Source organism: Anastrepha ludens, chromosome 2 (genome assembly GCF_028408465.1).
Source record: "Anastrepha ludens isolate Willacy chromosome 2, idAnaLude1.1, whole genome shotgun sequence".
Lineage (NCBI taxonomy): Eukaryota > Metazoa > Arthropoda > Insecta > Diptera > Tephritidae > Anastrepha > Anastrepha ludens.
Genome location: NC_071498.1, coordinates 23,006,847 through 23,057,323, shown reverse-complemented (window position 1 = coordinate 23,057,323; position 50,477 = coordinate 23,006,847). Strand labels below are relative to the sequence as shown.

Genomic DNA, 50,477 nt, shown 5'->3' with positions numbered 1-50,477 from the left:
TATAGGGATGGTTCCGCTGTTAAATAACACCGCTGATTCAGATACTGTTCTGTATGACGAAGCCACTCTGAGAGCACAGGTGCGTTGCACAGATTGCAGAATTTTCCGCCGGCATTGCACCCTTAGCGAATCTGCCCATATTTCGCATCCGTATAAGAGAAGCGAGTTCGTCGTGTCCATTAAAAGTTTTCGCTTGTTCTGCGTTGGACCTCCAAGGTTTGCCATGAGCTTACTTAACATGCCGCTTACTTTGGCAGCTCATGTCGGTGTGTTTGACCGAGAGAAAGCATATATCATCAGCGTAGGCAAAGTGTTCGAGATGTTCATAGAAGTTCCAATAAATACCTCTTCTTTTCCCTTCAATACACACACAGTACGCCAGCACTGGTGGAACTGCTTTCCGACAGATTACCATTGCGCAAAATCCTACATTAAAAGTTGTTGTAGTGCGCGCGTACGAGAGATATTAGTTTCGCCGGGATACTTCGAGCGTGAAACGCGTCCCATCTGCTGTTACGAGATACGCAATCAAAAACTGTACTGTAATCTACGCAGGTTAGTTGGAGGGTTGTCTGCCACACTTGTACCTGCTCTACAACGAAACGCAGGGTGTTAATTTGATCTACACAGGAACGGTTGCTTCTGAAACCTGCTTGCTGTTTTCCCAGAGAGCAGAGTGGTTTTAATGCGATTTAACAGCTCGCTGGAGCTCGTCAGGACGACTAATATACCTTGTAACCAGTCATCGGGGAGCTCTTATTCGTCCCAGATTGCATTGAAAATAGGCTGAAGAAGATTTGCAGTCTGTTTTGGGCAAGCCTTAAAAATTTCAGCTGGTAGACGGTCACAGCCGGCAGCTTTATTGTTTTTGAGGGCTTTTATTCCAGCGAATATCTCCTGTTCGGATGGTGGGGAAGAAGATATTTTCGCCGACGAGGGGGAATTATGGCTTAAAGATCCCATTAGGATCCAGGTCCATTTGAGTAATTTTGTTGATTAAGAATTTCACCAAAGTGTTCTCTCCATCTTTGCAATTGCTCATCCTCAGTTGTTAATAGACTTCCATCTTCCGCTCTGATAGCGCAAGTTGTTTTTTGACGAACTCCCGACATTTTTCTTGTTATTATGAATTCACCTTAAACTCGGTTTTTAGAATTAAAAATAAAAAAAAAACTTTTAGGAATTGAGCAGCAGGTAAATTAATTTCTTTTGTATTAACTTAACTTCTAACTAATAGCGGCAATGGCAAACCTCCGAGTGCATTTCTGTCATGAAAAAGTTGCTCATGAAAAACTTTCGCCGTTCGGAATCGGCTTAAACTAGGTTGTTCAATAAATTTTGCGGTTCGATAATGTTTCTTATGTTTTTACACTCTTCATATAAAAGTATGTGAAGTTTCCTTTCAATCTGTCAATTCATTCTTTGTTTACGAGCCATTTAGTACCGATGTACCTCATGTACCTCTACAATTGAAAAAATCCAGTATCGTGATTGAATCATTATTTTTTGAAGGTTTAAAAGCAAAGGAAATTTATAAACGAATGTAGAAAGTGTATAAGGACTTTTCGCCACCAATTAGTACAGTAGAAAGATGGGTTGCTTACTGAAAGAGATTTAATAGAAGCCGTAGACATCTCATTGGACAGTGTATGCAATATTTGTCTGAAGTATTGGGTTTCAACGGCCGCCGTAGCCAAATTGGTTGGTGCGTGACTACCATTCGGAATTCACAGAGAGAGAATGTAGGTTCGAATCTCGGTGAAACGCCAAAATTAAGAAAAACATTTTTCTAATAGCGGTCGCCCCTCGGCCATTGCCATTACCTCCGAGTGTATTTCTGCCATGAAAAAGCTCCGCATAAAAATGTCTGCCGTTCGGAGTCGGCTTAAAACTGTAGGTCCCTCCATTTGTGGAACAACATCAAGACGCACACCGCAAATAGGAGGAGGAGCTCGGCCAAACACCCAAAAAGGGTGTACGCTCCACTTATATATATATATATATATATATATTGGGTTTCAGAAAGCTGTGGGCCCTATGAGTGCCGCATTCGCTAACAATGGAACAAAAACAAATCCGAATGCTACTTTCTCAGCAACATTTAGCGCTCTTTCGAAAGGTTAAAATGGATTTTGTGCATCGATTCATCGTTATGGGTGAGACTGGGTTATATCCCCATGATCCTAAATCAAAAGAAGCGGCTAAAGAGTGGTGTGAGTCTGGTTCTTCGGCTCTGAAACGAGTTCGTGTCCAAAAATCGGCCAAGAAGGTTTTAGTATCAGTATTTTGTTTGTAGACTGCTTACAAACTGGTAAAACAATTCTGAATATTATTGTATCCTTTTAGACTACCTGAAGGAAAAAAATTGCGAAAAAAACGCAGTTTGCAAAAGAAAAAACTTTTTTTCATGAAACAGGAGCATTTTGATAATGGCTAAAATCTATGAATTAAAATTCGAATTGAGGGAGCAGCCACTGTATTCACCAGATTTGGCCCCTAGCGACTTCCATCTGTTTCCAGACTTAAAAAAAATGCATGCGTCGAAAGCGTTTTTCATCAAACGACGAAGTCATAACAGCTGTGGGAGCGCATTTTGCAGCCCTTCCAGAATCACACTTCAGGAATTGAATTCGTAAATTGGAATCTGGTTGGAACAGTTTCCCTATTAAACTTAAGATAGAGCTGGGTTGGACTGAGCGTATGTGCATTTCTTCCAAATTTGGATATATGATATTAACGTCACTTTTCCTTAAAACTACTTCAGCTTCACGCAACGATAAGTTCGGCTTTGTCATAAGCAAATCAATGAACTCAATGAAACATCTCTCTTTGAGGGGTTTTTCTTTTTTTAACTTCGGTATACCGTTGCACCCTCGGCCGCCGTAGCCGAATGGGTTGGTGCGTAACTACCATTCGGAATTCACAGAGAGAACGTTGGTTCGAATCTCGGTGAAACGCCAAAATTAAGAAAAACATTTTTCTAATAGCGGTCGCCCCTCGGCAGGCAATGGCAAACCTCCGAGTGTATTTCTGCCATGAAAAAGCTCCTCATAGAAAATATCTGCCGTTCGGAATCGGCTTAAAACTGTAGGTCTCTCCATTTGTGGAACAACATCAAGACGCACACTACAAATAGGAGGAGGAGCTCGGCCAAACTCCCAAAAAGGGTGTAAGCGCCCATTATATATATACCGTAGCACCCATTTACTTATGAACGTTCGACTTTTTCAAATGTTTTGCTGGTACACGGTTTGAAATCGTTTTTCATACGGGAAACTCATTTTGTAAAAACAATGTACGCTTTCAAATTATTTACACAAACAAACAAATTTCACAACGAGTATTGTGAAAAGGACACGTCTATTTAGCAGCATGTACATTTTTTTATAACGGAACACTAAGTTTGAAACTTGCCGGTCACGCTGCCATTAAACCGACTGTATATTATAGGCTGTCACACGGGCATTATAGGCGGGCCGTGGAGCAATTATATATGTGAATGTGGTAAATCTGTTCCACTATATTTAGAATCTTGAGCAACACCGATTGTGCCGGATATTGCGCTGGATGTGGAGACAAAGTAGAAAGAGCAGGGATTTTCGCTACAATAATGGGAACTACCGAATCTTGTCGAATGGCGAAAAATATGTGAGGTTGGAGAATGATGAGCTCTAATGAGCTGGAATAACATTTTTGAAGTGGCGATGTGCATGATATCAGTGCAAAATACAAACATGGAACATAAAGCAAGTTCTTTATAAAAAAATTAAAATTTTTTTGTTGCTAAAATAAATACTTATTAACATTCGCAGACATTCTATTTTCTTAAATACATTTCGAAGAACCGGTAAGCAAATGCTATTACATTTTCAACATTTAAAATAATTAAACCAATCATGTAAATATTTCGTAAATATTTGTAAATGACAACTCATAATAATATCCGCATTACTACATCGATTATGTGCTCATTATCACAAGCACTGGCTATGCACTTACGAATTGCGGGAGCGACAAGTTAGATGATGTTCGGAAATGCGAATATTCGTTCATAAGTGTATGACTTGTATGGCTAAAATGTAGGTTGCATGGGTGTACTTGTTTTGTGTTGAGCCATTATGCTTATTTACATGCAAATATGTATTTTGGAGAAAGTGACAATGTACCTTTGATTATTGATGGTTTCGTTGCTGAAATATTTAATAAAGTTGTTTTTAATGTTGTAAGCCACAGATAATAAAATATTTGCGAACCTGAGACACCAAAAATGTTTGCAGTTAAGTTTAAGTTTAAACTTTCGGTCTCGGAATTTATATTTTATTGGTTTTGTTTTTTATTGTTGCATTTACAATTTGTTTCATAAACTTTTTATTTTATAACTAAAAGTAAGGTAAAAACAAAAAATCATGAGCCCATTAAGTGATCAGGTATAGTTATCCATTAAAAATAATTAAGGTCTAAGAAAGGATTTATGGATATAGAAAAATGTGAGTAAAGGTTCTAAAAATACTTCTTTTCCAACTTACTTTTCTTCTAAATGAATTTGTGATTATAATTTCTTTATACCTCTAATCGGCATTTTTAAGAGAACTAAGTTATTTTTCAGGAGCTCAGGCTGCATCTACGCCCTCCAATAGCCCCGGCTGAACTAGGCTTTATAATTGGTTACAATTCAGTTACGTAATTTGCGATTTGCCTATTTGTCAGCTGTTGCATTTCGTTGAACTTCAGAGTGTTCTACTAACCACATAATTTCAAGCTTTTTTCATTTAATAACGGAGTTCCGCTTTTACATTCTTAAAAAATGTTTGTGAGATTCGAGAGCTTTCCACCCCCCAAAAAAATTATCTGAAGATTGCCACCAGTTGTCAGCCAGCAGCAATACATTCTACCTAGCGATTCCAAGTGTGAAAAGATATCAATTGGTTCGTTTCTACGTTGTACTACCCCCTATGGTATATCTCAAGTACTATCGCTTGCTGAGCGATATCTAAATATAATATTTCTAGGTGAAAGAGAATCATACCGCAAATGGCCCGAAACCTCAACAAAGGGCTTGAGATTTTTTTAATGCATGAGGGATATTTCTGGCTGGCGCCATCGAAAAACGTGGGCGCTCAAAAGCATGAAACTGCAGAGACATTTTGCTATCTTGATTGCATGGTCACCCCCGAAGGTAGCTTTGAGGTAGATGTTGAGTGTAGGATTAGCAAAAGCTATTTCATCTTTTGGCGTCCGCGTGTCTTTGTTGCAAAATAACCACACCAGCTTTCATACCAAATTGCGCATATTTAACACTAATGCGAATCACTCGACGCCTGCAAATGTTTGTCAATCGCTGCCTGTGCCGTATTTTGCGACTTTTTTAGCCCCATTCAATATCCAACTCTGATCTGCTAAAAAAGCTGGACGTAATAGCTGAAATTCGAAAAAGGAAGTGGCAGTAGATAGGATATACGCTTTGAAAAAGTGATGACAATGTTGCTAGGCAGGCCTTGAGTTGGAACCCTTTCCAACAAGCTGGCCTAGAAGTGGGTAGGACGCTCAACCGAAGCTGAAATGAACTCTACGTAGAACGAATTGAAATATATAGCTCAAAACCGTGCACGTCGGCAAAGAGCCTTAATTGAATTGATGCTCTATGCTCCAATAGAAGTTTAAGGACAAAATAATAAAAAAAACCCCATCAAGATCATAAATATATCTCCAGGGGATTTGCTATGCTGCAGATTATGAAGAACGTATAATATATAATAGGTCTATTTATAAGTTCGTGCGGTTTTACAACAGATGGCGTAACTTGATTATTATTCCATCGATCCACATTTCCAAACATTCATTGGAGAGCTACTGTCGTAAGGCACAAACGTCAGTATAAGTTTTTTATTTGAAGCGTAAACAACAATATTTTTACCACACTTGAAAATGTCGAATTTCGTGCCAAATAATGTGTTTTTGCGGGGAATTCTTCTTCATTATTTTAATATGAAGAAAAAAGCAGCCGAAAGTCATCGTATCTTGGTGGAAGTTTATGGTGAGCATGCTCTATCTGAGCGAACGTGCCAGAAGTGGTTTGCACGCTTTAAAAGTGGTGATTTTGGCTTGGAAGACGAAGAACGCGAGGGTGCGCCGCCAAAGTTCATGGATACCGAATTGGAGGAATTGCTCGATCAAGATCCGGCTCAAACGCAAGAAGAGGTTGCAAAAACTTTGGGAGTTGATCAATCAACCATTTCCAAACGTTTAAAAGCCATGGGAATGATCCGAAAGGTAGGCCATTGGGTGCCGTATGAATTGAAGCCAAGAGACGTTGAACGCCGTTTTATGGCATGCGAACAACTGCTTCAACGGCACAAAAGAAAGGGTTTTTTGCATCGAATTGTGACTGGCGATGAAAAGTGGGTCCATTACGACAATCCAAAACGTCGGGCAACGTATGGATACCCTGGCCATGCTTCAACATCGACGTCGGCGCAGAATATTCATGGCCTGAAGGTTATGCTGTGTATCTGGTGGGACCAGCTGGGTGTTGTGTATTATGAGCTACTGAAACCGAATGAAACGATTACGGGGGATGTCTACCGACGACAATTGATGCGTTTGAGCCGAGCACTGCGAGAAAAACGGCCGCAATACGCCGATAGACACGACAAAGATATTTTGCAACATGACAATGCTCGGCCACATGTTGCACAAGTGGTCAAAACATACTTAGAAACGCTCAAATGGGATGTCCTACCCCACCCGCCGTATAGTCCAGACCTTGCGCCATCCGATTACTATCTCTTCCGATCGATGCAACATGGCCTGGCTGACCAGCACTTCCGTAATTACGATGAAGTCAAAAAATGGATCGATTCGTGGATTGCGGCAAAACCGACCGAATTTTTCACAAAGGGAATCCGTGAATTGCCAGAAAGATGGGAAAAAGTAGTAGTAAGCGATGGACAATATTTTGAATATTAAATTTGTAACCATTTTACGTCAATAAAGTTTCAAATTTCGAAAAAAAACCGCACGAACTTATTCATAGTCCTATTAAAATCTTAAAATTAACCTTAAATAATGTCTTTAAGGTCTCTTCAGAATTAGTCGAACGTAGATAGGTGAGTGAAATGGTTGAAGTAGCACTCTGGCACTCCCCAAGTAGAAGTATGATACCATTATGAGACCTCCATGGTGTTCCCAAGACTTTCTGAGTCCCCCGTCTATTATACTAGGGCCAAAAGGTTTTAGAAATAGCACTTAAAAAATGGAGATCCATCTTTTCTGCGCTTTTCTGAGAAATACGTTGTGCAATTTCCCTTTAACAACATTCAGGAGGATGCCGATAACCGGGAAGGAGATCTCTGAGATCAAATTAGTTCCCTTACTGGAGAGCTCATCAGCTATTTCATTACCTCCATGTTCCTATGTCCTTGAAATCAGATCAGAGAAATGTTACTTGTACATCCAAGAAAGCCTTGATCGCGTTAATGACCAGTCGAATATGTAATTACACATAACAAGCACTTCGCACGGCACAGAAATTAAAATGATTAAGTTTCTCACACCTCTGTAAAATGAAATGAACTCAACAATGCGCACAAATGTTGCTTAAAATTTCTGCAGCAATGGTTGTAAACTTCGAGTTATAAACATTAATAGTACTTGAAGTTCAGCATAACAATTCAAAAAGGTATTTATGTTTGTAAATAAATCAGAGCATTAGTTCGTTCGCAAAGGGTGTATAAATAATTTAAACATGCTTTTGTATATGTATATATGCAGATGTGTGTATACATACATACATATTTGGTAACAAATTCAACCCAAAATTAAACATTTATCACAAAAATACAAGGTGGCGCAAAACTATTTTTGTTTTCAATAACCTTTTTACTAAATAAAAAGATGATTTTGAGTGATCGAAATCTTTGTTCTAACCTTTACGCGCTCCATTGCTTGTTGGTTTGTATACTGCAGCTGTCTAGTTCACAAGTGTCAAATATGATTGACGTACGACGCCATTTGCAAAAATTATAAATCTTCCAATTGGGTGACTACTTTTGCGTCATTTTTTTGTTTTTGCCATTTATTTATAATAATAATAAGCCCCACGATTGGTCTCCTCCACCCCACTGATGCGATGGTCGCATTCTTTGGCGCGGGCCCAAAACAAGCACGAGCTACAGAAAAAATGCATGGACTGAATACAAATTTTGAGTTATATCCCTATCGTTAAGCATTTATTGAAAGAGGAGAGTTTTGTTTTCTTAACGGGGAAGAGCGAGTTCCATAAATCGAAATAAATGAGAGTTAAAATCTTAGCAGAGGCATCGAAATGGTACATTCAGTTCGTTATTTATTTTTCATGCACAAAAAATATTGCCATGGAATTCAGATTAACATTACCTACTTTACCAAATCTCATATCTACTTCTTCTATAAAAAACCAAAAGATAGTTGGCGCGTGCACCGAACTCTTCTTTCTATTTGTGGTGTGCGTCTTGATGTTGTTCCACAAATGGAGGGACCTACAGTATTATGCCGGCTCCGAATGGCAAATGGTTTTTATGAGGAGCTTTTTCATGAAAAAAACTTTTTTTTAACAACCGAATCAGAATTGCTATATTTTTTAATAATTTCCACATGCGCGACAAGCTTGAAGCCATGCATGATGAAAGGACAAAAATTACGAAATATTTTGACTGTTGGATTTCATTGATAACTGCTAAAACATACCAATTGGAAAAACTAGCATTTCTATCTGGTCACCTTTCATTTGTGCATAGATGAGAAAAGGCTGGTTAAGGACTGAAGAGGTGTTTCTAGGGATAAAAGCAGCGAATAGAATGGCAAGCAATATGTAAATATTGATAAAAATTTACCGTTATAAGCAATGTTATGTCATCCATTTTTAAAATTTCCTTAATGAAAAACGATTCAATTTAATTTGTACAATTTTTATATTTGCAAATCCATACATAATGCGATGGTGATAAAATTCCAAGTTTAATAAAATTAAAAAAGAAAACCCCTACAATAGCTACATATGTCTGCATGTATTATATTATATATATATTACAAATTTCATGCTGAGTTCAGAAAAAGGTGAAGTTTAATTTTTCTTCTAACAAATTGTTAAATGCTCAGACAACAAGTTTTGTGCACAAAGTGAATTTTAATTTCCACATTTATGTGAAATTTGTTTGAAAATACTTACGTATTACGTATATGTAATATAAAGGGTCTTTCAAAAATGCCGTCTAGACGTCAGTAGTGAATATTCCCTAGAAGGAATTTTTTTTATATAATCTTTGACATTTGTCAAGTAGACAGATTTCCATTTTTACATGATACAGCAACGCGTTAAAATTATTGAAACTTATTGTGAAAATGGCCGATCTTTAAGTACAACATATCGCAAAATTCGTTTTTTTTTTTGTGTGGAAATAATAATTCGAATGAGTTAACAATTCTTGAAAAAATTAAAGAAATTGGTTCTGCTGAGGATAGAAAAATGACCAGTCTATCAGACCAAAAACTGGACGTTCTGTTGAGTGGATTGCTGCTGTAGCGCAAAGTGTTGCTGAACAAGTTTCGACATCGATATTTCGACGTTCCCAACAAATACGCATTCATGAATCGACTTTTTGACGGATTTTATTTAAAGACGTGCTCATGGTGGGCATTATATTATTGTATTATTTGTTGCTGTAGCGCCAATTAGAAGCGCATAGTGCCGAAGCAAAAGATCGCCAATGATGCCGCTTATTCGCTTTTGCCGGGATCTGGGACCACTTTCTGGGTTTCGTCGACTCCTAAAAACTCAACAAAAAGGCTACTTTGTCATGATCTTTTGGTACGACCTCTGCGGCGATGTCCTTGAGGGTTCCAGTCTGACACCGTTCTGCTTATTTCGTTAGCTGGTTTGCGGATGATATGCCCAATCCAGCTGCATTTACCGTTCCCGTATTTGAATAGCAAAGGGTTTGTCTACATACTTTTTCCGAGGAGTTGTTCGTTCGCAATTCAGTTGTCAGGTCACCATATGTGCAGGTTTGTTCTGAGCAACGGTGAAAAAACGGTTAAATAATTATTGTAAGCTTTGTCTGGTAGAGGCTGATACAAGCCAAGTTTCACAACTGTAGAGAATGACATTTAAATGATGTAATTTTTCACATATAATTGTTAAGAGCCGTATTTGAAATAGAAGTAGTGAAATCTGAGCTAATCTAATTTTTTAATGTTTTATTTTAAAACATCTAGGCGCGTCTTTTGAAAGACCTTTTACTTATACATGCATTTACATTTATGCAGGTGCATACCCAGTTGGAAATTTTTAGATATAGTATTGCACCCAGGTATTAACCTTAGGCACTATATATTCTAGGATGTTTCTTCTTCCTTTCGGTGGTACCCTGAGAAAGTCATGTATCGGCTTACATAGTACATGCCATGGTAACGCAGGCAATGAGGTTTAGCGGAAATTACCTTCGTTCTCTCATTTGTATGTAGTCTCATTTTCTTCCCTTTGGTTCTCTATAATCTCATTCCCTTTCTTGACGGAGTAGGTTTATACACCACGGTATGCATGTATACTGACTGAATAATCAGTACCGATGCAAATTTTGAATGAAATCAAAAACCTTAACACTGGACGCAATACAAAAATTAGAGCAGATGGAGAATACATTGATGCATGTCTGGAATTCGCCCGGCCTATTCACTTAACCCCGTCCTTTTCAAGTTGTGATGGACCAGATTAATAAATAGATTAAGCAATTAGAAGGTTACCGAATGCAACACCCAAGCATTCCCATAATATGACTTTGCGAACGTCGCTGTTCTAATAACCAACTCAGAAGATGACCTACAACGTCTATTACACAAATTTGTAGTCACTGCAAAAATATTTAATATGGAGGTGTCGACTGCACCTTATTGCAAACTGTAAATAGATCGAGCTGTTTGAACAAATGCTGCAGTTTAAATACCTCGATGTGAAGATCTCTAGTGACCGCAGTATTGTTAAGAAAGTGCGAGAAAGATGTACTCAAGGGGCAAGATATCAGGATGCCTTAGAGACGTCGTAGCCGAATGGGTTGGTACGTGACTGCCATTCAGAATTCAGAGAAAACGTAGATTCGAATCTCGGTGAAAGACCAAAATGAATAAAAAGTTTTTTCTAATAGCCCATCGGCAGGCAAACCTCCGAGTGTATTTCTGCTATGAAAAAGCTCCTCATAAAAATATCTGCCGTTCGGAGTCGGCTTGAAACTGTAGGTTCCTCCATTTGTGGAACAACTTCAAGACGAACGCCGCAAGTAGGAGGAGAAGCCACTCACTGTCTTCAAAGTTATCCACCGTTAAATTTATCACAAACTCCATTATTAAAATCTCACTGCGAGCAAATGCAAACCGCGCAAAATATCTACAATAATCCGCAGAACGAGTAACAGAAAGAGCAGAGAGAGTAACAGGGTTGTAGATTGCAGCAATTGTTGAGTAACATGAATAAGCCCCTCCCATTACATAGTTAGATTAGTACGAAACGTGTGCTAAATGAAACTATGATTTTTTTAAGGATGCATACTTGCGTATTAACTATTGGAAGCACCTTTACATCCTAAGAGTCAAACATGGCAAAATTTCCAACTGGGGATATGCATCCACTGCTGCAACCTTAATGATTATGCACTTACATTTTCGCCAAACATACACATACACACACACATACAAAAGTATATACATATATGTATATGTGTGTATAAGCAGAGGTAGCACTTGAGGTTGTTGACTGAAATACAAATCTTTACGACACACTTGGAGCCACGAAGTAAGGAAACGACAGTGCAACATCGTAAGTTGTGACCTGTTGACAAAAGAAAGGCTGCTTGGATCATGTTTATAGTTTTTGCACGTTGTAGTTTTAGTTTAAGTTCAGTACTAGCGACTAGTTGCTTAAAATCTGCTTCAGTTGTATTGCTGCTGAAATTTAATAATCGTGCTTGCACTTTTGTAGAAAGTTCAAGATTATCTCTATCCTACGCCCATTTATTGTGCGAGTACAATAATACTAAATTAATGATTATATGGAAGCTTTTTACTTTTTTTTTAATATATGTGCATAAATAAGTCAAGTTCAGCGAAAAGCACATACACTTTAGCATATCAAGTATCTCCAAGGAAATCAAAAAATGCAAATTCCATTAAAATACCTATGTATACATGTGTTTTTTATACGAATGCATTGTGGGATTTATTACTCGTCAAACTAACCAAAAAATGAAATTACGACTTATTATAAGTACCTCATACTCTTATTCAATTGTTTCTCATTTCATGATCCGACTCCATGATTCATATTTTTTTTGTGTTATAGAAGTTCAGGCGGAATGTGGGTTATGTTAAGGTAATAGTAAAGGCTATCTTTCCAAGCAGGCTGGATTGGATGAAGGGAAGAGTATACACGGACATAGGTACCCCTGTTTTCACCGATGGATACAAGATGCTATCTAGAGTTAGAGCGAGAGTTTTTTCTAGATCAGCCAAGATTAAAGTCTCCTTTAAACTACCGAAAACGAGTAGTGTTTTTCAAGCAGAGGTGTTCAACAACCTGCAGGCATTCAAATTGCTTAGGCATTGATCTCTTCTGGTCAACTCTCGTAAGGAGGAGATCAAACGTCTCTTATCTGGGTTCTAGAGCATAGGAGCATGGTGGGAAAAGAAATTGCTGATGAGCTTGCCAGGAAAGGATCGATAGAACCGGTTTCAGCTACCGCCATCACAGACGTCGGTGTCCCCTTGACTGTTGTTAAGGGAAAACTGCACAATTTCTTTCTTTAAAAAGCGCAAGACAGATGGAGTTATATCGTATTATGCGCTATCTCAAAAACATTTTGGCCTCAATACGACAGAAGCAGGACGCTTAGGGTGCTAGAGATTCCCCGCCATTCAATTTCTAAACTCATAGCGGTGGTCACCGGTCACTGGGTAATCGGAACTCATGCGGAGAAGCTTGGACTTCCGTACAAGCCCCATTGTAGAAACTGTGGGGATCCGACAGAGAAAACGACTGTTGAACCCTTTCTTTGCTAGTGTCCGACTCTGGCGACTAGGCGCTTAAGGCGCTTAAGGCTCCTTATGTGCCTTTCAGGAATGGCCTGAGGCAGTTCTCCAGTCTAGACCCCGTTTCTCTCCTTCACTACATCAACAGCACTGGATGGCTGTAGATGGATTTTCTTCCTTTAAGTTGTGAAATTTTTCGCAGGTAGTGGTTTACATTATGGCTGGTATCAAAACGGCACTCTAGTGCTAATTGCAGTATACCCGTGGTACTCCTGCCACCTAACAACCGTTCCTACCTCGGGTACCAAATTTAGTTGGAACATTTTCTAACCCCGGATTTTTTGTCGGATGTGACTCTATGGCATTCTGGGAATATTTTCCTCATTAACCCTTTACTGCTTGAATTAATAAAGCGTTGAAAAAGAAAATGTAAATGAAAGATATATATGGATTAAAATAGTTTTATAATACTTAATTTGTAAATAAAATTGAATCAAACTGCAATACCATACACGGGCCCATATTCGGTAAAGGGTTAAAATCAAAACCAATTGACAATAGATCTTATTTTGTGCTGAAAAAAAAAACATATTCATAGATTACTTTAAGGCAGGAATAGTGGCAGCCGCCGTAGCCGAATGGGTTGGTGCGTGATTACCATTCGGAATTCACAGAGAGAACGTTGGTTAGAAACTCAGTGAAACACCAAAATTAAGAAAAACATTTTTCTAATAGCGGTCGCCCCTCGGTAGGCAATGGCAAACCTCCGAGTATATTTCTGCCATGAAAACGCTCCTCATAAAATATCTGCCGTTCGGAGTCGGCTTGAAACTGGAGGTCCCTCCATTTGTGGAACAACATCAAGACGCACACCACAAATAGGAGGAGGAGCCCGGCCAAACACCCAAAAAGGGTGTACGCGCCAATTATATATATATACCTATATATATAATAGTGCAAAAACGAAAAATCATAGTTTCATTACATAAAAGGCAACAAGGTATCGGACGTTACACAATCTTTTGTGTTCTGTAATGATTTGAAAGATTTAATTAATTATTGGCGTACGAATAGGGTTTCGTATTGATGGTGGATTTAAAAAAAATAATGATGATGGATACACCTGTTTAGTTTTGTCACAAGTAGGCTCCGTGGTCCATCCACTGTTTGCTCGTGCGTTGTAGACAGACCTAATCCAGAGGTTCAAGTATTCAAGTAATAAGAAAAAATTTCTTCTACAAGCTGGTTGCCCCAGTATACATTGCAAAGTTTACCTTGCAAAGTTTACCATAAAACCTAATCAATAAAGCAATTTTGCGAACTCAAAGCCAATCGAAATTTTTCCTGAATAATGCAAAAGCTGAATATAATAATACAATTTTAGAGCTCATCGAAAATCTTCATCGAACTACTTTCTAGACTTTAGCAGAATTAGAACTCATATCCAGCCAGTGCCCTACATGCTGAACTAAAAATACGCCGCGAAAATTGTTGTTGCCTTTTCTAATTTTATTTTCCACCAACTAACATCAAGTGCAACTATTCGCCGCCTTTTACATTATCAAGTATAATTTAACTTTTGGTAAAAACTAATCAACATTCGAAGGTGGCACAAAGCTTTAATCCACCACATTTGTAAAATAAAAATCACGAGTCAGTTTATATAAAAAAATACCTATTGCCTTGTGACATTCATAGTATCCATATTTGTGAAGCCAATTTTTTATTTTTAGTATATTATCCAATAATATTTTGGCAGCACACACATTTGAAATAAGTACGAGAATTCATGTTTGTAAAGTTTTAAATTCCCTCATTAGCATGCAATAAGCAAATCGTTGGCAACGTACAGCAGCTATTAACCGTCAAAGCATACTTGCTTGTAGAAACCACCTAGAGCTACCACCGGCTGTCGTAATGTTTAAGTATGTACGTGTTACTAGTCATTACCAAGGGCGTATCCAGGGGTCCCCTATATGACCGAAATTTATTGTGTTTGAAAAAAGCTAACAAATTTATTGAACAAATATTTATAGCCGTTTAACCTGTTTTTACGATAGACGTAACCCATTGCCGCTTAACCAAGAAACCAGCGCAAGACTGAGGCTCTATGCTCCCGAGAGGAGTGAACAAGGACAAAAAAAATCGGATGCCCTTTACGCAATGCATTTACAATTTTCTTTGACAAGTATATTTTCTTCTTCTAGACAAACTACGATTTCTGCGTACTCTTATTGGCCTATCGCCTGGCAAAATTTGCAAGAAAACATATTTTCATATGATAATTCATAAACTACGATAATTATATAGTAAGTTGTGTATTTTCCAAACCGGATAAAGAAAAAAAGCGAATTGGTCTGGTGGTGAACGATTACAAGTCGAAGGACCTCTTGCCATCAAACAAACAGTCGGCGCACTCGCTTAAAGAGAATTTAGGAACCATCAATAACACCGATAGCAATGTCGCCGTGAAATCCCACGGAGAATCTCTCTGGCCAACAAGTGCTTCATAGTAGGAAATTGAGTAGTAAAGTCCTCTCTCGAAGAAAAAAACTAACACTTTATAAGGCCCTTATCATGCCCGTCCTGACGTTTGGCGCAGAATCTTAAACACTTGTGAACGTAAAGGACAAAATAAAGATTTATATCACCCAAAATCATTGTTTTTCTTAGTAAAAAAGTTGTTCAAACCTAAACTGGCTGATTAATTTTGCGCGTATAATTGGAGCGCACATCCTTTGTTGGATATTTGGCTTTATTAAAAATAGTAAATGTTCCCATAAAAAATTTAACTAAATTAATGAAATTTGCAAACCCCTTCCCCCCTTTATCGAAACATGGCATCGCCCTTCGTTACTACATATAGCTTTTATTGATTGTAGGGGGTTACGATCACATGATGTAATATATATATATATACATACAAATATGTGTATGTATGTACTTATATGATTGTCACAGTCTGGAACCTTGGCCTCTAAAACCAAAAATGTATCAGTAACGCGATAAAACAGCAACACTGCTTACACATCATTTGGATTTTTCCAGGCTTTTGCATTTACGCAGGCCAAAAATGAAATTTATAAGATACTAGCTTGAACCCGCGGCCCCGCTCGCGTAGGAGTAGTTTTGAGGAATTTAGGATATGTATATAAAAGAATTACAAACAATAATTTCATAGAAAATAATTTTGTTTTTAAAACCATAATATTACAATACCCGGCATCCGTTGCTATGCCTCGTTGAATAAAATCAAAACAACCAATCAGAAAAATATAAAGCAAAATTATTTTTATTAATTTTCTATCTCAAACCGTTTTTGAACTTTGCATTTGGGTCATAGTTGAACAGCTTATGCGGATTATGAAGTCTAGAGTGTGCTATAAATAGTGGGAAATAGGAAAAACTAAGATTTTTAGATTAAATTTAAGCAAATACTCGATTATTAATGACGAATGAGAGTGGTGGCGCGGCCTGGGGGCTGTGGGAAGGGAGTTCCATCATAAAAACATGCCTATAACCTTCATTGGGTGAAAATATGAATGTATAAAAATTTTTACGTCATTTGGTGTTGTCGTTTCGTTGTGATGCGCGGACAACGTACAGACATTCAGCTTTATAGTATAGATTAGGAATCATTTTCAAAATTGAGTATATTTAGACTTACTGATTTTCTTGGCTAAGTCAGGAAAACACTTATTCTTCTTCTTGATTGGCGTAATAATCGCACCAGTCGTTTCTTTCCAACGCAAATGAGGACTTCTTCCTAGCCAAAGTGGTGGTGGTACCATCGAATACTTCCTACGGTAGCAGACGAAGAGAAAAAAAAAGCCGGAGCGTTTGTATCTATTCGGACGATATAACCTAGTCAGCGGAAGCGCTGAGTCATTATTTGCTGCCTTAAGCAAATTTCCATCCTGTGGCCCAAGCTCGCCTAACGCCCTTTGGATGATCCCACTGACCGTATTGGGACACAGTCCTGACACCATTAACACCGCATCTGTGGACATGAACCTCCGAATGCTTTTCTGCTACGTAAAAATCTTACTAAAACCTTCTACCGTTAAGAAGCGGTATAATATTGCGAACTGCTAATGCCGACATTCGAATGACATTAAATTGCAAAATCACCCACCAATGTCTAATTGCAAAACCTAAAAATGGTAAAGTAAACAGAAAAGGCTAGTCGGCCGGTCTCCAATGAAAATCTTAGAATTCGTAATAGTCTCTTGATATATTTTCTTAGCTCAATTTATTCATTAATACATTACAGTGGCAGGGCGAGAATCCGTGTAGATTTAATTTAAAGAGATCAACCACTACCGGCAGAGAATAACAATGGAATTCCTATCACTGTCAAGAACTTTTTCAATAATAAAAGAAAGTACATACTTGTAATCGAAGCTATTTATGTTCTAATAGAGAAACTCGTTTATTGCCTTACAGAAAATAGTGATCCGCACCTACTGTGCCTCCACTACGTTTATCTCATGCATATTTACTTACTAGCTCGTTCGTTACTTTATTTGAAAGACACTTTCCTGACCAAATAATCCACGTACCAACTCGTCGACTGGTACGTACATACCATATACATATGTATGTTGCATAAAATAATGTTTGAAGTTTGTTTGAGAATGCGACTTCATTTTTATATTCTTTCAATGATTTACTTTGCATATTCAGGTACCCGTGTACATATGTACGTAAACATTACTATACATTTAAAAATTCTGCGTTTGCCTAAAAAGCTGCAGCGGCTGTTGCCTACTTGGCACTGGTACGATATGCATAAATATGTATGTGTATTCTGTCAAAAAAGTACCGGAAAATTATCATTTAAAAAGGTGGTTAGACGGCGTCAGGGTGTTAAGCGGCATCTGAAAAAGCTAAACAAAATACAGAAAGACAATACTTTTGGATTTGTCACCACGTTAGCGTATTCACCTAATATTGCTCCGACTCAAGGATTATAGATTACTAGGTTTGCTATTTTGCTATGGCGAAAAAGAAAATTGTGAAGAGAACTTTGGCTGTCATGCTACTTGTGGATTCGGCAAGCCGAATTCTGCACGATCATTTCACGTATTCACACACTCGTCCAATCAGTCGTTGTTCAGATGACAACAAAGTCTCGTTGGTTTATTTTTTTCCTTTTTCTTTTCTTTTCGTAAACAAGCCGCTTGGTGGCCACAAGTGACGTCAGCCCATCAGCCGATTCCAGCAAATTCGCTCAGAGCCGAATAACGGTCTGTTAAAGAGCTAACCTTTGGAATCTTTTATCCTGTCAAAGTTCAAATTACCACTTCGAAGAACCCGTTTTCAGCCGATAAAAAATATAAAAGGGAGTTCGCGGCGAAAACTGAAACCGATTTCTGATTTGTAATATAATATAATTTATATAAATTTATTTATAATATTTTTTCTTCAATAAATGGAAGCAAAACTAATAAAATGATTATACTAAAAGCAATATTTCACGCTATAATTGTCCTATTTGGGGAAATTGTATCAAGACACACATTACCATAAAAAATGAAGACACACATTGAAAATAATGTTGAAGCTCCCAAACCAAAAAGTTTCACAGAATCTCTAATGTTAGCCTACTAGAAAATCGTAGCACGAAAAATTCGGACAGATTTCAGTTATTATGTGGCATGCTCAACAACGAATATCCAAACTTTTCTCAAGATAATGATTTTTTATCAAATTCTATCATCTGGTCACTAATATAGAATATATCTAATTGGCGCGTACACCCTTTTTTGGGTGCTTGGCCTAGCTTCTCCTCCTACATATTTGTGGTTTGCGGCTTCATATTGTTGCACAAACGGGGGAATCTATAGTTTTAGGCAGACTCCGAACCGCAGATTTTTTTATTACGAACTTTTTAATGCAGAAATACACTCGGAGATTTGCCATTGCCTGCCGAGGGGCGACCACTATTAGAAAAAACTTTTTCTTTTCCGATGTCATGTACATACATACTTACATATGTGGCATAGAATAAGTTGATTATGTAGAAGGATTTTTATTTTGGTATGTTTTCCCTCCACATTTTTTTATATTGTAATTTGTTTTTATTTTTTCCCATTTAATATATTTCAGCTGAGTTACCATCTCTTTAATTAATTAAGTTTAAAATTTCTTTTAACATTTAAGTTTATCTCAATAACTTAGATTTTGCTACAATAAATATTTTAAATTTTCTAGACCAGGAACGGAGATGACGAACAGAACTAGCAGTTAGTGCTCCCCTAAATGAAAATATTGATTTTTATTGACCAATTACCTATACTTTTTTGACAGAACGTACGTAAAATAATTAAAAGTGCTTAACTTCCGGTTGATCATAAAGTCGACAGTAATAATGCCCCCTATTTATTATTTTGTCTATAAGCCAAAGTCACTGACGCTGTCAATATTTTTTATTTAAAAAGTCGTTGCTAACACTTATTTAGGTTTTAGAAATTTGTATTAAATTCCAAATCAACTATTTTCGTTATTGTATGTACATAAAATGTGACGATACTTTGTGGTAGCTTTGCGACTAAATTTTGTGCCTTTGCTTTATGAATATATCTTTTTAAAATGTTATAAAAAATCGAGAATTAATCCTTCTTTTGAAAGGTAAACTTTGTACATCTATGTCAATTGTGATATTGCTGCTTTTTCTAATAGCACATCACATACATTTTTTTTATTCTAATTGTGTTTTCGTTAATCAAAAGTGGTATATTATTTAAACATATTTGCTGAACGTAGTATTTTTGTTTCTTGAATACGGGGTAAGTAATATTTTCAAATTTTGAACTAAGGACCGTGGGATAACAGCGTCGCACAGCACTCGAAAAATGTGTAAAAAATAATTTCATTTGAGTTAAAACCAATGACATTTATGAAAATGTTCAACCAATACATTCGAACGACCGTCTCAACATGCCTATCTCAAAGGAAAATCCACAGAGACAGCTCTTCACGAGGTTGTAAGTGCGATTGAGAGGAGCATAGAATACAAGCAATACTCACTAGTCGCTTTTCTCGACATAGAGGGGGCCTTCAACAATGTCACCACAAGATCCATAATTGAGGCTCTTAACATGTTAGGCATAGACACAGGTCTCAACGAATGGATAGAGAACATGCTCAAAACTAGAATAATCATCGGTGAGGTAGGCAGCAGCACGATAAAACGCTCTGTCAACAGGGGAACCCCTCAGGGAGGAGTATTATCCCCTCTACTGTGGTTACTAGTCGCCAACAACATCCTCACCAAATTTAACCAAAAGGGAATTAAAGTGGTGGCGTACGCGGACGACATAGTGCTTATGGTTTCAGGAATGTTTCCAACCACAATCAGTGAGATTATGGAAGGAGCTCTGGTATTACTCAGCAATTGGGCCACGGACTGTGGTTTAAGCGTAAACCCGAGAAAAACTGAACTGATGCTATTCACCAAGAAAACCAAGGGGCCAAACTTTAATCTCCCAAAACTAAACGGCGTCAGCCTCACACTAACCAAACAGGCCAAATACCTAGGGGTTATCCTGGACCGCAAACTCAGCTGGAAGTCCAACGTAGAGTACAGGGTAAAGAAAGCGAACATAGCACTTTACACATGTAAGAGAATGTTGGGAAAAAAATGGGGTCTCCAACCAAAATTATCCAACTGGTCCTACACAGCCATTGTAAGGCCAATACTAACATATGCGGCACTAGTTTGGTGGCCTGCAACAGAAAGGAAATACAACAAAACTAAGCTGAACAAGATACAAAGAACAGCGTGTATCCTAACTACAGGAGCGCTTAGCACCAGTCCTACTGAAGCGCTCAATGTACTAACACATCTATTGCCATTAGATTTACACATTAAAACAATAGCTACTTGCAGCGCGGTGAGACTCAGAGACATAGGAAGCTGGACAACAAGGCCGTACGGTCACAGCAAGATCCTCCTACAGGGACCCCCGCTGCTCAAAAACGGATCAGACTACACAGTCCCCGACCTAAACTTCAAGAAAGGCTTTACGGTACGCTTCCCACCGAGAGCCGAGTGGAGCAAAGGAGAGGTGATTGGAAGACACGATATCGAAATCTATACCGATGGTTCTAAGATGAACTGTGGTGTGGGAGCTGGCTTCCATTCGGAGCCACTCAACCTATCTCAATCAATTCGTCTTCCTGATTATGCCACCGTGTTCCAGGCAGAACTTTTAGCATGCAAATCCCTAGAACTCTACAAGGTAGTTGGTGCAAGAATAGCTATCTTCTCAGACAGTCAAGCAGCTATTAAGGCCTTAGACTCCAACTACATTTCATCCAAACTGGTCCTACAGTGTAGAGAGGAGCTGAAACTGCTCAGCCATTGGCTTGAAATTACCCTGATATGGGTTCCCGGTCATAGGAACATACGAGGCAATGAGATAGCGGATGAGCTAGCAAGAAAGGGCTCAACACTAGACATAACAGAGGCGGTGGCAGTTTCCACCCCACTGAACACACTAAAAGCATCTATTGCTTCACACTATCATGCTTTAGCCGAAAGAAGATGGAAGCAAATACCTACATGTATCACAACAAAAAACACATGGCCGTCATATAAAATCCAAAGGACGAATGACCTGTTAGGATGCTCTCGGCCAAACATTTCACGGATCACTGCAACCCTTACAGGACATTGGAAAGTAGGGGATCATGCAGCTAGACTCAATCTACCCGTCAATCCTATCTGTAGAAGCTGTCAAGCGGAAGGGGCGAAGGAAAGTCTGTTCCACTATTTATGTGAATGTCCGGGACTAGCCAGGGCACGACTCCGATCCTTCGGTAAGCCTTTCCTACAGCAAATTAAGGAGATCTCAGTCATCGAGATAAAGGATTTGCTCCTATTCTTGGACCTCACTAAATGGATCTGACTTGGAAACAAAAAAAAAAAAAAAAAAAAACTTCATCATCATTTCACGAGATAGTGGTATTAAAACGGTGCTGGTCACTAATTAGGAGCATTTCAGCTAAGAAATGTTCAACCACCTCAACAACAACAACAACATTCGAACGAATTATGAAATAAGAATGTTTACATTTTTTGTTTTGGTAACTTAGCACACTTTATACATTCATACGTACATAAATGGCGCTACATCTTTTTTGTGTGTTTGGCCGAGCTCCTCCTCCTTTTTGTGATGTGCAGTTTTAAGCCGACTCCGAACGGCAGATATTTTTTTATGAGGAGCTTTTTCATCGCAGAAATGCGGAGATTCGAACCTACGCACTCCCGAATGGTAGTCACGCACCAAACATTAGACATTGTCTATGCTATATACACTGTGAATTTGTGTACATACATATGCATACCAAGACGAATTGAATGCTGAAGATGGTGTCTTCCCATAACAGTTACTTTATTTTCCGCGATTTAGAAAATTTTGATGTCAGGCTCCTTTCCAATACAAAACAAATACAAAATTAGAGGAAAATTACATGTTTGTGAAAATTGAGTGAATGACTTCGAAATTTTGTGATTTGTGAGATTAAAACTAAACAAACTAATGAAAAGGAAGTGCCGGCTGTTAAATTGAGAAAGCACAAATTAATATAAAGCCTCAAGATGCAGTTTATTTGCGCTTTTATGCGGAAGACGCCGTGGCAGGAAAATGTGTGTGTGTGCGTATAATTTCTTTTTTTGCTTTCGTCGACTTTTCCACCTGACATACATGTAATTTCCCTTGCTTTGTTTCTTTATTCATGGACTCTGACGACAAAGCGAACTCGGAACCTTATATCATCATTGGTCATACCTCATAAAACTGGTAAACTCGAGATCTTTACAAACAACTGTTATTTGTGGCAGCCCTTCTCCAGCGCTTTCAAGATCCGTTTATTGCTACTAGTTGCTTCATCTATTCGCCGCTTGTTAACACTTGGCGAAACGAAGAGGCTTTATGTCGTAGGCACCCTGTACTTCATAGAACTGGTATAAATCATTACATTCTGTGCTGCCTACTCCTTTTTTTGATATTAGGCAAATTTCATTCGACCGCGCTCATACAGGTAAACTTTTTTGCTTCAACTTTGCGAATTCTCTTTTGATGTTCCCGACCACACACACGCAACTTCGTTGGCTGAAATTTTTAGTATAAAGTCAACAATAAGATTGAAAAAAACGAGAACACAAAGGAAGTTGACAGAACACGACCATTACAAATAATGAATTACAGCCTCAGAAGTTGCCCTGTATAAACGCGGTCTTAGTAATGCTCATTAAGTGCTTCCAAGCAACCCCACTTTTGACAGCTCTTTTCCAATTGCCAGTGCTACCATTTTGTCTATGACTAGCTAACGCAAGAAGCATTGAAAGCGCATTTTATTTGCATTTGCATAAAATAAATTCAGAATAATTCGCCAAAAACGTCTTTATTGTAAAATCGAGAACAAAGTGACCCTTTGAAGCTGAGATCATAGTAATTTGTGACTGATAAAATAAATCCCTAATGCTGATTGAATAAATTTCGTCATGTGTGATTTACTGAAATGAGCTACCCCTTTCATATTAATTATTTCACTTGTTTTGACAAATAAAAGTAATAAAAAGATAGTGCGTCGAGAAAATTCTAGCGAACATGGGTCGCCGCTGTTGTATTGCCGGTTGTAGCTCTACTTCCCGATTACCAGAACATCATGGTGTCACATATCATTCGTTCCCTTTGGATCCAAGCATACGGTCCGTTTGGCTACGCAATACGAGACTTAGTGCCGAACGGCAAATAACTAAAAGTGTACTTGTGTGTTCGAGACACTTTCGTCGAGTAGACTTCCAGCCACAGCGCAGCGGAAAGTATTTACTAAAACAACGGGTGTTTCCTACTGTATTTCCATGGGGTAAGGTCGATCCTACTCAGGTGGAGTCTGATTTAGAAGATTTGAAAACTACTGCTTTGCCTACGAGTACAACCAATCAAATAAGTGAAGATGCTACGAAAGCTACAGTAGAAGCAAAGGTTGCTCAGATAATGGCTGAAACAGCAGTGCGTAACGCTGTAAAAGCATGTATAGTTAAGGACGACAGTGAAACTGCTTCAGCTGCTACAACGCCGGTTTCTGCATCTCCAGCTGCAGTAAAATTTGAGCCGGTAACATCGTTTAATTCTGGCACACGACTTGAAGCGCAGGATTTCGATGGTGTTTGGCATGCAGCCCGTGTTGTCGAGGTGGACAACGATGATCGTGAGGTACTAATAAAATTCGAACGTTCGGGTAAAATGAAATCAGTAGTTGTTGGTACAGAAGAATGGATTCCCATGAATTCGACACGCTTGCGGCAAAAAATTTCAACAAAGCCAATACTAGTTTTCGAGTTAGAAGAAAAATGTATGGCACGTTGGTCAGGCCCAAGGAAATTTCCAGGTACTGTAAAAAAAATCATCGGAAATGACATATACGAAGTTCTATTTGATGACGGCTATATGAAGAATGTACGTGCATTGCATATGAGCAAAGTTCTTCCTGTGGACGCTGAATCACAACCACCCATTTCCTCATCGACTCTTCCTATTCCCAGTAAAACACAGACACCAACCAACAATTCACAAGAATCTTCATGTGTAAAATCAAAAAAAGTCGAATCTCCTTTACCAATACAAACTAGTTCGTCCACTTCTAAGAAACGAACTCTATCGGGCGCTCGAAAGGATTGGCCTTTACTCGATTTGGCAAAACTGGACTTAAGTAAGCAAATAAAAAACATTCAGTGAAAATTAAATTTTAACATTATTTATTATTTTAGCTACATTAAATTTACCAGAAATACCACACGATGGCGAATGGACATGCCATTGGGTTAATGATCAACCAATTGGACGAGAGGGCTTTCTCATTGTCGGTGAACATCGAAAACCAACAGTAATCGTAGAGGATTGGCGTTTACCACCGGGTTGGGTAAAACATATGTATCAGCGTTCCAATGTGTTAGGAAAATGGGATGTCATATTAGTGACACCAGGTGGAAAACGTTTTCGATCAAAATCGGATCTAAAAGTTTTTCTCGAGGAGCAAGGTCAGATGTACAACCCAGACGTATATGATTTTAGTATTCATCGTCGGCGTGCTAAGGATATAAATGCATATGTTTTTACACCTGACTACACGCCACAACAGACACCAAAACCCAAACCTCTGGACACTACAATTGCTGCCATGGATGCGGCTTGTGTGAAAGAAGCGACGACTGTACTTTCTGTTAGTAATTCACAGTATATTGAAACACCAGTGGCCACTCCAGTGCCGCCAGCCGAACTTATGACTCCAACGTTACCCACAGATGACTTACCCACATCTGTTAAAGAGGAACTAGCTGGAAATCTTGATAATGCAACCGCCTCTTCTTCTCGTTCGGCAGATGCACACTTTCCCGCTGAAGATGGTTATGGTAAGTGTCAAATTTTGAGTAACAATATTCAAAATTCTTAAGGAATAAATAAAGTTGTATTTTTACTTTAGCTTACATAGGTGGACTAAAAGTAGAAATAATCGAAAACCTTTTCCGATGCCCTCAAGAGGGTTGCCTGAAGAATTTCCGCAAAGAAGATCATTTACAAATTCATGTAAAGCATTATCATCAGGACTTAATAAAGTATGCTAGAATAACAATTTTATTTCACTGATAAATCCTAATAAAATTAATCTTCGCAGACTGTTAGGCACGTGTCCGAAGATGCTTGAGCTGGCAGAGAAGCGCACACATACTAAACCCGACCAGCATGAGCCGGCGCCACGTAATCAAATTCCCAATCAGCAATTCTTTGCTAAACTTCATCAACAAGATTTGCTACAAACTCGAGCACATCGGCGCAGCGGTGGTATAACTGCTGTAACGACAGGCAGTGCCTCTCAAGCTGTAGTGTCTTCTCCCGAAATGAAAAGTGAAACTGAGATCAAGAACGAATCAGATGCTGATCTAGAAATGTCACATATATCTGTCGGCCTCAATGATACTTCGCTTAATAGCTCTGCCCAAAATAGTCAAAATAGCACAATGATGGATATTTCCGGCGCCACAGTCTCATCTGTGGACGAAAATTTGGCCGATATATCGGCAACATCAGCCAAGCGCTCGCGTATGTCACAGAGCAAGCGTTCTCTCGGCTCACGTAAAAGCAATCGCCAGCGTACAACGCGTCGTTACTTAACAGCTGCTCAGGCCACATCAGGTGGATCGCTGCTACCAGTGGTAACCGCTGACAGTAGCTTTGGTGTGTCGGAATTTGAAGAGACACGACACTCCTTCAACGCAACTCCCGATGCTAAAATTGCCGATCTGGGAAAGAAACATAAATTAACGGGTGCCCCAGTTACACCGATGAGCAGTCTAGATTCACCTGTAACTGCCGATTCAGGATCATCGTCGTTTCCACCATTATTGGCACCAGGATCTAATGAAACTGAACCTACGGCCGGCACAACTGTTAACCAACCTCAGTACATAAAAGAAAACGGTGAAATCATAAAGATAGTTAGCATGCGCCAGGAAGAAATAATCAATTGTCTGTGCTCGTATGGCGAGGAAGACGGCCTCATGATACAATGTGAACTGTGCTTATGTTGGCAACATGGCATTTGCAATGGCATCGATAAAGAAGTTGATGTGCCTGATAAATATGTGTGCTACATTTGCCGCAATCCACAACGCGGTCGGGAGTCAATGCGTTTTAAACACGATCAAGATTGGTTGTATGATGGAAAACTACCGGTGGCGAATTATCACATTGCAAACCCCAATCTACAGAAGCGTTTCGATTTTCTCAAAAAATCGCACGTGCTTACTGGAAATTTAGTAGAGCTAAGGCGTTTTATGCATTCACTGCGTATCAAAATGAACATCGTCAACAATCGTTGTCATCCAAAGTTGTACTTGTGGGCTAAAAAGTGGGAGGAGGATTTAGTGTCACAACTTACCAAGGCAAATATAAAACCCGAGCAAGATATTAAAATCGAAGATATGGATGTTGAAATAAAAGTGTTGGATCAAAAAGAAAAGACGACTCCATCAACACCGCCTGCAAAGAAAATAAAATCGGAACCTACCACACCGTCACAACCCATTCCAAATATACCGCAACCGGAAGCACCCATCGATCCAGTCGAATGTCAGCATCGATTAATGGAACACATAAAGATACAGCAAAGTTTAGTACTGAATCGTTTAGACGATATTGAGAATGAAATGGACGGTGAGTATATATATGTTAGTGTGTTTGAAAGTGCTTATGTATTCAACAAGTCTGCATTACAGAACTGGAATGTCAAGACGATCTTTTCGATTTAAAAGACGGTGATTTTAAGAGTACGAAAGAAGTTTTGTCTACTTTCATTAAAGAGTTGGACGTAATGAAGCAGCTGGCTAAACTAAATACTTTGGAGAGTACTAAACAATCTGTAAAAAACACATTGGCAGTTAAATAATTATTTGTGGTGAAAACAATTTCAACCATAAATGCATTAAATTTTACGCGGATTTTGTCCAAATTCAATAAATTTTGCATATTTTATTTGCGTTCTTTAATCTTAACTTTTGACAAAAATGAAGTTAGATATTGCTTTAAATAAAATCTGCGTGTTTGGTTAATGATGGGTAAATTCATTTTACTATTGGCATAGGCGGTACTGCAAGTTGGCATAGCTGAAACAAATTTATGCATCCACTTGAGTATTTTTCCTACACCTAAGGAAAGAGCGGCCGACTATCGACTTTTAAGGCCGAAACCAAACGGAACATTTTCAAAGGTCCAATCAAAATCATAATACATCTACAAAATTCATGATTCATTCTATAATTGAATCATGTACAAAATTGATGTGTACTTTCACTACAAACATATATAAATATAATATATGAAATCAGTTTTAAATAAAAACATTTTTTAGTGCATACATATTTTTAAATTATTTTTCCATTGTATATTTGTTAGTGCAAATTTGTTACTATTTACTTACTAAAGTGACTGCGGGTCATACGGAAGGACGTTTGCTTTGGCCTTCCATATGGCACTTTCACATTAATTGTGTTTATACGGGTCATATATTTTATATTTAAAATGTAAATTTATATTTGAGCCTATACTTTAGGGCAAAACTAAAACAAATGTGCTCCAAGAGCTTACGAAGTGAGCAGCCTTGTTTTAAACAAACAGATATTGTAGGCTCTGGAGCAGTATTCAAAAATGTTAGTTTTTTGAAATTTGGAATTAATTAAAATTGAAAATTAAGATATGTTTGACTTTTTTGGCGATACCGAACCCAGCTTTTGTGGTCGAAGCCACAGTTCGGTTCTGCACCTTACCCACCACAGAGTAGGATGATAGATTATAAGGTTTAGCCGAAGCAAAATCAGGAGATTAACTTTGACTGTTACATCATAGAGTATTTGACAGAGATAGAGGCGAATGAAGTAAAAACAAAATGTGTAAGGTGGGGGGTTAGTTAAATACAGGCATAGTTAAGTGCAGGCCATAGATTACCAGGTTAGGTAGTGCCGGCTGATCTGTAAACAGATATCAGACCTCTAGGGTCCATTGTGTTCTGTGAGAGCGCTGTCAAAATGCGCTTTTTTACAATGTACAAAATACAGAAAGAAGTTTGGGCTAACCGGAGCAGTACTGCCTGCTGCCACTTCTGTATTGTATATCGCTCCACTGAAAAGTATTTTTTTTAATAACATCTGTGAGCAGTAGTAGTCGGGTTCGAAACCTCCGTCATGAAACACCAAATTATAAGAGTTTTTTTTAATAGCGGTCACTCATCGGCAATCAATGACAAACTTCCGAGTATATTTTAGCCATGAAAAAGCTTTTTATGCAAATAAGAGGACCTCGGCAAACTTCCAACAAAGGAAACACCCACCAATGATTATTATTAATCCATAGTGAGACTTCCTCTAACTTAAGGGGTTAGGGATAGTCAGAATTTTCAAAACATTGTATTTTTTTTGCATTTTCTTAAAGTCTGATATCTTAAAAATATTGTGTGAAAACTTGAAGTGAATCCGACAAATACTTTTTGATCGGACCGGATCGTGCGCGATGGATTTTTTTTTAACAATTAATTGTGGGTTTTTTTCTCGAAAATCTGAAAAATATTACCTGAGGCCGCCATATTGTTAATTTGTTTTAAAAAAAAGCTTCGGTCAGGTACAGGATTATCTACTAATAAAACTAAACTAAAGTAAAGTTCCATAGATTAGAAAACGAGTTGTTTTCTTTCGACAATTCAATTGAACCCAAGGCGAATCTATTAAAGATGATAGCAGTAACTCAGCTGATTTGTTTTTTCTTCTTTCGCCGTGTACATACGGATGTCAGTACAAAATTAAATTAGTAAACGAACTTCGTAATTTGAAATTATGCAATAAATTTAGAAATAAATATAAATAAAACATTTTTAGAAATAAATAAAATAATGAAAAAGTGCGAAATTCGTTTTAAATAAATAAATCACTTCTTTGTTTTCTACTTTGACGTGACATTCTAATGTACACAATGTTGTTGTCAAAATATGAGTTTTTTTATTATTAATTAAAATGTTCGTGTTTTGCTTTTACATTGTAATTGTTGCATGATTTTGTTATGAATTTTACGGAATACTATTAAGGTTCGCCGTTAAGGATCTGCAGAGGATTCAGTGTCAGTGTCATCTTGTTTGAATTTAGTGACTGGAAATAAATCATATTAGCTTTAGCATTTAGCCATTCTGGCAGAGCCGCAAACAAAAATCGTGTTGTGGTGAATACAATGATGTCTAACCGATTGACTGATGACCACTAACATATGTTAACTGTGTTTGTTTATGTTAGTCCTGACGAATTTATGACGCTTGATGTGTAAGAGTGGATTTGAGTTAGAAGCGAAATAATAAATTTTTCTTCTCAATAATGGAAAGAAGCGGTATGTTCAACATCCAAAATATATAGCCCCAACTCAAATGCAATCGATACCAGAGCATCAGACGTGAACCACGATGTCGCTACAGAAGCTCATCACTTATTTGACTGCACCTGTGGAGAAAAAAAAACAAAAGAAAGGAGTAATTAATAGAAATCGAAGACAGAATTTGAAAGAACAAATGTACATGCATAATTCTTCAAATTGCTTAGAATACGTTCACATATAAGTAGATTATCTAATTTTTCGTGCTTAACTCACAATCCGTAATTAAAAAACGCGATTACCCATACAAAAAAAATGCTCCACCGAAATCTGAGATTATAAAATAGTCCTAGATAATTATCACTTTTTTTAAATATAGGGTTTTTTAATAGGTGCCCTTCAACTTTTTTGCGATAGGGAGGGCGAACAACGCAATATTTTTTATTTTTCGCTTGTCATTTGTAAACTTCATTAGTATACATTTCATCATGGAACGCTACACACTTGAGCAACGATTGCAAATCGTGCAAATTTTTTATGAAAATAATCGTTCTGTTGCTGCTACTTTAAGAGCATTACGGCCATTTTACGGTCCATTTAACAAGCCGTCCCGTTTTGGGGTTATGTGAAGTCATTGGTCTACAGTAACAAGCCGGCGACGATTTGTGAGCTCAGAGCCAATATTGAACGCGAAATTGCTGGAATTTCGGCCGATTTATGCAAAAGAGTGGTCGAAAATTGGGTTCAACGATTGGACTTCGTAAAACGTGCACGCGGTGGTCGTGTAAAAAAAAATCGAATTTCATACTTAAATGTATATGTTCAAACTCGATAATAAAAAAAAAATTTGTTAAAAAAGTCAAACCGTTTGTGTTTTATTCAAAAAAGTTCAAAAGTTGAAGCGCTCTTACTGAAAACCCCTATACAACCCAGTCGATATTTATTTTTACAAGTGTAAAGAGAATCGTCAAAATAAAACTAAATAAAATGGACGCCGGCAAAGAAAACAGGATTGTAGACATAATTCTAATAAAAGTTTTGTTAAATGTTATTAATTATGCAATCATATCACAGAGAACGCGTGTGTCCATAAACCTTTTGTTCTCTTATTACTTATTATAAAATGTAATATCGAACCGAATGCATATTACTGCCATAACTTTTTAACATAATAAAACAAAATTACCCATCACCAGCCATAAAACCAAATCTAGAGCATAAGCGAAAGTTCTCTCCCAAAGAGACAAGGCAAAAAAGTTAAAATTTGACATTACTTGCAAAAAATATATAAATTTAAAAACAAAAAACACGAGTATACAGCGTTTTTTGTTTTTAAATTTTGCATATAGTCATTTCTGACTAAAAACGGCAAAAAAAAAACAAAAAATTCATAAAAAATAAATTTGTTTGCCCACAAAAAGTTCAATCATATCGAACACTAAATGCAAAAGTGTCACAACTTGAAAAATTCCAAATGTTCAGGGGAGACGAAAAACAGTTTCTATAAAATTTATTGTAATATTATAGTCAAATTAAGTTCCATAAATAATACCAGAAGAAGCAAAAGCCAGGTTTGCTGAAGTTTTATTGATTTTATATTTTGATTGAGGAAATAAGGGATAATTTTGAATTACAACTGTTTCACTGAATTTTTTTCATTTGGCTAGTGGTATTGTCTCGAATTCTGTCTGTTTATTGTACTCACTTTTTTCACATAAAGAGACACAACTTCAATTAACACACCACACAATTTTATATTTATTGCAAATAGCTACACAACTCAAAATAAGACTCTTTGTGCGTAACAAAATTAATCCTTCATTGTGCCCATTTACACGATGTCTCCTCTGGAAGGGAAACATATTGTTCGGGGGTGAAGGACGGCCGCGGAAGAGAGAAGGGAATTTGTCTCCTGTACTGGCGACACGCTTTGTGCTTCTTATTCGTATTTCCAATCTTAAAGCAATTTTTGACAGTTGCTTCATTCGTTTTCTTCTTTCGTGGAAGAAAGTTCTAAGTTATGTGTTGGTTTTCAAGCAAACGGAAGATAACAACGATGACAAACATACGAACGCTGCTTGGGAAATGCACAATTATTTTTGCTAGTAAAATAGTATAATTTAAAATAGTTATGGGACATGTTTATGTTGATTTCTAATTTTTCCCTGCATTTCTAGATACTCAGTTTAATTTTAAGTTAATTATTTACATATGAAGTATTTTTAATTTAATTTTTTTTATTCAAGTATAAGAATTTATAAATATATTTCAATAAAAAAAAAAACAAATTATTTATTATTTAACCAGTTTGCATTTTTCATTCATATATTTAAGAAACTGTTGTCGAACGCTCTCTGCTTTACATGTAAGCGCGTGCTAGAATACATCCGAACCAGACGATGCTAAAGTATTAAATGTCAAAATGTCGCCGAAAACAATTTTGCTCGTGTGTCCGCGAATGAGACATGAAAAGAGAATTTCCAGTGTCTCCCTTCCAGATGTCTCCGTGTGTAAATGGGGTGATTCTTAGACACATTGACACAACAAAAAATAGTGCCATTCAGTCTTCAACAGACATAACGGTACTTTTCCAGTGAAAGTAGATAGTAATGACAAACATTTTTTCGGATAGTTAGAGATGTGCACCATGAGTTAGTTTATGGGAATCCAAGTGTGGTACAATTGGCTTAATAAATGTCTGAGTGCTGAGTGCTGCATTTGCTAGTTGTCCCGACAAAAAAAAATGTAGGGAAAAAAATCGATTTGGAAAATTTTTGAGATGTGAATCTTTTATGTTTAATGCTTTCAAATTTTTTAATGATGGATAATTTTTGCTGGTAAAATTTCTCCAGCAAAAAGCCAACGTCTGACCAGCATTTAACTGTCACTTTCCTTTCTCATTTTGTATGTGATGGATTTTTTGTTTACGTTATCGAGCGCCAACTTGCAAAAATTAGGAATATCCATTACAAATTTTCCTCCTCTTATATCTACTACATTAATATTTAAATACATGAATATGAAAATTCTTAATGAAATACACTCACCACAAAGACTAGCTTTGAATTTGAAAGCCATATGATTGAGTTAAGTCCAGATTCGAAGAGACGATGTACACTATTGAATCAATTTACATGCTTCGCCAGTATGAATTTTTAGAATTTCGCCGGTTGTCTCTGTTTTGATCGTTTCGATTTGGAATGTGTCTTCTGTATGTTTCACTTCCATATGAACTTTTCTGATTGTTGGCCTCTCCGTTTCGAGAAGAAACCATACTGGTAGTGTTCGTTGAAGATTGCACTAATTCCGGAAAAAATGGTTTATCCAAAGATTGCCTAGGTTTTATGCAAGCGCTTAAATTTCCATATCTGATTAAGTAATTATTTTGCTGGATAGTCCTTGCAGAAAAGGGATCGACTACAACTATAAGCTCAACTATGGAACCTCTCTGTACTCTCTCGATTACATTCCACTCCTGTGTGCGTAGACCTTGATTTTGCAATCCGATCACTGCCAACAGATCTTCAATGTGTATGTTTCTTCCTTCAGGTATGTAGCCGACAAAAACTTGTGGACGAGGTACTTGATCCTGATCGACAACCGCTAGAAAAGCCTCATATGGTCGCAAAGTAGGTACTCTCTCCCTAAACCATTGAGCTACTCTCCTATCGTGAATGCTGTATGCAATCCACCCGGGACGAAAAGTACAAGTAGCATATCGAGAAGCCAAGTCAATTCCATCATTTTGAGCTGCTTTGGTAATGAAGTACTGTATTCCTTTCAGCATTTCCGTTGGCCAAATAGATACAGGGAAGTCCGGTGAAATTACTGCTAATTTTATGCCCACTGAATCTTCTTCTATTCGATGTATTGGGATAGATTCCAAAAATGGTTGTTCCCGTTCTACGTCATTATACCGAATTGTAGGAGAATTAATTTGTGACTGGTCGCAGCGTGCATCTTGTTCTTGTATTTCGTTGGGATTAATCCTTTGCTGTGTGTGAGTTGCGATTTCGACACGCGACCTTCCAGAGTACACCGATGAAGTATTTAAATTTGTTCCAGTTTCACTTCTTGTTATTTGGCGATTTGGTAGCGATTTGTTGGTATTCGATGTTGGTGGTTTTCTGGTAGTAGCTTTGGGTTCTACGTGTATACCCCTCAAAGAAAGCAAAGTTTTTTTAGTTTCCCACGGACTCTGACAAAGAATTCTAGCCTTATCAAGATGAACGCCTCTAGAAATCAATTTCCTGAAACGTTTTCGCGAACCCCCTCTGACTTCTATTTCGTCTGAAGACGATCTAACGTTTGCAAGTTGTTCGCGAACAAATCGTTTCGCTAAAACACGGCTGAAGGGTTCTTGGCATTCACCTGCCTCCTTAGCTAAAGGGATGGCTTCTTTCAAAGTAACTCCTTGTGCAAGAAGCCGCCTTAATATATCACGTTGCCGCTCAAACTGGAAAATTGTATTTACATCGGCTTGACTGTCATTATTCTCTTCAATGTTTACTACGCCTCTGATTTCGTCTAAATGAGCATTTTTAACCTTTTGAAAGAACTGAGCAGATTCTTTGACATTATGAGCCATTCTCTTAGCTTCGCCATGTTTAACCCCTAATGCAATAAGTTTCTTGAATCTAGTGTATCCGTTTCCTTTGAATTCACCACGTGCCACCGGTATTCGAGAGCTACGGCCTTTATTGGCCGGTTTTTTTTTTTTTAAATTTGTATTTGAAGACATTGTTGTTCCCACGAGTGTAGGGGAGTTGATGTCATTCGTGGCATAGCCCCAATGTACCACGAAAAGGCTGGATTAAACCAGAGGGCGCCAGGTATCCGGAGTCCACCGTTCAGAGACACACTTACGTAGTGCCATTCATCCCGAGGCACGGTACGGCTAACACCTGGGATTACGGGTTTTATCGAGTTTTCCTCTCTAGATCCGCCATATTTTGTAAAAGCAGGGACACCTCGAGCAGGGTGTGACTCTTCGCCACGTATGGACGGTCTTAGGCATTGAGCATACAATAAACTCTAGCCTTTGGTTTCATTAAAACCTTGCCCCCATCTATGCATCCCACCCCACAAGGGAATTGCTTTATCTGCCGATTAGCAGAGTTTTTTCCTGTAATTTATATTTATAGTTAATAAGTTGTAGAATTGTATATGAGTTAAAACTAAAACAATTAAAGCCAAATCCGTTTAACTGAACCTACATATATTTCACACATTTTAAAAATGCGTACGAGTCTTGCAGTCGATCATCCCGATGAGCTAACATAATTAACATCTGTCACCGATACGATTATTGAACTTAAAATTATATATTAAATAGCGGTATTAATTTATTGTTGTTGTAACAGAAGATATATTACCCATAGAGGAAATTATCTAGTTGGTTGTGGATCGACGAATATTGGCCACAATATTAATAATTTGAGTTCGACTTTTAACTCTGAGCAGGTTGCGAGTAAGAGACGTATGCCTATTAATTGTTGCCCTCTTCCGCGAGTGTTTTCATGGCAAGTGTTATGGGCCCTCCAAAAAGAGTCTGTTGCGGCAACGCATTTTACCGGCAGCTGAATTAGTTTTCTGTATTTATATATATTAGATAGATTTTCACATCCGTGCAGTACGCCCTTCTGGATTGAAAAAAAGTCAGCCAACTTAATTTGACAATCGGGCATCTATCAGCTGAAGAAACAATGATTTGTTCGTATGCGGCAATACCTTCATGGTGTAATCCTTATGTGTTTCGTGCGTATATACGAAGATCGTTGCAACCTGCAAAGAGCTACATGATGCACTCGTCAAATGTTCGGTCCACAAGTAGATTATTTCATAAGCTTCGAATGTGGTCCATACCAAATTCGAATTGACTGAGCAGTCATGTTTGCCATTCTTCACGCAAGACCAACTGGAAGCCCTACAATATTCAAAAGAAATAAAACATAAGACAAAAACCGTAATGGGATAGTTTCCTTTGCTAAATTTAATTATGTTCACAACTTTTCGATGTTATTCTCAAAACACTAAGCATTTTGTTTATATAGTTCTTGAATCTGCTATGGCGACCAGCGGTGAAAAACACATGGGCCATATTTTATCTAAACTAGACAACCCCCAGAAATACAGTCAATCTGACTCTGACCCCGAAACTTGGTCTATTAAAATTACGAGATTATGAAATAATCTTTAATTGATTTTACTTGAATTTTTTAAAATTCACTTGTTGAAGTTGAGAGGACCTCATGGGCAAGTACCAGAACGGAGTCCTGGAGGTCAATGACTTTTGGAACAAATACAAATATTTTCTCCTCGCGACAAAAATATTGATATATCATACTCTATATTTTAAGAAGCGAGACCGGCAAAATTCTTGAAAACTTAATTTCAACAAACCTCTCCATAATAAATGTAAGCTCGAATGAATATGTAAACATAAATGAAGTGCTGGACGAAGTTGAGGAAATTAAAAATTATAGACAGAATTTTAATTTTGATTGTCATATACTTTTTTTTGTTTTTTTTGTAGTAAAATTAAAAGGTATTGGGTTTTTCGGAAATTTAGAAACTATTGCCAATAAATAACGCCTTAAGATTGTAAAATGCGATGATCAAGCCTCACTTTGAGTATTGCTCTGCCATATTAGCTCTGGGTTCAGCAAGAATGAAAAATATTTTATTTTACTGTGCAATATATTGAACAGAATGATTAACAGAAATAGTCGACACATTGAATGGCCCAAAATCTGGAAAAAAAGTTTTCCGTTACATTTTTAGACCGAGTCACACTCCCATTACGTGTCGCGAACACTTGTTTTCTAATTTCTGTATTTTCGTCATCTCTCGTATGCGGCCGCGGAACTCTGCATCTACATGTTTAGATTTGGTAAATAAAAATAATGTTTTGGTTACGCATATTAACTTTGCATTACTAAGTCGTTGACAATGCTCACTTTATACGTCGCGATAGTTCTTGTTTCAGAGATCCGTATACACTAAAGTTATTGTATTCGTACTCTATCCGGTTTGATATTGGAGTATGCTGTTTTCGTTTGGAAGCCTTATCACCAAATTCATGTTGCAACTAGATTCTTTTCTGGTGACAACAAAGATCAATGATTGAACGGAGATAATTAGAGACTCGAAGAGAAAATTATCCACGGTAAAAAAACATGTAAAAATAAACAAATTTTAGTACACATTCGGTCCAATTTTGAGAAATAAAAGTATACAGAAATAAAATGCGCACAAAAATATCCCACGGAATAGTAATTAAAAATTACATTAAGACCATTTTGTCATACAGAAGGAGAAAATGGGGGAGCAAAAATAAATCACGTTAAAAGGGGATCAACAAAATTTCATATGAACGCAATGTGAAAAATTTTCAAACATAAATTTTAGGTAATGCAAAATTGTTGTGCTATTATCGGCGCCGCAGTAATACTCCAACTTATGGCGCCTAAATGCACCGTTTTGTCTGGTTTGTTGTTTACCGTTATCAGTTATCGTTAACGCAACCTGCATTAGATGTGTCCAATATTTTGTTTAGTTAGACAATTTGTATTATTTAAAGTGTTTGGAAAAAAATTAACACAAAATGGGGTCAGGTAATCACACAACAATTGAAGAATGAAGGGTCATATGGCAAATGCATAAAGCAGGGAAAAAAGTGGCAGAAATGGCTCAAATTTTGAGCTGTTCACGAAAAAAAAGTATACAATGCAATTAATTCAGTTGCTGTTAACCCTGAAATACTGACAAAAGGCAAAACTCGGAAGCCAAGACCATGAAATGCCGATGCGCGAACGGATGCTGCCATTATAAGGATGGTGAAAGTTGATCCTTTTATGTCATCGCGGCAGATAGCATCCGATATTAGTCAGTCATTGGACACAGAAATATCCTCTCGGTTTGTTAGAAGGCGGTTAAACGAGGCAAGCTTGTTTGGACGCATTTCCAGGAAAACCCCATTTCTGTCTAAGAAAAATATTTCGAAACGGCTATCTTTCGCCGCCCGATATTCCAAGAATACAATCCTAGGTTCACCCAGAAGACGGTCAAACACGGTGGCGGAAATATCATGGTGTGGGGTGCATTTTCTTGGCACGGAATAGGCCCACTCGTTCGAATTGATGGTAAAATGGACATGTTTCAGTACTTAAATATTTTAAAAAACCACATGGAACCTTATGCCTTTGAAAATATGCCCATTAAATGGTGTTTTATGCAACACAATAACCCCAAACACTCCTCCAAACTAGTAAAGAGTTGGTTTAGTACGGGAAAAATTGATGTTTTGCACTGGCCTGCTCAAAGCCCTGACTTAAATCCAATCGAAAATCTGTGGATTGAAATTAAGATGGAAGTGGTAAGGAAAAACCATACAAATTTGGATGATCTTTATTCTGCAGTTCAGAAATCATGGTACTCCATACCTACCAACAAGTGCCAAACTCGTAGAAAGTATGAGTCGCAGGTGTGAAGCAGTAATTAAAAACAAAGGCTACAGCACAAAATATTAATAACTTGTGTTTGTGAAACAAAAACAAGAAAAAAAAAATTCTTTTAACTAGATTTTCTTAATTTTTTAAGGTTGTGCCATTTATGTGTCCAAAAAATTATGTTACCTTTTCAGAATTTTAAAATTTTTTTGGTGTTCAAATTAAATTCAATATTTGTTTTGTGTTATCGTTGAATATAAGAAATAAATCTTTATAAAGAAGCAAATACCTGTTCGTTTTTTTTTAAATTGACGTTAGTATAGCATACCAAAGTTGCCTTTAAAAAATGGGCCATTTACGTGGCCATAACTCTATATACCTAGTTTGACACGTATTAGTATAACCCATGTATAAGCATTTGCACATGCAACGGGATATATGTATCTATGTATTTATAAACAATATTAGCTTTTAGCTGAACCCAATTCATATTATGGATCATTTGCAATACCTTTGAATCATATAAAATTAGAGGACGGGCGAAAACAGTTCACAAAAAAAATTGCTTTTCATAAAAGGAAAAATGTATTAATAACATAGTACCCTTATAACTTAAGCAATAGCGAATATTTCAGGAGTAATTTGTGCAAAACTAGTAGGACACAAAACATTCTATTATATAAAGGATTAAGAATATTTAATGAACAGCCAAACAGCCCCACACATATTATTATTATTATTATTTAGTGACTGGTATGAATACCAGTACTAAAATTATGTTTGAGCATTGGCTGCAGAGGCCATCAGCTCTGTGTCGTCTGTGGTTGTCTGGATTATTTGTTATATTGTCATTTCGATAGTTTTAATGAATTTGCTTATTTTTTCGATATCTGAATGACTGGGAATGGCGAGGATGTCGCTTATTTGTTCCGAGTTTAGTATTTCTTTTCTTGCGTTGGCGTGATTTGGACATTTGTTGAGGATGTGGTCCAATGTTTGGTTTGTGTTGCAGGTTGTACAGAAAGGGTGATTTGCTTTTTTTTTTAAATATGTTCATGGGTCTGTGTTGTGTGGCCTAAGCCCCACACATAACATTAAGCAAACTACGCTGGAATTCGAACAAATGTGAATTGAAAAGTAATAGCAAAGCTGAATAAATAAACTGAACCGCAGATTAGCTTGCATTAGTACATAGACGTCGTGCCTGGAAGATATGAAACTTGCCCTATTTGGTCCCAGGACAAAGAAAAAAGACGCATATTGCATTGTCATCCTAAGTTATTGTCAAGCTGCCCTAAAGACTATAATCATTGAAAGTAATATCCAGCTCTGGATTGTCCTGAAAAAGCACGCAATCGTAAATACGTTTAGACACCGCAGTTTCAACACTCATTTATTTGATACCAATATGTATGTATATTGTACATCTTTACGAAAATTCGTCATATTAACCATAATTTAATATCAAATAAAATACTTTTATTTTAAAAGTTGTAAAGTCCCTGGCTTTTTATACTTACCTTGTATTACTTGGTGATACTCTACATCGACTAATTCAATTTGTTCAGGACTGTAGTGAATGTCCGCCACTTCCCCAACCAACTGAATGGCTTGGCCTCCAATTGACTTGATGGAATTAATTTAGTTCGAGACAAATATATCTCCCTTTCGTCGGTATCCTGCTGAATTGAATTTGAAGATTTACTAATGAAATTCCTTCCTTTCGCTTTGAATGTAACTGTGGTTTTAAGCAGTAAAACTTTAAAATTCTTAATTTTCAACAAGTTTTCACTTTCTGGATCTAAGCTAACGGTGATAACACTCTTTTCAGCACAGATTTCCTTCCTTTGTCTTACTGTCCATTGGTGCGATGCAAAATTCTGAAGTTTTAACAACCAAATTATATGCTCCGTTGGTAGTGCATTCAAGCTACCTTTTACTACGAACGAATATACCGTTTTATTGATAGGTTCCGTTGTCATCACACATTTATGCGTTTTGCGCCCGCCATTAATTATATCCGAGCCCCTTTGTTCGCGGAATTTGTTTTTTCCCGTTTTCAGTTTTTTAGAAGGCTTTCTACATGTTGGTTCAACATTGGGTGTGCGGTTTTTTGTCTCAAAAACTCTTCTTGGATTTGTTTTATTGGTAACTGCTGGCTCCTTCATGCTAGAGTGAGAAACTGATTTACTAATATTCTTATGTATCTTATGCGTTGAGGTTTTTTGGACTCTATTGATAACAGTAGTATTCATAGAAATGGCGGCTTTCAATACTGAATCAAGTCCCACATTTATGTTATTTAAACGTTTTTTGCGAAGTCTCTTTTTTGCTGATTTGGATAGAACTTTTTTGTGTTGATTTGGACCAATCTGTAAAACTGAAACTTTCTTTTGAATATATGCCACTTCACTATGGATACTTTTGATTGGCCGGCGGTCGTTAGCGTTTTTAGCGCAATTCGCATCCTTGTACTCCATTGTGATTTTATTATCTTCATCCATTTTGCGCATCGTTAATAATAATTTCTCGATACCTATACTTAGAAGTAAATTTTCGATACATGTTGTTCCAAGACAAAAAAACTTTTAAGGTGCCCATACACTATACTAGCATAAGGCGTATACACCAGCTACTGCGCCAAGAATGATATAAACAAGATTGCGCCCATCAGAGCGTACGTGTCGTCACGTTTGCTGAGTTGTGCAGTATTGCCAACCATTTGCTCTTCGCAATAAATTTAGTGCTTTTTTATACCGAAAATGCGAAAATTTTGAAGTTTCGTGTTTGTTTCTTTTTGCGTTTAATTTAAAGCTACCGAATGCTTCAATGCTATCACTAGTAAAATGCTTCATACATATAAAGCTCGTTTTTCGATTGAAGGCATTTCCTCGCCGGCAGAAATGCATCCACTGTTTGCAGAGCGCCTCATCCTTTGGAAATATAATATAAAAAAGCTTATATCACACGCTTTATTGAGGTTCTTACTAGCACAATTTTTCACTGCACATTTCATGTTTTCTTATTTTTCACTTATACGAGTACACTTTCACGAAATATCTTATTTTTGCGTAAATATTCACTAAAACGTTTGTTACCGTTTGTTCTTATTAACGCACATTTCAAATAAGAAACGAATATTCATAAACATCAACAATAACCGCAATCATGGGCAATGCGACCAGATCTCTGAGAAGATTTTAGTGCTAATGAAAATTTTTTTACTCTTATAAAATTTGATAATTTGAAAGTGCAAATTTAATTTTTGGCTCCATTTAAGGTTATGCAAAAATATTATTTGCCCCGCTCCCAACTCTTCTTAAGATTGAAAACCTTTTTACACATTTTAAAAAGCCTTTGAATTTATTGAATGCGAATTAAAACCTTAGAGGTGTAATTGTTTCTTCCGGTCATAAATCTTTAGTGAGACATAGGACATTAAGAGTTGTATTCATTGTAAAAATAAGCCACAAACTACCAGAAAATACTAAAGAAACCATACTGACATTTTTACAAAAAGAGTACCTTATCTAGTTACATAACTTCAAATATAGCAAAAAAGCCGTTCCCTTAACAAAAGAGTCTCGTTTAAGAAAAACCTCATAAATTAAATTGTACATAAGCATGACATATTTATTTAAAAAAACGCACATTTTAAAGACAATTTGTCACGCATACAAAGTTCTTTAAGTGATTCAATAAAAATTTGTTGGGTTATTTTCTTTGAATGGGCATTTTAATGCGTTTTTATATCCAAAGCTAGGCAACACTGCAGTAGCGAGAGAGAGATTTGACTGCCGACAGCAGAAGAACACCAACAACACCTGCACTCGCGGGCAATGCCACCAGATGTTAAAAAAAAGTAAAGCTAAATAAAACTGAGTGAATTATTTAAATAATTATTAAAAAATGCATATTTTACAAAATTATAAACATGACATTTTAATTAGAACAACTAGAAAAATGTCATGAAGAAAGAACTAAAACTCCGAGACACAAAATAATAAAAATAACAAAAAAAAAATCATAAATCAAGTTACGAAAATGGTAATCTGGCCATACTGGAGCTAAAATCACGTAACTAGTTGTCAAATTCGCTGAGCGCAAAGTAACGGGACCACGATGGGCGCCATCTCATTATTCTTTGCATCATGCTACTGCGCCAATATCAAAACGAATTTGATATTTTTATGATTGAATATAATTAATTGAAGGCTGGAATTTAGAACAAGTATATTTGGGAATTTTTGGCAAACTATAATGTTGTTTTTAATGAAACTTGGTGGAGATGTTAGTTAGGAGTTAAGGAACACTCTTTATAACTTTAAATTATTCGGGAAATAATATTTTTTTTTATTATTTGCATTCAAAATGCCCTGGGGAACTTCACTATAATTTGCCACATTACACTCTACATTTTTGGCTAGAATTTAGTATAGTGCCGATCGCTTTGGAAAAAACGGTAAAAAGGGGGTGATAGAGGGGTGTATCCTCATCTTAAAACTGAAAACAGAACCTGCCGGAGGCTTATAGTTTTTAAGTAATTTAATGTTAAAGTTCTATAATTTAGCGAAAAGTTGGTGTTGCCATACACCTGAAATGAAAACGAAGTTCGCACGCAGGGATGTTCAGTGGAAGGTTCATTGTAAAACTGCAGTATTTTTTGCTGTAATTTAAAGTTGAGAAATGAATTTGAAAATAAAAACATACAACTCATTTAAACTTAAAAACAATGATATTAAGCGTATCACAAAAAATAATAAAGTAATTAAATTGATTAACACAGTATTTTTGCGTGGAACTCTTTATCGCGTAGGCGGCCTTCGGCCGCGCTTCAAAAAAATAACCCTCATCAGTCCAACTCCGGCTACGCAATCCACAGTATTTTTGCGTAGAACTCCTTTTCGCGTGGGCGGCCTTCGGCCGCACTTCAAAAAAATAACCCTCATCAGTCCAACTCCGGCTACGCAATCCACAGTATTTTTGCGTAGAACTCCTTTTCGCGTGGGCGGCCTTCGGCCGCGCTTCAAAAAAATAACCCTCATCAGTCCAACTCCGGCTACGCAATCCACAGTATTTTTGCGTAGAACTCCTTTTCGCGTGGGCGGCCTTCGGCCGCGCTTCAAAAAAATAACCCTCATCAGTCCAACTCCGGCTACGCAATCCACAGTATTTTTGCGTAGAACTCCCTTTCGCGTGGGCGGCCTTCGGCCGCGCTTCAAAAAAATAACCCTCATCAGTCCAACTCCGGCTACGCAATCCACAGTATTTTTGCGTAGAATTCCTTTTTGCGTGGGCGGCCTTCGGCCGCGCTTCAAAAAAATAACCCTCATCAGTCCAACTCCGGCTACGCAATCCACAGTATTTTTGCGTAAAACTCCTTTCTGTGTTAAAACCATTGAACCCAAAATTAAAACGTCATATGCGTGTATGTAATAAGGAGGCACAATAACCCCGACCCCCATGATTAAGACTAAACTTAAGAACTTATTTTTTGTTTTCATTTGCAGGCATCCGGCAACACCATACTGTTGGCATTCCAATCTTCTTCTTATTCGCGCTTAAAATTGGAATGTGATTGCATAGGCAAATGTATTTGCATTTAATTTTAATAGATATAATTAAAATATTAGCATAAAAATCGGTAAAAACACGCGTGTGAGTGTATATTTGGTGATTTATAGTGAAATGTTAAAAAATATAGAGTGTAATGTGGCAAATTATACTGATGTTCCCAAGGGCATTTTGAATGTAAATAATTAAAAAATTATTATTTCCCGATTAATTTAAAGTTATAAAGAGTGTTCCTTAACACCTCACTAACATCTCCACCAAGTTTCATTAAAAAAAACATTATAGTTTGCCAGAAATTCCAAGATCGGCACTGTTCTAAACTCCAGCCACATTTTTTAACATTTCACTAAAATTCACCAAATATACACTCTAATTATTTCTATTAAAATTAAATGCAAATTCATTTGCCCATGCAATCACTTTCCAATTTTAAACGCGAATAAGAAGAAGATTGGAATTACAACAGTATGGTGTTGCCGGATGCCTGCAAATGAAAACAAAAATTAAGTACTTGAGTTTAGTGTTAATGATGGGGATGGGGGTTATTGTGCCTCTTTACTACATACACGCAAATGACGTTTTAATTTTGGGTTCAATGGTTTTAACACGGTAAGGAGTTTTACGCAAAAATACTGTGGATTGCGTAGCCGGAGTTGGACTGATGAGGAATATTCTTTTGAAGCGCGGCCGAAGGCCGCCCACGCGAAAAGGAGTTCTACGCAAAATTACTGTGGATTGCGTAGCCGGAGTTGGACTGATGAGGGTTTTTTTTTTTTAACGCGGCCGAAGGCCGCCCACGCGTAAAGAAGTACTACGCAAAAATACGGAGGATTGCGTAGCCGGAGTTGGACTGATGAGGGTTACTTTTTTGAAGCGCGGCCGAAGGCTGCCCACGCGAAAAGAAGTGCTACGCAAAAATACGGAGGATTACGTAACCGGAGTTGGACTGATGAGGGTTATTTTTTTGGAGCGCGGCCAAGGCCGCCCACGCGATAAGGAGTTCTACGCAAAAATACTGTGTTAATTAATTTAATTTAATTTTAATTACTTTATTATTTTTTGTGATACGCTTAATATCATTGTTTTTAAGTTTAAGTGAGTTGTATGTTTTTATTTCCACAATGGATTCTCAACTTTCAATTACAGCAAAAAATACTGCAGTTTTACAATGAACCTTCCACTGAACATCCCTGCGTGCGAACTTCGTTTTCATTTCAGGTGTATGGCAACACCAACTTTTCGCTAAATTAGAGAACTTTAACATTAAATTACTTAAAAACTATAAGCCTCCGGCAGGTTCTGTTTTCAGTTTTAAGATGGGGATACACCCCTCTATCACCCCCTTTTAACCGTGTTTTTCAAAGCGATATACATTATACTAAAGTTTTTCCGCAAAGTTTTAGCTGTCCGGTAAGATTATGAAGAGTTCAAAATATTTAATATGTACATACAGGCTTTGCCCGGCTCATCCTAATATTGGTAAAAGATGACCTATCATGAAATCTGACACTTAAGTCGGGCCCTAGGATAAACTAATGGCTGGGGAGATAGATTATTTGACACTCAACATAGTGAACGACGACGCCCCCACCAGAGTATATGTAGTTCGCCTTACCTTAAAATTTTTAGCTCTGGTCTGATATATAACAAACGACCTAAGCTATTTCAAGCATCATACCATTTACCCATTATGATGTCGATCTATAAACCTGACTTTATTTCCGTTTATCACCGTACCTTCATTAATTTTGACAAAGCAGATATTGGCTTCGCGAAATTTACTGAGAAAAACTTCGCCGTCCTGACCGTTGGGTTGGTGATTGTCAACACAGCAGGCTGATCTATACCTTGATACCAACCTACGAAGCACATTGACAGAATGGAAATCACATTCGGTGATTCAGTTTTCAATCCAATCAAGGGGAGTCAAATTTTCCAATATTTTCCTTTCTCCAGTAGAGAAGTATCTTGAAGCCTTAATACTGATACGAATTTTTTTACGCTAAAATTCAAATAAATCTCTTACAATAACTCCCTGAGTTCGATCACTGGATTATTGAATAAAACATACCTTTTTTACTTGATTTTCAAGACTTTACCTTATTACTTTCACTCTATTACTTTTAGATTATTCGCTTAAGTTTAACTACTGAATACCCCATGCGCATACTCATTAGATTATATACATGTCAAGGCGAATTTATTACAGGTGACAGCAAACACATATAAGTAAAACCCTACATTTATTTGTTGTTGCGTTTGGTGCAAGCATCATGTCAAAATCAGCAAGCAAATGTAAACATACGAATGTAAACATACCAATACATACAAACAAAGCATATCATTTTGACGTAAGCCATACCTACGGCGAAAAATTCAGCTGGGTGAATGCTGTCACCTTATTAAATCCACCTTGATACATGTGCTTCACAACCAAGGCGAATTGAGTACTGAAGGTAGTGCCATAAAACAACAGTTATTTGACTCTGACGTCAGCTCCCTTCGCAATACAAAACAAACAATGCAGTTTCTCCTATAATACATTAGATATTTGTGAAAATTCAGTGAATGGCTTGGTAATATTGTGTTTGTAATGCAAACGAAATGTCACGTGCTACATTGTTAAAGCACAAATTAATATAAAGATTCCAAATGGAGTTTTTCGCGTTTTTATTCGGAAGACGCCGTGGCTAAGAAGTGTGTGCGTGTACGTATAATTTCTTATGTTTGGTTGTTTCCATTGCTTTCGCTTACTTTTATTCTTCACAAACAAGTAATTCCCTTTCCTTTTGTATCTCTATAGATGGAATCTTACGAAACGGCGAATTCGGGAGGCACAATCTTTTTCTCCATCATAACTATCTTAATTTATAGATCTGCCAGCTCATATCTTTTGGCTAGTTCTATTATAGCAGCAACTTACTAGTCTCCTATCGTCTTCGGCTAACTCATATAGCGGTAGACCCACAAAGCGTGCTCTGTCTCGCTATCTGCTATCACCATCATGGCTAATTCATGTTTTTGTTTTGTGCCCTCGTTCGCTATTGTTGCCAATCAGCTCGCGAAACTTTCTCGTTCATATCATTATTAATATTATACCATATTACTAGTTAAGTAAAGGAATAACTTTATATTTACCTTCTTCCTCTTTATTTTTCCTTCTTATTTTTGATTACCCGTGTCGGGTGACACACGTACTTGCTTCGTGTCACACATACTTGTTGTCGGCTTTTGCATGACGAAAATCAAAAATTTTAGATATTAGCGTCATGCACCCGACACGCACACATATAAGCTGCTGGACAGCAAATGCATGAGCGCGTAGCCTCAGTATTAGTATTTCATTCGCTCGGTATTGCCAGTACTTTCGTAAACTTTCGTGATTTGTTACAATATATTATTTCTTTTCGCTCGCCATCTAGTCTATCAGCTGTTCATTTGCCAAAAGCTTGAGCACTATTTTACAGACTTAAAGTATGTTCTCATATGCATTGATTAGCAATAAATCCAAAAAAGTTAATCTACTCGATCACAGCAATCAGCTGTCGTGTTTGTTTTGAGAGGTTTTCCTTTATAGAAATTGGTTTGGTGGAATATTTCATTGGTTTTGACTTGATTAGTTATTATTAACGATATGGAAAGAGGCGAATAAAATCAATTGTTAATTTAATTTCCCAATTTGCGGCTAGTAACAGACAGTTGGAAGAAATCGGTAAGCGACGTCTTCTGAGGTTGCAAAAATTATGGCATTACTATGCATGTCAAATGCGAAAATACATTTTAAAATACGCAATGCCAGGCCAAAGCTGTATAGACACTCCATTTTTGCTGCAATATGAACGCTTAATCAATAATATTGAACACAGATTTTGTTAGAATTATAACTACAAACCTCATCTTTACCGGCAACCTTTAATTTAGTTTTTATTTTAAAGTTTCTTCTGGTATTTGCAATAATAATTATCGGTAACACAGAAAGCACGGGGTTGTACAGCAAAAAGTATGTTTATAATCTGAGACTATTTTATAATCTCAGATTTCGGGAAAGAAATTTTGTACGGATGATCTCGCATTTTAATTACGGATTGGGAGTTAAGCTCGAAAACGTATTATATGTGAACCTATTATTAAACTCACCACAGTTAAACTACCACTGGATAACTGACCCGTAAACTTGCACAACAAATTTTTGTCGTCCAAGTAAATAAATGCTAGTGAAAATATATAAGCATGACAAAAATACACCGCTGTTGAATTTAACTCATTAGCTATCTCACTCACACAATTCTACTGGTTCGCTTGCTCATAGAAAGGCGCCGCGTGAAGTTGGCATATTTCTTTTCAAGTGACGGATAAATTTTGATGTTAGGTATAAACGAGTGTGAATCGAATTATTTTTTAGACGTGTGAATTAATAATTTAAAAATATAAAATATGTCTACGATAGAAGCGCAAATAGGTGTGAATACAAATTTGCAAAAGCAGGATCTTAGCAACTTGGTAAGTGCTCAGAAGCGGCAGAAAAAGTTGAATCCGTTTCGGGATGAGTAGCAATGTAAAAGCTATTTCAGCGTTGGTAGAGTACAACGCGGCAGATACGGCTGAAAGGAAATTCGTCAATGAAAAGAAAAATATTTACTACTGACTAATGTTCGCGGAATTCCGAGCGATATCTCCGAGAAATAGTGATGTGCCGTTTCCATATTGCATCTTTGATGACTTTAATTTAACCAACTAAATTTTTAATTTCCAATGATTGGTGTAAAAGGCTTAACAGAAATACTGCACGTGGCTTATGAAGACCAAAAACAATTCTGCCAACAACTTTACTAATAATATGCTATGTAATGAGCTTATATAGACAATTTAAACCTAAATGCATTAGCTCGACTTTAGTGGCGTCGGTGTACTATTAGCAGTCGCAAGTATTTCTGATGCAATTTGAGTATTATTCTAACCTCATTTCAATAAAGGAAAATTTTCTCTGGGACTCCATTTTCCAGCGGTCTTTACTGTACTACCACTTTTTTAAGCTTCATGTATTTATTAGTTCCTTCAAAAGGTTGATCATTTTGTACTTTCAGGATGTTGAAAATTTAACTGCGCTTTCCCCCGAGGTAATATCACGCCAAGCTACAATTAATATTGGTACTATTGGACATGTAGCACACGGCAAATCAACCGTTGTTAAAGCTATTTCCGGAGTTCAAACTGTACGCTTTAAAAATGAGCTGGAGAGAAACATCACCATTAAGCTCGGTATGTATGATTAACATTAATTTTAAGGTATAAATATTTTATAGTTTTATGGATAATATGCAAATAAATCAGTCAGTAACAGTTTTGATGATGAAAATCATACTATATGTAAATTAATATAGAACTCATATATGCACGTACATGTAGTTAATTTTTATTAAAGTGAATGTGTATAATATAAAATTCAAAGAAGTTTTCCTCAAAAAAAAAAAAAAAAAAGGAAAAAGGGTTAGCAGGTATAGGGTGAAGATATTCGAGGAAGTTATTTCATCTACCTGCTTTTCGGAACAATATGTATTCATTTCCGCCAACGTTTTAAAGGGGATGAACTTTGTTTTATGTTGTTCATTTAGTTATTTATTCAGTTAAATGAGCAATAAATTCTTCTTGGATATGGAACAGTTATGTTAAAGGATTATTTAAAACACTTTTATAATAACTCGGTCTATATATCTATTCTGACGCTGCTTTTGTTGTTTTATTCCTCCTCCAGAGAAACTGCGTCCGATATCTTATCCAGAATATTGAGCATCGCTCTATCAATCTAATTGATAGTTCGTCTGTTTGTCTCTGCTATACGCTACTATACTATTTATCCAATTTATAAGTAAATTCGAACTCGCTAGGAGTATTTTCTCATGAATACTGCGGAAGTTGTATAGACGAGAAAGACGAAGAAACAGTAGAACACTTCCTCTGTAATTGTTAAGCCTTAGCCTAGGAGTAGAGCAAGGTTGTTAGGAAAATACCATTTTGACTCTGACGGAACTATCTTTTGTTGGGAGAAAAATTACCCTACCTATAAGAGAGTATAAATGGTTCCATGATAAATAAACAGTAAGGTTCCCGTGTTACACAGTGGTACCACAACGGACCTGTATGATATAAGTGAGTTGGTTACTCTAAAGCGACTGCCACAAAATCCTAACCTAACCTTGGCGGCCGCCGTAGCCGAATGGGTTGGTGCGTGACTACCATTCGCAATTCACAGAGAGAACGTCGGTTCGAATCTCGGTGAAACACCAAAATTAAGAAAAAAAAAAAAAAATTCTAATAGCGTTCGCCCCTCAGCAGGCAATGGCAAACCTCCGAGTGTATTTCTGCCATGAAAAAGCTCCTCATAAAAATATCTGCCGTTCGGAGTCGGCTTAAAACTGTAGGCCCCTCCATTTTGTGGAACAACATCAAGACGCACACCACAAATAGGAGGAGGAGCTCGGCCAAA

The 50,477-nt window shown here is 37.2% G+C and overlaps 3 protein-coding genes across 4 annotated transcripts in view; 2 read left to right on the top strand and 1 right to left on the bottom strand.

Moving 5' to 3' along the window:
* Positions 1-23,365: 23,365 nt before the first annotated feature.
* LOC128865178 (uncharacterized) lies at positions 23,366-27,673 on the top strand. Its single transcript, XM_054105271.1, has 6 exons — positions 23,366-23,568; positions 23,602-24,777; positions 24,836-25,477; positions 25,549-25,681; positions 25,741-27,278; positions 27,341-27,673. Exons 2-6 carry the CDS (start codon positions 23,673-23,675, stop codon positions 27,508-27,510), a joined length of 3,588 nt encoding a protein of 1,195 aa, XP_053961246.1. The 5' UTR covers positions 23,366-23,568; positions 23,602-23,672; the 3' UTR covers positions 27,511-27,673.
* Positions 27,674-29,337: 1,664 nt separating this feature from the next.
* On the bottom strand, positions 29,338-35,048 carry LOC128865185 (uncharacterized). Its single transcript, XM_054105283.1, has 2 exons — positions 33,017-35,048; positions 29,338-30,097 (listed from the first exon to the last, which is right to left on the bottom strand). Exon 1 carries the CDS (start codon positions 34,708-34,710, stop codon positions 33,100-33,102), a length of 1,611 nt encoding a protein of 536 aa, XP_053961258.1. The 5' UTR covers positions 34,711-35,048; the 3' UTR covers positions 29,338-30,097; positions 33,017-33,099.
* A 13,152-nt stretch (positions 35,049-48,200) lies between these two features.
* Positions 48,201-50,477, top strand: part of LOC128865172 (eukaryotic translation initiation factor 2 subunit 3) — an 11,932-nt gene continuing 9,655 nt past the window's right edge. The window contains exons 1-2 of one of the 2 annotated variants that reach the window (XM_054105246.1): positions 48,201-48,493; positions 49,078-49,252. In XM_054105246.1, the coding sequence (XP_053961221.1) occupies positions 48,428-48,493; positions 49,078-49,252 (241 nt within the window). In that variant the 5' untranslated portion in view covers positions 48,201-48,427. The remainder of the gene's footprint in view (positions 48,494-49,077; positions 49,253-50,477) is intronic. The other variant, XM_054105256.1, reaches the window with a different exon arrangement.

What these genes read in the sequence shown, in the direction of transcription:
- LOC128865178 (XM_054105271.1), top strand. Translation starts at nt 23,673, where the DNA reads ATGGGTCGCCGCTGTTGTATTGCCGGTTGTAGCTCTACTTCCCGATTA. An exon ending in TCCCGCTGAAGATGGTTATG is followed by an intron (nt 25,478 to 25,548) that starts GTAAGTGTCAAA and finishes TTTTTACTTTAG; the next exon opens with CTTACATAGGTGGACTAAAA. An exon ending in TATTGAGAATGAAATGGACG is followed by an intron (nt 27,279 to 27,340) that starts GTGAGTATATAT and finishes TCTGCATTACAG; the next exon opens with AACTGGAATGTCAAGACGAT.
- LOC128865185 (XM_054105283.1), bottom strand. Translation starts at nt 34,710, where the DNA reads ATGTCTTCAAATACAAATTTAAAAAAAAAAAAACCGGCCAATAAAGGC.